Source organism: Chanodichthys erythropterus, chromosome 9 (genome assembly GCF_024489055.1).
Source record: "Chanodichthys erythropterus isolate Z2021 chromosome 9, ASM2448905v1, whole genome shotgun sequence".
NCBI classification, from domain to species: Eukaryota; Metazoa; Chordata; class Actinopteri; order Cypriniformes; family Xenocyprididae; genus Chanodichthys; species Chanodichthys erythropterus.
In genome coordinates this window covers 37450130-37522218 of record NC_090229.1, presented here as the reverse complement: position 1 = coordinate 37522218, position 72089 = coordinate 37450130, and the positions used below count along the sequence as shown (strand labels likewise).

General features: G+C 36.9%; 2 protein-coding genes across 7 annotated transcripts; one reads left to right on the top strand and one right to left on the bottom strand.

Annotated features, from left to right (window-relative positions):
• Nucleotides 1-14178: 14178 nt before the first annotated feature.
• adgrd2 (adhesion G protein-coupled receptor D2) lies at nt 14179-43653 on the top strand. Its single transcript, XM_067393851.1, has 25 exons — nt 14179-14194; nt 14611-14660; nt 14777-14837; nt 16146-16385; nt 17356-18009; nt 19290-19418; nt 19502-19587; nt 19775-20053; nt 22281-22392; nt 22488-22613; nt 22752-22860; nt 25338-25443; nt 29502-29554; nt 29648-29771; nt 31070-31173; nt 31298-31400; nt 32513-32666; nt 32757-32890; nt 34792-34907; nt 35342-35462; nt 40313-40354; nt 40471-40524; nt 40601-40751; nt 40896-40954; nt 43472-43653. The coding sequence occupies exons 1-25, from the start codon at nt 14179-14181 to the stop codon at nt 43523-43525; spliced, it is 3237 nt and encodes a 1078-aa protein (XP_067249952.1). The 3' UTR covers nt 43526-43653.
• A 1876-nt stretch (nt 43654-45529) lies between these two features.
• Nucleotides 45530-70264, bottom strand: nr5a1a (nuclear receptor subfamily 5, group A, member 1a). Of its 6 annotated transcripts, none has more exons than XM_067395516.1 (8): nt 70062-70264; nt 68668-68811; nt 67613-67754; nt 63150-63634; nt 57386-57544; nt 52981-53100; nt 52535-52679; nt 45530-48547 (listed from the first exon to the last, which is right to left on the bottom strand). In XM_067395516.1, the coding sequence occupies exons 2-8, from the start codon at nt 68779-68781 to the stop codon at nt 48291-48293; spliced, it is 1422 nt and encodes a 473-aa protein (XP_067251617.1). In that variant the 5' UTR covers nt 68782-68811; nt 70062-70264; the 3' UTR covers nt 45530-48290. The 6 variants fall into 6 exon arrangements, with proteins under 6 accessions (XP_067251617.1, XP_067251620.1, XP_067251618.1 ...); XM_067395519.1 differs by having other exon boundaries at nt 68673-68811; XM_067395517.1 differs by lacking the exon at nt 70062-70264 and adding an exon at nt 69001-69133.
• Between the last annotated feature and the right edge of the window lie 1825 nt (nt 70265-72089).

Genomic DNA, 72089 nt, shown 5'->3' with positions numbered 1-72089 from the left:
GTTTTAGATGTGCTAATTTGTGTTGTTATCATGATGGACAAAACATGTAAGTATCATAAACTTTTGTCGGTCGCAGAGCTTATTTTCTGCAATAATCCTAAAGCCAATGGGAAAACCTTACTGGGCTTTTACTGAGGGAACCAGAGTGATGCATTACAGGTAGTTACCGGTTAATTACAGGTTGGACTACAAACATACATCATCACTGCAGCGCTCTATAATGCAGTGCTTTAGACCTCTAATGGCAGTATTGATAATGCCATTAATATCAAACTATGTTTTAGAGTTATAGAGCTATATTATTCATTTGTGGTTGTAAATAACACAGAGGTCACAATGAAGTTTTTGTTTCTGACTCATGTCAACCAAGCAAGTGCAACATATCAATGGTAAAGAGAGTAGTTGTTCAGCAATGACCTCTTGTGGACAGACTATGCATTGCAGCCTGAACGATTATGAAAACTGGTTCATGTTGAGTGACAGAGCTCAAACACAAATTCAAGCACAATATAATATAATATAATATAATATAATATAATATAATATAATATAATATAATATAATATAATATAATATAATATAATATAATATAATATAATATAATATAATAACAAAAACTAACCCTGAGATTTGGCCTTAGGAAAACAGTGAGCAGTGGGTGATATTCATTTCAGCTGATAAATAGAGGAGGAATATGGCAAAGTCATTTCAAAGTGCCACACTTCCTGCTTCCAACAGGTGGTGCTTTGACTGTAACTGAATATTGCCATATAGATGTGTTCAGGCCTAGACTGGGTAAACCCAAGGTGTGTCTCAATCAGTTCCCTAGCTCCCGAGCTCGTGAATCAGTATATGGTGTACACAAATTCGGGAACTGGTAAGGACAGTAAAAGATGCTGGTTCACTACACATTGGGACACTTATGACTCTATTTCCGGCGACGTGACAACGTCCTCATTGTACAACATCACTACTGGTAGCTATTTATGAACAACAACAGAGCTGATATTTTCTGACATTACTTGTAATGGTATTTAAAGTACATTATGATTAATTATTTGCTTGTTACATGTACGTGCAACATTTCAGCCGTGAATAAATTATAAATGTTAGCTAGATTATGTTCATTACCTGTCTAGCGATGTATGTTTATGCTGAAATATAATAAAATAACGGTTTGTATTTTTAAAAACATCTATCGCGTATTGTTATGTAGTGAGTTGGCTCACGTGATTCAAGTTTCGCGCTTCAGAACTTCCGTTAAGGGAGTGAGCAATGCTCCCGGTTTTCACGGTGCATTATGGGACTTTTCAGGAAGCGAACGTTTCAGTGCCCTGGAAGGATTCTGCGATTGAGACAGCCCTTAAAATGGCCGACTCGCTGGTTAGTGCCCTGACTACTGAACTAGGGAGCTGATTGAGACACAGGGCCAGCCTGATCTGCTGGCGATTTGATTTCGCCCGGCAACTCAGTCTGGAAACCCGTACATTTATTTCTACTGCTTCTGTTACACTTTTTCGGGAACCAATCACAGACTGGCTTATCCACCTTGCTCGCTATTGGCAGGTATAAAATTATGACGTCTACTAGTCTCTCGCACATCAATCCAATTCATTTTAACCTCTGAAACTGTGGACGCGGCCAAATGTACTAAGCTGAGTATCCTAACTTTTTCTGGACGGCACAGGCGCAAGAAAAAACAAACAAACGAATGCGTGATCGGGTTTTTAACGCTCATTTGCACTCAAAAGTATACGAGAAGAAGGGATGAGGTGACGTCTGTATAGGGACAGCGGGACAAGTTCTAAATCAACACTAAGGTAAGGTAAGGCAAAAGGTCTAAGCCACCGGAGGCAGATTTAAGTAACGTAAATAAATAAAAAGGAAGAGGGGAAATATGCAAACATGCAAACAAGATAAAGGCATGTATGCAGCTTACTCATATCGTAATAATAGTAGGCAAATAATAAAATATGGCCTATCACTTATGTTATTGCTTGCTATGCTATTACACATTGGCCAACAATATTAATTTCTGATTTATTCTGTCCAATAAGCTTACATAACCAGACAGTAAAATATGATTTTTTTACATTTTACTGTAAAGTTGTTCAATTTTGTAGGATGTATGGTATTTTGTGTTATTTATTTGCCTCAATTTGTAATAATTTAAGTATATACATTTATATAAAATAGCAAAATTTTATGTTAAATCCACTTTAATAAAGATCTACATTTCATTCATAGTCATAGACATGAAAATTGTGCCTGGGATTAGTGGACGATTACTGCCATCTACTGGAAAGCAAACACTTCATTAAATTAAAATTAAAATAACATGAATTTTTAACTACAGCCACTAGATGGCTAGAGCATTAATCAATGGTTCACATTTTAAAATCATTATTATAACTATAAAATAACTCTATATCAAATTTTAGCATTTTTTTTGTACTATCATTTGTACTATCATGGGTATTTGAAGATATTTTTGAAAAATACAATTAATTACAAGGCTGTAGAGAACAGTGTACTATTGCAGACTTATATACTGAGGTTTTAATTTCATTATTTTAATATTGCCAGTCGTGAATTCAAGTGGGCATGAAACTCCAGGGCTGAAAATGAGTCCCAATCCGGCCCTGGTTGTGTGTAATTTGGAAATAGGGAGAGCCTATACAACAGTAAAATTGCAGACTCCCTGAATTTTTAAAAAATATTTACAAATTTTTGGGAGCTTAAGAGCATCTGCGATTTCCACATAATTTCTCCCAATGGAAAACAAAAAGCACCTACGACAGGGGCGTGGAGGAATTGCAGCATGTACATCCAAAATTAGACTATTAATTAATAGCTGTTAGTCTGTTGTTGAATTGTGAAATCCAGCCCTGTGGATTACCTGTCTCTCTTGAGCTTTTTGGTGTGTGGGTCCAAGAAGGCTGCTTTATTGGCTGGATACTGCTAGACAAATCTTTTGACCATGTCCTCACATCTAGGACAACAGAATGGTCAGGCAGCTCTGAAACATACAACCCAATGAAATCAATTTAAATCTATTTAGTCTAACCTAAGTGTCTGAGGACATGCTGCTTCTCCTGGAACATGGTCTTCATGATGAATTTTCTCTTGATCCTGGATCCGTCCACTTGGAGATGGTTTGGATGATATTGTGTCTACAGGTTAAGGAATCAACGTTACATACATATAGATGCACCATTCGCTTATATCTATATTTCGGTAGTTCAGAAACCAATTTAATACCGGTTCTAGAGATGATACCCATCCCTACTTATAATCATCACTGTCTTGTTGCTGTAAAGGCTGTCTCTCATGCAGCTGAAAATGAAAGGCGTGTTAGATTCACAGCAATGAATAACACATATGAACCAGTAGATGGCGACAAATGAGCATATTTTCATTTTGTTATAAGCAACTCATTGCCTAAACTGATTCATTCATTGGAGGATATGACATAAAGAAACAAACCACCACCTCACACAGAACATGATTTTGGTGGCCCTTATTTTATATATATTTGGTTTTCAATATGGCTTACATGAGCATCATGGGTCTAAAATGAACACTCTACAACAGTTGACATTTAAAGAATATATGTGATTATTCTATAATTTATTGTGTTTAACAGTTAAGTAACTTAAAATAACTAAAAGGAAAATATAAAATTGTGTCTCAGATTTGACCTCAGAATGCCTCATGGGACACTTCGCTCGTGCACAAATTAACCAAACGGAATTTATGAAATTAATTTAGAAAACATCACAAAAACACAAAACACCTCTCGTCTCTAGTGACATTTAACATTACGTGAGCAAAAACAATGAATAAAAAGCAGATTCATAATGCTTACCTTTTACTAGTCTGTGTCCGTCTGCTGGAAGTTGACCGTTAAAAAAGTGGTGCATGTGCAGTACTCCGAAATACTCTCATTAGTCCCTTTGTGTGTGTATATACCCTGTGTCTTCCTCCATTCTTGGTCCGTTCTCGTTTATGTAAGATGTGTATCCTGTGTTTCTGTAATTAAATCTCTACTCCTTACCCCGTCATTGTGCCTTTGATCTACACACAATGTAACAGAGTTGTACACAGTCCGCCATTACTGCACTGATGAGAACGTCTCCCAAGAGTTTTAGGTGTTCTGTAGCTGGATGGATTAATCCACAGAGCTCTCTCCATTTACTCCATAAATCTGAGCTGCTGAAGACGAGGTGGATTCATTTTGTTTTTGAAGAAAATGCTCCCTCAACTCTACCGAAATTAGTTTATGTCAGTGCGAATCCAGACTGCTTTGTGAACGAATGTCAATACAAAGAGACAATACAAAACAAAGTTGTTACTCAAGGATAGATCAGTAACTGTTCGTGATCCAGCTTACAGTCTCCAGAGTGATACTGGATACGGCAGTAATGAAGGTGAGAGCACTTTATTACAGTTCATCGGAGTTGATTTACGGATATAAAGTTTACCAGTTTATTAAGCACCACCCGAAAAGGCATAAGGTCTGTATATATTTGTTTACTGTTAGTTGTAACGAGTGTTTCTGTGTAATTCGCTGTGTATGTGTTGTTAGTTTGTGTTAAATAAGAGGCGATCTGGCGCTGGGATGTGTTGTTTTTGGAAATCATGTTGAGTGCTCATTGCCGCTGTTATCATTGGCGCAACAGTTTTCTCTTTGTATTCGTGCACAGTGACAGTGTTCACACGGACGCTTCAACCATCACTGTCGCGGCTGCAGACTCTATTCGTTCTGGTGAAATCACAAATAAAATGCACATAAATGTGTCCCTTCTCTTGATATACAATTACAGATGAACATCTTTGGTAATAATAAAATAAATTAAATTAAATTTAAATAAATAAATAAATTTAGAACCCAGAACCTATGGCACGCTGAACAGAAATTCTACCACTAGTCCATCTGGACATCTGACTAATGTAAATACTCTTGAGACTAATAATATAAGGTAGATGTAAGGACGAAACTATCATATTAAACATGAGGTCTATGTCAATAAATTTTGTGCATTTATTATTGTAATGATACAATTACAATACCCCCCCCCCAACACACACACACACACACACACACACACACACAACACACATTCCTGTCCCACTTTTTATGCCACTGTTGTTGGCAATATGACTACATATATAACATTGATATAAGTGATCACCCGGATTTAGACATATTGTATTTATAAAGCGTTCACAGGCTTTTCACAATTTGCTTTAAATGTAGGCTATTCCCCTGGCGTCAAAATCAGGCACATATAAATGTCAGGAAACACAATTCCTGGCTGCATGTCACCATTCATGGATCACTGGATCTTTGGTAAGTTCTAAGGAACACTATATTGAGTCCAACATTTAGTTTAAACTGATAATCGTTTGATTTACTAGTTTTTACTAGCTTCCCCTAGTAAATCCAGTCATGCAGCAGGCTCTTTTGCCACTCAGTCTAGCTGAGGGGGCATGTTCTGGCGGGAAAGTGACGTCAATGCACCCTCTGCAAAAATCACCTCTCTACAGTCTCCCCCTACTGGACGCACAAGGAACAACAGATGCGTAAAACTGCCTGCATGGGCAGTATATCTGCCTGCTTCAGGTCTGCAGCCACCCCCTTCTAGATATAAACTGTTATATTGCACCGAATGCCCACAAGGTGTCAGTATATGTCAGAAGGACAGTTAACACCTTGGACAGCCTGTTATGCATGCTGTGCTAACCATATATTTTGAGAAACTTGTTTTTATTTTAATAGATTACATTAAGTTTAAGCTTCTATTGTGTTGTTTAACATATTATTTTTATTGTCTTCATATTAGGACACACAGAAGATGCGCACAAACTAAAAAAAATGACAAAATGAGAGCTGAAACCACTCCCACTGGCTCATTATGATGGTCTGAATTCTGGGGTCAGTTAGGACAAATTGGTCATGTGACCATCCAAACCCTGCACACACCTAACACCGACTGCATCCCCTGATTGGTCCAGATTTTTTTCTCTCACACCTCTTTGTTTCACCACTGACACCCTCAGCTTTTATGGCAGACCTTAAAGAGCATCTCTATGGTGATTTGTTGGCCGTCAGAGGACCATACTGATGGTGGAGAGGGAGAACGGTCATAAAGCATGTCTGCTGTGGTCAGATAGGGTTTGACAAACATGCTGCGAACAAAGTGTCTGATAGGAATGTTTGTACACGAGAGAACATTCCATTATTTTACCATTCAAAAAATGTACACATATCAACGCAAATGGATTTCATCGAATCAATATAATACAGTGCTGTTTTTGGTCATAGTTTGTATAAAAGTGAGGATATTTTTTTGTGTCGGAGGAGGAGTCTGGGGCGTTCTAAGACACCAAAGGCTTTTTGCTCTGAATGATGGTTTTAATTGCTTCTCACTGTAAAATTACACTCCCTAGTAGTTCTGTCATCATCTACACATAGGACTATGGGTTTTACTTGTCCAATGAAACTACAGCTAACATGGCTAAGTATATTTCATGATCTGATATCAACTGAAATTAATTTTTTTGTTTTTTTCATATGTAGTATTAATAATAAATAAATGCCCTTAATTAAATGATTAAATGAAATAATAATAATTTATTCATTTAATAATTATTCTTTAATGCAATAATTTAATAATATTAAATTGTTTTATTTATAGAAAAAAGTGCTGCTTGAAATCTTGAAATCAGAATCTGTGAAAATGTGAATAATTCTAACAAAATAAGAGGGATCGCACAATATGCATGTATGCTTGTTATTTTTTATAACATGGGGGGTGGTGAAACTTTTGAACAGGATAAAGATGTCCAAATTTTTCTTATTTTGTTTAAAGATATATATATATTTCATTTGGTACTGCCCTTTGGAAGAAACAGAAGACACTTAAATGTTTGCCAGAAGACAAATTAAAAACAATTTACCCTGATCTTCAAATTCAGAAGTTTTCACCCCCCCATCTCTTAATGCATCGTGTTTCCTTCTGGAGCATCAGTGAGTGTTTGAACCTTTTTTAATAGTTGAGTTTGAGTCCCTCAGTTGTCCTCAGTGTGAAAAGATGGATCTCAAAATCATACAGTCACTGCTGGAAAGGGTTAAAATATGCAGAAGATGCTGGAAAACTGAAGAATCTGCAGGAGCTGGAGGATTTTTCTGAAGAACAGAGCTCAGTTTAACTGCTCAGGACAAACAAGAGACTCATGAACAACATCACAAAACACACAAACAGTCGTGGATCATCAGGGAACCACACACAGTATTGAGAATCAATGCTTCACATACTTTTGAATGGGGTTATTTTAATAAATTCAGCTATTTTTTTGTCTTGTGGACTATATGTTAACATCTTTTATGTAAAATATCTTTTTCAGAACAGTACTAAACAAAAATGATGTGCATTTATTTAATGCATACTATTCATTTAAATATTTCAAAATGTATTTAATGATTTTAGATAAATAAATGCATAGATAGGTAGGTAGATAGATAGATGGATAATTTAGAAGTTGCACACACTGTAACACACTATGGAGGGCCAAATTACTTAAAATTAAATAAATAATATTGAAACATTTCAATAATTATTAAATACATTATTAAATTGTTAATAAAACACAAAAATGTGCTTATGTTTTAGCATTGTTGGATTGCGTTTTCATTTAATCACGAGCTTGTCATTTCATAAATCAGACTGAATAATTATTAGTTCCATGTTGCTCCATCGGTGCACCTGGACAAGTCCCACCCCTGACATAAAACGTTTTTTAGAAACTTTGTGTGCATCTCACAGGCAGCTGTATATGATGGACCCTATCTAATTACATGGTCATGTGACCCAAATAATGCACAGTTTGCTAGATGATGATACTGTTTACCCACTGGCACATCTTACCCCACAAACCCTAAGGTTGACTCCCCCTGACCGTCACCCCTTCCTCTTTGATAAAAATGAATGAATGTTTCTTAAAAGGTTGCAGTAATCATATCTAAAGTCAAACTAAATGGTTTAAGAATGCATTAAACAATTAGAGGGATAAAGGAAATGTTTTCAAAAGCTTCTAATTAGATCAGGTGACCTCTCATGTCACATCTTTCTCTCCATGATGTTAAAACACTGTTTCATTTATCACAGATCACATGGCAGATACTAAACACTGCCATGAAGCTGTATGCATCTGGTGGAGTATAGTGGGAAGATCTCCTTCCTGTCTCCACATGTGCATTTTTGTCTCTCCTGTTCTAGGCCAGGATACTATTTGACGTTGCCATGCCATTCATAGAAAGCTAATGTTGCCATGGAAATATGCAACAAGCAATGGTGGTGGTGGGCTACAGTGGATGGGAAGGAGGGAAGGGGAAGAGAAAAGGGCTTGTCAGTGAACTAAAGTGTAATGTTGAGGGAAGGAAGATAAATGCCTGTATGCTTTTGTTCGCTCTGGATGCATGATGGGTCAAGGCTGAGTAAAAGGAGCAGCTGGCTGCATTCGGCATGTGGATGAATCCAAAAAGAAAAAGGGGGAGAGACTTACTGGAAGATGAGATGTGATTTGTTGTTTTAGGTCCCACTCAATCATCTTAATGTTTAACATGTACAGCATATGAAATATCAAGAGTTTGTCTGCTTAAGGCTGTAAATGTTAATGAAAATATAAAACACTCTCATTAAAAGTGAATTCATTTTTTAAAACATTACTCAGTGCTGTTTGTAGACGTTTTTTTGAGATATGTTGCTATGTTTTGTTACTAAGTTAATAAATCTGTTATTTTACATTTTTTTAAATTAAACTGTTTCCCTCAGTATCCCCAAAATATGTTCTAGGAACGTTGTACTAAAGTTTTACCTTGCTAATGTTAACATAAACCATGTTCCTGTTCTTCATCTCAGAGTCAGACAGCTGCCTTCTGAAGCTCAAATGTGATGCGTAACACGAGAATGAACCTCATTGGTTCTTGCTGAAGCTCAAACGTGATGCGTAACACGAGAATGAACCTCATTGGTTCTTGCACATCAAGCGAACATGCTTGAGTTTCCTTTTGCCATACTTAATGTGTGCGTTGAAGAATGTTTATATGTGAAAAAAAGCCTAAACCTGTTCAATCGAGTCTCTTCAGAAAAGTTTGTACTAAACCACTCAATCCATATGGATTAGTTTTATTATGTTTCTTTATGAACTTTCTGAAGTGTCAAAGTGGTAGTTGTGTAGCTGTCAACGGAGGGACAGAAATCTCTCAGATTTCATTAAAATATCTTAATTTGTGTTTCGAAGATTAACAAAAGTCTTACGGGTTTGGAATGACACGAGGGGGAGTAATTAATGACAGAATTTTCATTTTTGGATGAACTAACCCTTTAATGTTACTGAAAGAATGTTTGTTCTGAACTTTGAGAGAACATTGCCAGAACGTTCTGAGAACATTCCCTGTTAACTGGGATTCCCAATCATTCATTTGAAACCCTTTAGCTTGCAAGGATTTGGTCTAAGTCATTTTAGAATAGCACTAATCAGCTGTTTAGTGAGTGATTGAGCATCTGCCATGACTAAGCAAGTGATTAAAAGGTACTTCTCAGTTTTATTCACACTGCGGTTGTCTGTTGCTCTGGGTTCTCTTTGGAAAATGCCTGAACTTCTCCACCTTCCTCTAAGGCAGTAATACTCATTTAAGACCAAAGCAGTACTGCATTTTATGAGCCAGGATTCATTGCTGTGACTTAAGTTACTCTATCCAGTATGGCTGCCAGCTGTTACAACTTTGAACCAAGTTTCTTCATAAAGGTCAAGCGAACAGTGGAACTAAACAAGCCCTTAATTACCTCCAGTGATATTTATATTATTCTAAATGTTCTTGACTGCAGTAGTAACTAGTTCTTTTTTTTTTTTTTGTTATTTGTTTTTTCAGCTTGGCACATAACTCTCAATCTGCTGTGTGGATGGCTGTGGCACCGAGCCGGCATTCAGGGGCCGAGTGTGTGGTCACTGCGGTCTGAGAGCTTTTGTTGAGGCCCAGGGGAGTCATACATCATGTGCAAAGGGGAATTCTGCTAGGGTTCCTGAATGCCTAAGTAGTTTTGAGGGAAACAACTTAAAATAAAAAAATAAAATTACATTTAAACTTAATTACTATTGAGTGTGGGGGATCAAAATAAAACAACAACAACAACAAAACTTTCTTATTATCATAGTTCATAGATATCATGTTATTTCAGTATATATTTACAATATTTTTTCCAATATTTCATTTTCACATTTAGGGAGGCATTTTTTTTTTTTTTTCTAATTATATACAAATATACTAATTTTTTAATCAGTGCTTTTATTGCCTTTTATGGTTCCTTGGAGAATTTCACAAAAGGTTCTTCAGATTATTCAATGTTCTTCACATTGTTCTTTTTTATGGCATTGTTGTGAAAATGGCCTTTTGGAACTATTTGATGTTAGGCTGCTTTCCAGTTCATTTTTTATGCCTCATTTTTTTTTTTCCTTATGAAATAGTTTAATGCAGCATTCTATAAATATATAGGTATGTTTGGGTTGTTTTAAATATAAAATATATATATATGCATCAATGCATCCATTGCCACAGTTAATGTGTCTCCGTCAGGGAGACAGATCGATAGAGGATTATGTCGAGGACTTTATTGGACTGCGACATTTAACATGTTTTGATGACGGATGTCTCATGATATTCTTTCGAGGGGGGCTTTCTGATCTGCTCAGTTCCATCATGACATTGCATGATCCTAATTGGACCTTAGAACAATATATAGATTTGGCATTGCTTCTGAGCGGCTCCGTTTTTACTGTGGGTGTCACATAGGAATGCGACACCTCGTCTATTCCGTGTCTCATTCCTGTGCCAAGTCAAGTCACAGTTGATCTTCCTGAATCAAGTCAAGTCACAGTTGATCTTCCTGAATCAAGTCAAGTCACAGTTGATCTCCTAGAGCCTCACCACGTCTCAGCAGACCTCCCAGAGACACGCCATGTCTCCGCTGATCGCCCAGAGTCACATCACGTCTCTGGACCCGTCCGAGAGTGGAGAGGATTGTTGTCCAGTGTGGATGATCCACCGCTGAACTGGTGATCCACCCGAACTGCCATGGCTGTCCGACGCTCCTGACCCGCCTTGGCGTCCCAAGGCTCCCGAACTGCCATGGCTGTCCGACGCTCCTGACCCGCCTTGGCGTCCCAAGGCTCCCGAACTGCCATGGCTGCCCGACGCTCCTGACCCGCCTTGGCGTCCCAAGGCTCCGGAACTGGCCTACGCTCCTGACCCGCCTTGGCGTCCCAAGGCTCCCGAACTGCCATGGCTGCCCGACGCTCCTGACCCGCCTTGGCGTCCCAAGGCTCCGGAACTGGCCTACGTTCCTGACCCGCCTTGGCGTCCCAAGGCTCCCGAACTGCCATGGCTGCCTGACGCTCCTGACCCGCCTTGGCATCCCAAGGACCCGCCTTGGCATCCCAAGGCTCCCGAACTGCCATGGCTGCCTGACACTCCTGACCCGCCTTGGCATTCCAAGGCTCCCGAACTGCCATGGCTGCCCGACACTCCTGACCCGCCTTGGCGTCCCAAGGCTCCCGAACTGCCAGGGCTGCCTGACGCTCCTGACCAGCCTTGGCGTCCCAAGGCTCCCGAACTGCCATGGCTGCCCGACGCTCCTGACCCGCCTTGGCGTCCCAAGGCTCCCGAACTGCCAGGGCTGCCTGACGCTCCTGACCAGCCTTGGCGTCCCAAGGCTCCCGAACTGCCAGGGCTGCCCGACGCTCCTGACCCGCCTTGGCGTCCCAAGGCTCCCGAACTGCCATGGCTGTCCGACACTCCTGACCCGCCTTGGCGTCCCAAGGCTCCGGAACTGCCATGGCTGCCCGACGCTCCTGACCCGCCTTGGCGTCCCAAGGCTCCCGAACTGGCCTACGCTCCTGATCTGCCTTGGCATCCCAAGGCTCCCGAACTGCCATGGCTGCCCGACGCTCCTGACCCGCCTTGGCGTCCCAAGGCTCCCGAACTGCCATGGCTGCCTGACGCTCCTGACCCGCCTTGGCATCCCAAGGACCCGCCTTGGCATCCCAAGGCTCCCGAACTGCCATGGCTGCCTGATGCTCCTGACCCGCCTTGGCATCCCAAGGCTCCCGAACTGCCATGGCTGCCTGACGCTCCTGACCCGCCTTGGCATCCCAAGGACCCGCCTTGGCATCCCAAGGCTCCCGAACTGCCATGGCTGCCTGACACTCCTGACCCGCCTTGGCGTCCCAAGGCTCCCGAACTGCCAGGGCTGCCTGAAGCTTCTGACCCGCCGTGGCACCTAGAGTCCCTGGACCTGCCCTGGAGATCTCCTTATCTGTCTGTACATCCACCCTCACCTGCCAGTAGGTCTCCAGGGCCTTTTATGGCATCATTGTGAAAATGCTCTGTTGGAACCTTAATTTTCATGAAGGGTACAAAAGTCTGATGCTAGTAGTGAAAAGCTTCTATTTTGCATTCTTTTTTATAGTAACAATGTTTTTTGTTTTTTTTTTCATTACAAATATCTAGTTCAATCATGAAACTCTAGAACAGGCTTATCGGTCCTTTACATGCATTCCTCAAACAATCGCATCATTACCACATGGCACAACCTGATTGGCCTCTGCTGATTCTGCAGCCAGTGAGATTGCTTGCTCAACATTTAAATAGTCTGGTTCATTGTCATCTGTAAACTATTCCAGTTCATCTGAACCCCACCACCTCCCCCAGCTCCACCCAGATCTGCTACAGGATTATGTCTGTCTATTTATGCAATAGCAATAATCAGAGTTGTCATGATTGTCAAAATCTGCATTTTGACAAAGATTTTATTTTATTTTGTTAGTATTATTACTATTAATATTGATACTTTTTTTTCATGCATGAATATGTAACCTTCAGTCTGGAATACTCTAAGAAAAGTGCCAAATGTAAAAAGTAAAACGTGTAAAACATTTCACCTAGTTTTTGAATTCTAAAGGGTTTGGTTCTTTTTGACATGCACTACATACCATTATGAAATATTTAGTAAAGTTTTAGATTTACAAACGATTTGTTCACTGGTGATCTCAGAACTCCTTGCTGGTGTTGAGGCTGCACTCTATAGCCTACAGTGCATACTAATAGCAGGCTTTCTTTGGCACACTGGTGTACACTGTGCATTAGTGATGTCACTGCTTTTGTTGTGTTCTCTGATGCCATCCTGCAGCACACTAAAGCTTAGCCTACAGAAAACAAACCAGCTTTATTGAGCAGATTTCAAAGCGACAAACAAAAAAAGGTTGAACTAACTTCATGGTGGAAATTAATTTCATTAGTGCCAGTTTACACATGCTTGAAAAATGTTCCTTTTTGTTGAATCTGAGCTCACAGCATGTGAACATTTTACCATTTGAACAAGTGTAATAATTTACAATGTGTTTGTTTGTGTGTCTGTGTGTGTCTATGTGTGCATGCGTATGTGGTCCTGGTAAACCCCACATTGTGAGGACCAAATGTCACCACAAGGACAGTAATATCAGAAATGTTTGACCTTGTGGGGACATTTTTTGGTCCCTATGAGGAAAACAGCTTATCAAATGATTTTTTTTTTTTTTTTTTTAAATGTAAAAATGCAGAAAATTTGGGGGTAGGGCTAGGTTTAGGGGTAGAGGCAAGAAAATGTAATTAGCTCATTATAAAAACCATTACACCAATGGAATGTCCTCATAATTATAGAAATACCTTTGTGTGTGTGTGTGTGTGTGTGTGTGTGTGTTGGGCATAAATAAGTGGCATTCTGCAGTGGTAAGAGTCCCGCTGTGCTTGATGAACTCTGTGTGCCAACATTCACACTGCTTGCGCAAGAAGTCTGCTTTAATAAATGACATCCATTAGCATTACAAAGCATAGTGCTAAAACGACGGCTGAGTTGGTGGGCTGGACATCTACGAGGGGGTCTGCGGTAAGATCCAGAGACACACACACCGGGATAAAGGAGGAGGACAGTCTGGACTCAGAGTTTGGATATAACACTTGCAAACTGAAGGATGAAGACAGTGTAAATGGATAATAGATAATATGAGACAGATGCAATTACACAGCACACTCCAAACAAATGTATGGATGCTAGGAGTCAAACCACTGAAGATCATCACATGGCAGGCAGTACCTGTAAGTCAAATCTCTTAATATTCAGATCATCAGGGTCAGAAAAGTCTGCTGTTATCTGCAATTTGTGAGGAAAATATACATTTTATTTAAAGGTAACAAATCCAAACTTTGTTTAGATTATTTCCAGTTTTACATTTTAAAAAAATCATGATTTTCATTCTTTTGAACACTACTGAACTTCTTTATTGAACTTATTTATTATTTTGTGACAGGGCTGTTTTTTCATGCTTTAATAATTACAGTACTTTTATTTTTACAAAAGAATAAGTTACATTTGAGGAACACAAGCAACAGTGACTGATCAACAGTCTGCTTTCCTGTAAAAGTAGGAACTGCAATGCGATCACCTGATTGTTCTCCTTCTGTTTGCATTGGTAATGTCATTATTTAAAGCAACTCTTTCCTGCTTTGTCCAGATGTGAAGATGTCTTCATTGCTTTTTGGAGTGATTTTGGCTAATGCAGTGGTAATGTTGGATTCCCATCTTTCTCTATATCTAATTTTTGAAATTCGTCAAGAATGTCCATTTTAAATACCCACATTCTCTGCTTTTTTTTCTTCTTCTAATGTTTTACAATGCAGATTATGGGTATGTGTGAACCAACTCAATCATGGTCAGACAGGGCAGAAAGAGGACCGTTGGGTAAGTAAATGTTGTGTTTTCCCTTCACAGACAATAATTAATCCTATAAAGCCTACCGTATCATATTCAACAGGATCAAAACTTTGCTGGAAAACCTGTTGCACAGAATCTATTACATGTCTTCTGTCGTCTGGTTGATAGTTTAGGGGGTTTTTTTAGCAAGTAAAAGTCCTTTTAGTATAATTGTACAAAATGTCCACCTTCAGTTTGTGGTTCGTGTGTATTTTTTCTGTGAAATCTTTACTAAAATCTTTAGTAATTTCACTTACTGGACTGAAGCAACTTTGGTTTACTTGATTATCCATACATCATTTTTTAGAAAAATCATGAGTCTCAAATATGATCATCGGGCTTTTGCGGAAGGTTTCATCTCTCAATCATCATTGTATTGCATTGCATGGCATTAAAACTACAGAGCTTTGCTCATAAAACTAAGCATTTAAATATCATCTTACTAAGACATTTTATTGGCAGTTATAGTGACGACTAATTTATTTATAGTTTATGCAAGTATCTGCAATACGGTTATAAAGATCTCAGTGATTTACATTAGCATTAGAATTCCATCTCACATCTTTGGATATATAAATATCAGCATCTGCACCAAATTATTTTTGCTCAGTTTGTGTCTCTGAATTAAAGTTTACGGCATTTCACTGTAAATTATAGGATGATTTGTTCTTTTTTACATCCAAAACTTAACACTATTAATTACAAATTTTAACATTATTTTACTGTAAAATTATATGAAAAATAGGTAAGATCTATTACAGTTTTTTTTTCCATTACATAGTACGGAACGTATACTGTTAACCATTTAACAGGTTTGTACTGTAGCAGTTTTTACAGTCTTTTACAGTTAAAATTACAATTTGTATAAATCTACCATGCAATTTTGACATAACCTATCAGGTGCTTGCAAAAGAGCTCCGCGGGGCCTTGGGTCAAATGCCACCAAAATTAATAAAAATGCTTCCAAAAACCAAGAAAAGCAAAAAAAGTTCTTGTTTTTAATATTTATAAGCAAATCACACAAGTGCTGTTTTCCTGAATATCAGCACGTTTGCAAATATGATATAAATTGTATACAAAACACAATAAACAATAAGTTAATAGGCGATTAGGTGACTTACATTTTAGACACAATATTGTCTGTTTTTCCTCTATTTTGCCAGTGAAAATAGCTCCAATCAGTAGAGCCATTCTGCGTCTTCTTTAAAACACACTTTCGAATTGCAAAGGGCGCCTCTTGTTATCAATAAGAATTAAACAGCTGACTATCCTTCACACCATCTCAACCTGTTGCAGATGTGCCGGACTCTAACAGTCTGCTCCAGAACGATGCCGTGTACCAGCTAGTGAACACATCGTTCAGTTTCGAACAAGCTATGCACTACTGCCGTGGTCAGTCGAGTGGCCTCACAACTTCAGGGGTCAAAGAGGACGAGGAGGGAGCACAGAAGTTACTCTTGAAATCCAACCTCAAGAGCCCCATTTGGTTTAGAACCAACAAAAGTCCGAACCCGACAACCCATCTTCCTGAACAAAGTAAGTTTGGTTTTCTAAGACCAGCTTTCCAGCTAAAAGGGAATGTTGTCAGAACAGGTTCTCTCAAAGTTTTGAGCAAACGCTCTACCAAGAACGAGAACTTTAAAGAAATAATGGTTCAAAATATAAATATAAAAGAATAGCACTGTCCACACCTCAGCTATAATGATAACGATATAGAGAAATGATATTGGGATTGCTTTCAGAACAATTTTTTTCCAGCCTTTGAACGATAAAACACTGACAGCCAATCAGAATCCATTCTAATTTAAAGGCTCACGCATTTAAAATGGCAGACGACACTGTGGAGAAGTTAATCACCAAGGTCCAGAAAAAGCCATCACTTTCTGACAAGTCAAACCCCCTTTTCAAGGATACTTTAAAGAAAATGGATATATGGAAAACAATCGGTCATACCCTCAGAATAAATTGTGAGCAGTATTAACGATGAGATCATTATGACAGGCTAGCAAACTGTGTAGCATAAAATTAGCCTACCTCAGGTATCCAGCGGTAGTTTCGACAAAATTGTCTTGATTCCTTTGAAGTTGCAGTGAAAAGACTAGGCGTTGTTTTTATTCCACTTTGTTAGTTAAATTCACTTTTAGATTAGATCGATTACACTAGCTAATCACTCGAAACATAGCATGCTGAGGACATGTTGTACACACTTTGAAACCGCAGAATAAACAGAGCGTTATCGTTCGTCGATTTGGACGCAAATATAGCCTACTTATCGTTATAGTTATCTTTATAGTTATCCACCCCAAAAAACTTTTTTACATTAGCAGACTGTTCTTAGAATATTGATGATACAGTACTTTTTAGCTGGGTTATATGCTTCTTTGTGGTGTGTTTGTCCTTCAGCAGGGAAAGAAAGGACAGATCAGCCATTTTTTCTAGGCCTTTTACCATTGAAAAAAAAAAAAAGTCTTAACCAGTGTCTGATGAAATCAATGAATCTTCACAGAAACGGAATTCCCAGGTTTATCTTTCAAGTCTAAGGACGGCTATGCCCGTGTGAACGCGACTTTCCCGTCACTGTCTGCTGTGAGCGTTTGCGTGCGCGTGCAGTGGGACCCGCGGCACGAGAACGTGTCCACGGTGTTCTCGTACGCAGCGACCGTTTTCATCAACGAGTTCCAGCTGCGCGGAAAGATAGAGGAGTCCAAGCAAAATCAGACCGACAGGAAAGTCCGTCTAGCGCTTCTCATTCAAGGACAACATCATGCTTACAAAGCCGAGCTACCCATTGATAAAGACTGGCACCATGTTTGTGTCACGTGGCACTCAAGGAATAGATTTTGGGCAATTTATGTGGACGGAAATGAGGGAGATTCTGGGCATGGGCAAGCTCGGGAAAAGGCAAATGATTTATACGGAGGCGGGATATTTATATTGGGGCAAGACCAGGATACCTTTGGTGGGACTTTCACCGAGCCGTTTGTTGGAAACTTGACCGACCTGAACATTTGGGATGGAGCTCTGGGGTTGAAACAGGTGCAGGCACTGAACACGTGCTCCCAGCTAGTCACCAATCACAAAGTCATATTCAGATGGCAGGCCCGGAGCCTCACTGTCCATCACTCTGTCCAGAATGTGTCTGCAACTATCAACTGTCCAGGTCAGCTACATACTTTAACATAACACTATTATTATATTTAAAAATAAATATATTGTTTTCAATAGATTAATATTAAAAACATCTATTTTTGTTAAATATTTTGCATATTTTTTTTTTGTAACTATCATATTTTGTTAATAAGTGTCTATTGGAGCATTGTCTAGTTTGAATTGTAGCCTATTGTGTATTTTGAATTATTATAATTTTTTGTTAAATATTAGAAGATCCATCTGTAAACAAATAGGCCTATTATTATTAACACTTATCATCATTATTATTAGTAGTAGTTTTAATGAAACATATACTTTGATTATTTAAATATTCAACAAAATAGAAGAATATTATGTTGTAAATATCAAAGTTTCTGTATATATATATATTATATATATATATATATATATATATATATATATATATATATATATATATATTATTTACAACATAATATTCTTATTTTTTGCTAAATATTTTGCCTACAAATGAATGTTACCCTATGCATTTAAATACATTTCTAAGTGTTCTTAAATGTCATCGTAGCTTTAAATGTCTACTTTGTATTATATTTATCAGTATTATTACAGTTTTTTGTTAAATATGTTTGGTTTAAAATAAAGACCACGATTCTGAATAGACAATTGACATGTAAGTTAATATTTAAAAAAATACTTTTGTAAAAAAAAGAATGTAATTACTATCATATTTGCTATGTAATACATTTCTAAGCGTTAGTTGATAGCCGATTATTCAGAGTGATATCTGCCGATAGCATAGTTTGGGGGTTCTGCTTTTTATACCTTTTTTAAAATTAATGATCATTTCATTATAATTGAATAATTATTCATTATATTTTTAAATGATTATATTTTGAAAGAAATGCAAAAAAACTTAATTCTCTTTATTACATCAACTTGTTTCAGAGTAACTAACTGGTATCAGTTATAAACAAACACATTACTCAAATGAATATTAACACACATTAACTAAATTCTGAAGATGAAATTAATAATTTATTTAGCCTACTTTCTGTTATTAATTCATATAATTACTATTAATATTGAACATCAAACTGGTTTCTTAGCATTTTCTTTAAACAAAGCCCAAATTCAGTGCATTTTTAAACTGTTGTCCAATAGTGTGTCTGGTAAATCGGTTATCGTGATTTATGTTTGTTATATATTTAGAATTATTATACTTTTTTTGTTATTGTTTCAGCTAATGAGTTCATTGAAATGTGTAAGTTTTGTGTTTATTTGTGGTGAACGTATTGCTTATTTTCACAGGGTCCCTGAAGACGGCGCAGAGACAGGAGGAGGAATGTGAGGTTTTCGATGGCTGGTCTGCCGGTCAGCCTCAGTACAGCACCTCTGACTGCACACACACTTTCCCTTTCATCTGCAGAAGCAGCAAAGGTGTGTGTGAGAGTTACTGTAGCTGATTGAAGTTTGAATGAAGTGTTGTGCACGGCCTGACAGTGCAGCTCTCTGGTCCACAGAACACTATCTGAAGATGAAGGAGCTGAGAGAATCTCTAAGGTCCAGCCCAAGCCCCTTCATGCAGCGTCTCATGCAGTACGGCATGGTACAGAGTCGATTTTTAAATAAAACGAATATTTTACATGCAGTGACTGTCATTACAAATAACCAAAAAACAGTTACAGCAACGAGTTTCAGTAATAAAAGTAAAATAAGTAATAGTAATGAAAAAAAAAATGGATAAAAGGAAATATAAAGCCCCTCTAACTTGTGTTTTGTCCCGGTTTTCTCAGACTGCAGATGAAGTGTTCTCTGATACTGTAGATGGGCAGAGCTGGACCTCGCTGTCCCATCTGTTGAACGTGTCTGAGCAGGTTGTTCTGAAGGAGCAGAAGCAGCTGGAGGACAGAGACATGGCCTCTCTGATGCATGTTCTCTCTCGGGCCGCTGACCTGCCCAGCACGGCCAATCAGAGCCAGCGTGATGCGGAGAGGCTCGGCCAGAGCTTCGTCACCATTGCAGATTCACTCATCAGCCAAGATGACAGCAGTAAATGGCACAGCATCAAAGAGGTGACCTGTTTACTAACTGCTTTGTGTTGGTTGATTAATTAATGATTGTTAGGAGGGATTTTGATGAGATCTTCTTTAAGCAAGTGACAAAATTCTTGCTAATGTCTTGTGTGAATTATTATTAATTTTTATTTATGTTGCACATCTTGCACGTCATGTTATCAGGATTTCTAAACATTAACTTGGAATTGCTTGTTAGTTTTTGCCAAATTCCACTGATTTTTGTTTCTTATAATTCAGTAATGTCTTTTATAAACTGAAAATTTGAGGTCAGTATTTTTTGAAAGAAATTATAGCAAGAATATATTAAATTGATAAAAAGTGACAGTAAATACATTTATCATGTTTACAAAGGTTTCTACAAAAATATGAAGCAGCACAACTGTTTTCAACATTGATAATAATCATAAATGTTTCTTGAGCAGCAGATCAGCATATTAGAATGATTTCTGAAGGATCATGAGACACTGAAGACTGGAGAAATGATGCTGAAAATACAGCTTTGATCACAGAAATAAATTACATTTTACTATATATTCACATAGAAAATAGCTATTTTAAATGGTAAAAATATTTCACAATATTATTAAAAAATGTTACTGACCCCAAACGTTTGAACAGTAGTCTGAGTCATTTTATGATACTTAATGATTCAGTAATTAATGAACATTAAAATATAAAACATTAAAAAAAATTGATTAACCCCTTAAAGGTGCAATATGTAAGAATTTTGCAGTAAAATAGCCAAAATCCACTAGGCCAGTGTTATATATTTTGCTCACTTGAGTACTTACAATATCCCAAATGTTTGCAACTATTTGTAAATCATGAGAAAATTGCAATTTTAACCAAGGCTCCGGGACGTCGCCTGTCCATTGCGTCATACCCGCGTTACCCTCGGTTTCCGGTTTATTTTGTAGAAACCATGGAAACACCAAAGACGCTTTAATATTTACATGTTTTAATAGACAAGAGAACAACTGTTTTCATATATTTATAGACAGAAAACTAATTATTGTTATATAGCTCAACACATTTAGTCTTATTGTTTAAATCTAATTTTCTTTGTTTTTTTTGCGAGTATCATGCTTTACCATGCCTCAGAAAAACACTATTGTGTGAAGTAGCTAACATAGCATAATCAGATGCAGCTTTATTTTTAGTAACAGTAATACAGCATTTTCTCCATCATACAATACGTTTTAAAATTAATTGCATGCTTTAGTATTGCTTGAATACTTCTAATACAGACAGTCTTTTTTTAAAGGAGACACTTGGCAGATTATTGTAGAAGTGAAAAAAAATGTATGAAACTGAAATTAAAAGAAAGTTATAGAAGATTAAGTATGAAAATGTAAAAATACAATTCTTTTTATTTTATATAAAAATGTGTTTTACTCAAAGCCATAAATCTGAAAAAGTGGTTTTCCAAATTTGAGGTTGATATCTCAAAAAATGAGCTTTCAGTGAAGTTTTTGTTTGGGCGCAGTACCAAATGCTTCCACTAGATGAGAACCAGGCTCCACTGGTGACCATATAAGGACTCTTCCATTTCCATGTATGGTTTGAGTGATCTGAACCATATATATCCATAATTTTCATACTTATGAAGTAGACATCCTATTCAGAAGTAATATAGGTGGTTTGACAGTATTTGATTTGAATTCAGCCTCTAACAAACACATAAAAGACATGCGGAAAGAACACAGATATGTTGCCATAGCTCACCGCCACATCACACATGGAGAATCTATCATTTTTTCTTTTTTATTTACATTTTCAGACCTTTTTTTTCTGAAAAAAGTAGAATGAATGTAATCTTTTGAACTAAGTGAGGTTTTTACCAATATTTCATGATCATTGCTATTTCAAAATAAAGGTCTAAACATGCCTTATGAGTCTGAAAAATATACTTGTTGCAAATTAGTAAATGACTGTTCCTGTGTCATTTGTATTGAATTCAGAGATTGTAAGCTTTCAAGTGATATAGTTTGTCAATATTATTATAGTTTTAGACTAAGATATTATTGTTTTAAATGGTGGGACGGTGACTGCTAAGGGGTTAAGCAATATCACAAGAGGCCCTTCCACTGATATCATCACTACAGTGCAATCGCACATATGATATTGTGTTTAATAAGTTCAGTCAAAAAGTTAACTCTGGTTGGTTATTTCAAATCAAAAAGAGTTTTAAAGGAAACCTTGAGAAACCTGTGCTTTGATGCAGGTAGTGAAGGGGCCGATGGCTGTCATACAGGCTGTTGACCGAATGCTGATCAACCTGAACCCTCTACTGACGGACGACACAGACAGTGTGCAGATACACAGCCACAATATCAGTGAGTTACACAGACACACAGGGGAAACGAGAGCGATTGACACACAGAGAAATTTCAACCAAAGTTAAGCCAGAAACTGTGCTCCTGTGTTCCAGAGCTGCAGGTCCAACAGAAGCTTCTGTCTGAAAGATCTCACATTTCTGCGTTTTGTGGGTTGGATGTGGGAAATCGTGACTGCATCTCTGTCCAAGCTGAAAACATGAAGGAACTACATAACAATGGTGGGAATTATTAAAACCATGTTTACGTAGAAGGGTCCTGTATAATATTTCATTTGGCACTGCGAAACAAGGATGTTCATTTACAAAAAACCTTTCACAATGTTCTTCCCTTGATTTATGTTTGTTGTGATTGTTTAGACTTCAGAAAGGTGACTGTACTGAACACATGGTACAGCTCTGTGAACTGTCTCTCAGAGAGAGAGGAAAACATTACTCTTTCTCCCATAGTCAGTGATGGATCGCAGAGGTAAGCCATGCTCAATGTAATCTGTAATTAGGGCTGTCAAACTACTAAATATTTTATATTTTTTACAAATTAATTATACAGCATGCTCTGCATGATTGTAACGGTTCCGTTTCCCAGATTGTGGTGATGCATTTCACAGTTATTAACATTGCAAATCGTAGATGATAGTTTACTATATATATATATATATATACACTGATCAGGCTTAACATTATGATCACCTTCCTTATATTGTGTTGGTCCCCCTTTTACTGCCAAAACCGCCCTGACCCGTCAAGGCATGGACTCCTCTAGACCCCTGAAGGATGTTAGATATTAGCAGCAGATCCTTTTAAGTCCTGTAAGTTGTGAGGTGGAGCCTCCATGGATCGGACATGTTCAGCACATCCCACAGATGCTCGATTGGATTGAAATCTGGGGAATTTGGAGGCCAAGTCAACACCTCAAACTCATCGTTGTGCTCCTCAAACCATTCCTGAACCATGTTAGCTTTGTGGCAGGAGCATTATCCTGCTGAAAGAGCCACAGCCACCAGGGTCTGCAGTGCTTAGGTAGGTGGTACGTGTCAAAGTAACATCCACATGGATGGCAGGACCCAAGGTTTCCCAGCAGAACATTGCCCAAAGCATCACACTGCCTCCGCCGGCTTGCCTTCTTCCCATAGTGCAGGGATGGACAACTTCGGTCCTGGAGGGCCAGTATCCAGCAGAGTTTAGCTCCAACCCTAATCAAACACACCTGAACCAGCTAATCAAGGTCTTTAGGATTAGTAGAAAGTTATAGGCAAGTGAGTTTTTATCAGGGATGGAGATAAACTTTGCAGGACACTGGCCCTCCAGGACCGGAGTTGTCCATCCCTGCCATAGTGCATCCTGGTGCCATGCGTTCCCCAGGTAAGAGACGCACACGCACCCGGCCATCCATGTGATGTAAAAGAAAACGTGATTCATCAGATCAGAACACCTTCTTCCATTGCTCCGTGGTCCAGTTCTGATGCTCACGTGTCACTGTTGGCTCTTTCGGCGGTGGACAGGGGTCAGCATGGGCACCCTGACTGGTCTGCAGCTATGCAGCTCCATACACAACAAACTGATGCATTCTGTATTCTGACACCTTTCTATCAGAACCAGCACTAACTTCTTGAGCAATTTGAGCTACAGTAGCTCGTCTGTTGGATCGGACCACACGGGCCAGCCTTCGCTCCCCAAATGCATCAGTGTGCCTTGGCCGTCCATGACCCTGTCTCCAGTTCACCACTGTTCCTTCCTTGGAGCACTTTTGATAGATACTGACCACTGCAGACCGGGAACACCCCACAAGAGCTGCAGAGCTGGAGATGATCTGACCCAGTCGTCTAGCCATCACAATTTGGTCCTTGTCAAACTCGCTCAAATCCTTACGCTTGCCCATTTTTCCTGCTTCTAACACATCAACTTTGAGGACAAAATGTTCATTGTTGTCTAATATATCCACCCACTAACATGAAGAGATAATCAGTATTATTCACTTCACCTGCCAGTGGTCATAATGTTATCTGTGTTCAGTGTATATATTCATATTGATAGCAATATTTGTCTCCCAACCTTGGAGGACCTACACAGTTCTCACTGTCTCAAGAGAGCTTACAGCATCATAAAGGACACATCTCATCCAGGTCACTCTCTTTTCAATCTGCTTCCATCAGGCAGACGGTACAGATCCATTAGAACAAGGATGAACCGACTCAAAAACAGTTTCTATCCAATAGCTGTACAAGCTCTAAATGCCACCTAACATAATGTTACATTACATATGCAAGAAAGCTTATTGCAAACAAATGTTCTAGTTTTTCATGGTGCCATAAGGTTCTCTTCCACCTTGCAATAAGGGCTTTGTGCAATTTCTGATGTGCAATATACTCTTTATTCAATATAAAGAATACATATTATTTTCATTATTTACTATATATTTCTTTCTTGCGTGTATTATTTGTATGATACTTGAATGAGACTAAATTTCATTGTACAGCTGTACAGTGACAATAAAAGTTTTCTATTCTATTGTAATATACTTAGTGTTTTATTACCTTGCCATTAAATTACAGAAAAGTTAATGCTGCTGCACTCTTTAATGCAGCGGCTGAGGGAGTGATGGCCAATTCTCACTGACATCTTTCTCTCTTCTGACCAACGTAATCAATCTCTCAGTATTTTTATTTATTTATTTATTTATTTTTGGTTACACTTTTTTTCGATGGTCCACTTTACATATTATCCTAACTGTAAGTATTATTAGACTGTATTAGTAGACTGTCTGCTTAATATCTGCTAACACTTTATTTTGATGCTCCCAACAGACATTGCTTCAATTGTAGAAAAAAAAATAGCTTATTACAAGAATTACATATGGGTCAGGCAATTGCTCGTTATTTTCTCTTTCAGTGTAATTACATTAATTTTGTCATATGGCTGATGTTGGTGTGTGATTATATATCTCAGGTATTTGGGAACCGTCTTGGGCTCATCTGTCATTTCCAGTACAGTGCTGGCAGATGGACGGCCGATCAGCATGGCCATACACTTCACACTCCAGCACAGGATTCAGGTATAGGAAATAACATCTGTCCCTTTTAGTTTGTTAGCATATTTTCAGAAACTAAAGACTTATTTCTGAGACTGTTATAATGGGTCCTAAATGTTTGGAACTGCATTAAAAATTGTTATCATAGACCCTTCAGGATTATATGAATTTAATGCTTTTGGAACAGGAGATTTTGCTGAATGCTAAAGCAGCTCTTTTGCATACAATATAATCACTATGGCTTTAAAGCAAAAGTACCTTAATAGCACTTAATATCACTTGATAGCTGAGATAGTCTTGTGTGACTGAAATGTACACTACTGTTCAAAACTTTGGCTTTGGTAAGATTTTTAGCTTGCACTTTATTTTTAGGTGTCCTTGTTACAGTCTAATTATGGATTTAAGTACTGAGTAATATTCATTAAGTACAAGTACTTACTATAGTGTTAGATTTAGTTTAGGTTTAGTTGCATGTAATTATGCACAATTTATAGTTATTACCTTAGTAAGTACATGTGACGTGTAACAGGGACACTGAAAGAATAAAGTGTTACCGATTTTAAAATGTTTTTGAACAGTCTGTATGATTGTGTCTGAAGCACGTGTGTCAAATGGTCCAATGGCGAGAGTGAACGTTACGGGTGGGTGACGTCACGACCAGGAAAACATAAAGGCACATCTGGAATAGCCGGCGTTAGCTTCAGTTAGCCGAAGCAAGTCGATCACAGGGACGAATGAAGTATGGCAAAGTGATGCAGCGTCTCATTCCCTTCTTAGGGAACTATGGTTACTGGTGTAACCTGAGAGGTTCTCTTTTGAGGGAACTTGCACTGCATCAATGATGCTTTAGGAATGATAATGCCCAAACGCCATGCTTACAAAGGCCTGTCTGTGGAATTCTGAGAGCAACACTAGGACATGAGCACCCGTGAACCTGGAGCGGAGTCCAGGTCTAATTCGTAAAATCTTACGAATGTAAGCAGTAGAGGACTAGCCCACCGCATTACAAACATCTTGAAGGGAGAGACCCGAAATCAAAGCTCTGACAGCCAAGGGTGACAGGATACCCCATTCTTAGGTGATCCAAAACAAACAAATAACTGATTGGTTTTCCTCCACAGTGCAGCTCTGTGGATGTAAGTATCTAGCACTCTCACTGGAAACAAAATATTTAGCTTTTCCTTGTCCTGATTTCCGAAAGAAGGAGGGCAGAAGGCATGCAAAACAATATGCCACAGTACATTGGTCACCACCGCCTTGATGCGAACTCAAGGCACATGGGGGATAACTACAAGCCCTGAAGATCTACTCTTTTTAGAGATGAAATAGCTAGAAGGAACAGTTTTTAAGGTCATAAACTTTTCTGGAACCGTTTCAAGGGGCTCAAAGGGAGCCACAGTTAGACCTTCTAGCACAATAGCGAGATCCCAAGCTGGAACACTGGATTGAACTGCAAGCATAAGCCTCAAAGTGCCCTGAAAGAAACGTGTTATTAATGGGTCCCTCCTCAAGGATACACCACCCAAAGGTATGTGGTAAGCCGTTATGGCAGCCACGTGCACTTTTAAAGTGGAAGGGAAAAGCCCTGCAGAAAAATGATCTTGAAGAAATTCTAGCACTGAGCCAACAGGATCCCACTGTTGCATTCTGCACCAAGAAGTGAAGACTCTCCACTTCAAGGCATAAAGTTTCCTTGTGGAGGGAGCTCTGGAGTGAAGTATGGTCTCAACAACCTCAGCTGAGAGACCTGAAGCTATGAGTTGGGCCCCCTTAGAGGCCAAACCCACAGGTTCCATATCTCCAGGTGGGGGTGAAGGACTTTGCCTCCTGCCTGAGACAGAATGTTCGTCTTGACCGGAATCTCCAGGGTAGAGCCATCGAGGAGGGACACTAGGTCCGAGAACCATATTCGGCTCGGCCAGTACAGCGCTACTAGGAGTAGACTTATTCCGTCCAGGTGGACCTTCGCCAGAACTCCTGGGAGCAGAGCAATTGGGGGAAATGCGTACAGACACAGTCTCGGCCATGTCATCATAGACCCCTATGGGGGGCTGGGTGTGTTAGGGAGAACCAAAGTGGACAGTGCATCATATCCTGAGACACAAACAGATCCACTTCCGCTTGGCCATAAACTTTCCATATATATGCTTCACCACCTCGGGGTGAAGTCTACATTCCCAAGGCCTTAGCCCCTGTCTCGACAGGATGTCTGCTCCTACATTCTGGTACCCTGGGATGTATACCGCTCTCAGAGAGAGTTTCCCTAGGGACCACAGGAGGATCTGCTGTGCCTGTTTGCACAGTGGATGGGAATGCAAACCCCCCTGGTGATTAATGTAAGAGACCACCAATGTGTTGTCTGTGCGATCAAGCACATGATGACCTCTTAGGGTTGGGAGGAAGTGCTTCAATATCAAAAAAGCAGCCATCATCTCCAAGCAATTTATGTGCTATGAAAAATGATGACGACTCCACAGATCCTGAGCTGAGCGGTCTGCCATTACCGCTCCCCAGCCCATGAGAGAAGCATCTGTCATGAACGTGAAGTGATGACAATGAGGTCCTAACACAGGACCCTGGGACAGGAACCAAGGTTTCCTTGCTTTCCTTCCAGGCAATAGGATGGCCTGCATCGTTAAAGAATCCCACACCACTCTATGAAAAGTGATCCTCTGAACTGGAGAAAGCAGGAGAAAGGAGAAAGGCTATGTCTTTTTCTGTGGCCACGAGGGCTGCCATAGACTACCCAATAGCTCTAACAGTCTCCTTGGTGGCCCTGAGAGACAAATATGTTGCCCGACACAACTCTTCAACCATGTCAGGCCCCATCCCCTCGCCATCATCCAAATCCATCAGCAGGTCGGCCTGGTATGACTGCAAAATAGACATTGTATGCAGACACAAACCAGCCTGATCTGCTGCTGTATGCACTTTACCCACTAGCGTTGATGTAGCCTTTAATGGCTTAGTGTGCAGTGTTGGGCCTTTAGGCACGATGCTGATCCAGGGGACCAATAGCTCGCGAGCATCTGTTCAACCCTAGGCATCGTCCCATAACCATACTCTTTCAACCCCCTTATATCAGAATAAACTTGCACTTTGGGGGCTGAAAAGATGGGATGAATATGGTTTATTCCATGATCTAGATAGCTCGTTATGTAAATCTAGGGAAAAGGGAAGGCCCCGTGGTGGAGGTGTAGTGCTTGATGACAAAAAGCGCTCTTCCAGTTTGCTTTTCAGACAAGCACCTTGTTTTTCGGCTGGACAATCAATATTCAACTTAGACACAGGGCGAGAAATAACCTCCACCAGCTCCTCAAACACTGGGGGAAGAGGGAGATGGTCCTCACTGCAGAACACAGGATCCAGGGGGTGATCCAACTCCTCCCACTTTACACATCCCTAAACCTACCCATCTCTGCCCCCTGGATCTAAACCTACCCATCTCCACCCCCTGGATCTGGATCCAACTTCTCCCACTTTACATATCCCTTACCCTACCCGACTACACCCCCTGGATCTGGATCCAACTTCTCCCACTTTACATATCCCTTACCCTACCCGACTCCACCCCCTGGATCTCGAGTGTTCTGCAGTGAGGGGCTACTGGGAAGCGGTGGTGATTCCTCCTCGGTGCTCAGCACATCTAACTCCTCAGAGCCAGATAACTGAAGCATCTGGCTCTCTCCCTGAGTGGAAGAAGCCACAGAGTGGGCTTCCGATCCCAGCGAGAGAGTGCTAGATCCCACAGGTAAAGGCATCCATTTCTAACCCCTCCGAGAGATCCATCTGCGAACCCTACAATCTCAGCTTCCGTGCTGCCGGAACCCTGAGGAACGCGAACCTGAACGCTCAGCCCCTTCGAAGGCTGACAGAGCATGATCTGCTCCCAAACACCTAACACACAGGTCCTGTGTATCCCCACCCGTAAGGAAACAAGGGACTGAGCCCAAACATTTTATTGGCAGTGATTTTGGGTGAGCTGTTTGAAACAAATCTCTCTTCAGCAGGACTGAATGAAGTGTGTTGAAGAACTGTAATGCCTGACTTCAGCTGCAATGCTTCTCTTTTTCACTCTTCAGAACAGTTCAATGAAATTGATCCCTGTCTGTGCATTTTGGGATTTCGACCTGATGTAAGCGATTTTCATTTACTTATATTTATTATATTATTTAATTCTTGTTTTGTATAACTGATGAAATCTTGTTCTTTTGTCTTGACACCTCAGGTTTGAGGGAGGAGGCTGGTCAACCAAGGGCTGCACCGTTATTTCCACCCAGAATAATTTAACTTCCTGTTACTGTAACCACACAACAAACTTTGCCTTGCTGTTACAGATCTATGAGGTTCAGGTAAAGAAGTTTCATCAGCAGTATCTGTGGTACTGGACTAGATATAGATTATTTCTAGCTCACTGGTTGCCCACTGAAGCTAAGCAGGGCTGAATCTGGTTAGTACCTGGATGCGAGACCTCCTGGGAAAACTAAGTTGCTGCTGGAAGAGGTGTTAGTGAGGCCAGCAGGGGGAGCTCACCCTGTAGTCTGTGTGAGTCCTAGCACCCCCGTATAGTGATGGGGACACTATGCTGTCAAAAAGCACCGTCCTTTGGATGAGACGTTAAACCAAGGTCCTGACTCTCTGTGGTCATTAAAAATCCAATGTCCTTCAAAAAGAGTAGGGGTTTAACCCTGGCATCCTGGCCATACTTCATTACTCTGTCTCCTTTCCATCATTAAGCTGGTGTTTGGTGGGCGTTCTGGCGCAGGAGGAGATTCCCCCTTCCATATGTAAAGTGTTTTGAGTATCCAGAAAAGCACTATATAAATGTAATGATTTATAATTATTCTGTCACGGAATAAAAAAGTAAAAAGGATAATTGAGATTTATCTTGCAAAATAAGACTTTTTTTCTAACAATTTCGAGTTCTTATCTCGCAGTTCTGAAAAAAAAGATCATAATATGCAAAAAATATTTTCAATTTTTTCGAAAAAAAAAGAAAAAGAATTGTGAGATAAAAAGTAGCAATTACCCTTTTATCTTTTATTCTGTGGTGGAAATAAGCTTCCATTGATACTGTACATGAATTTGACCAAGAATTAATTACTTTGCTTGTGAAAAAAAATTGGCTTATGTTGTTGCAGAGAAAAAGAAAGAGTTCAATTAAGCTCAGATTTTTGGAATTTTTAAAACTCAAATTAAGATGTATTTTATATGTATTTTATACTAGCACATGCTTGTTGATTTTTGTTTTTATTATTTTATTAATTATTATTTCACTAATTTTATTCATTTTATATTATATTGTTTATCTTGTGTACAGCACTTTGAGAAGTTGCTTTTAAAGGTGCTATATAAAATAAAGTTTATTATTATTATTATTATTATTGTTATTATTAAAAGAGCCAATACAATGAAAGTGAAATCATGTATAGTCAAATACTGTATATATAGTGAAACCAGTATACATTTAATTAAAAAATTCAGATTTTCACTAATTTCATAATAAATGTTAATACCTCATATGCACTGTGGTAATTTTAATGGGTAATTCATTTTTTTTAAAATGGTTACAGCACTTAAATTAATTCAGTTACTCCATTTTAATTTTCCTTTCTTAAATTGTGTGTGCATGTGTGTGTGTGTGTTGTAGAGAAGTTTTGAACACGAGACGGGTCTGCAGATCCTCAGTTTGATTGGCTCTGGTGTGTCTCTTTGTGGTCTCCTCTTCACACTGATTCTCTTTGTGGCTGTTGGGTGAGTTTTTATAAAAATAACCATACATAGTACAACCGTACAGTGCTGCTCTCACATGAAGCGTCTGACCTGTTAATGCAATACAGCGGGATTGTATTATTTGATACTCTCTGTCTCCCTCTAGCGTTCCAAAGTCAGATCGGATTACTGTTCACAAAAACCTGATCGTGGCGCTGACTGTAGCTCAGTTACTTCTGATTTTCAGCGACTGGGCTGTGGAAAACCAGGTCTGAATTCTATACACATTCATGTTTCTATCTCACCATGTGTCGCAATACTTAACACTTTATAGATAAAACAACACCATCAGATACAAAAATAATTTGTGTTTTTATGTCCAGTTTTTATTATAATAAATAACAAGGAATAAATTGAGACTACTGGATGGTTTTAAACTGATTCATACTGAATTGTAGCCACCGTCAGACAGAAAATAAGGTTGAGATTTTAAAGTGTTGAAAAATTAACCATATTTTGCACACGAAATATATTAAACGCAGCAGCCGATTTCAGTTATCACTTTGAAACTATATATTAAGAAAACCATAAACAATAAAAGTCATGCAAACTAACAGTTTGCTGAACTAACAGGAGGCAAAATATGGAAAAAGGACTTTGATATTGCCTGATTTTATACATGTTTTCATAAATATCTAAATTTGTTGATATAAAGTAGGGAAACAGGTGTGAAATGAAGACATAGCAGTGGTTTCTTTAGTGATAAATAACATATGCACTCCAAAGACTGGCATTAGTAAGATTTCATATTATTTCTTTAAAGAAATGAATACTTTTATTCAGCAAGAATGCTTTAAATTGGTCAAAAGTGATTGGATTGTGATTGTGTACTTATAAAAGTGTTGCAATAATTTCTATTTCAAATAAATGCTGTTCTTCTGAACTTTCTGTTGATCAAAAAATCCTGAAAAAAAAAATTTACAGTTTCCACAAAAATAATAACTGTTCTCAACATTGATAATAATCAGAAATGTTTCTTGAGCATCAAATCATCATATTAAAATGATTTCTGAAGGATCATGTGATACTGAAGACTGGAGTAATTATGCTGAAAATTCAGCTTTGATCACAGGAATAAATTACATTTTACTATATATTCACATAGAAAACACAGATTTTAAACTGTAATAAAAAGTCACAATTTTACTGTATTTTTGATCAAATAAAGCAGCCTTGGTGAGCAGAAGAGACTTCTTTTAAAAATCTTACCGACCCCAAACTTTTGCATGGTAGTGTGTCCATTTTTATTAATGATGTATTCAAACCTGGTAAGGACATGTGTGTTTTTTTTATTTTTTTTATGTATGTTGATGTGGAACAGGAAGCCTGTTGGTTGGTGACGGCCCTCCTCCATCTGTTCTTCCTCTCGTCGTTCTGCTGGATGCTGGTGGAGGGGCTGCTGCTCTGGAGTAAAGTGGTCTCGGTGAACATCAGCGAGGAGAGGAGAATGAAGCTGTACTACGTGCTGGGCTGGGGTGAGAACCGTTATTTTGATTCATGTAGCCCTGCTGTTTGAGTAACCTTCCTCTCATGCATTGTGTCTGTGTTTGCTTTGTCTTTCTTAGGGCTGCCGGTTGTTATAGTCACTGTAACCTTGGCGGCCACTTTGGACCAGTACAAAGCACAGCAGTACTGCTGGCTGAACCTTCAGTCCAATGTTATTTGGGCTTTCGCAGGGCCTGTGCTCTTTGTTTTGGCCGTAAGTATGTCACAAGTGTGCAGTTCCTTAGAGTGAGTTTGTGTCTCAGAATAAGTGTCCCAATGAAGCTCTTACCTGCTTTTGAGCACATGAGCACATGCAATGCAGTGCTGATAGTTGTAAAGTCAGCAAGAAATGAAAATTCACCATCTGTTTTTGAAATTCATGTTGTAGTTTTTATTGTGAACAACTCATCTGTGCAAGTTTCATTCTTTAAACGTTTTGACCTTTTTAATGAAGGTCATAACCAGGGTTGCCAGGTTCTTTCAACAAACCTGCCCAATTGCTACTCAAAACTAGCCCAGTCGCGTTTTGGAAGGTAAAATCTGCCAGTGAGGTTCCCCTGGCAAAATTCACATTCCAGGTGCTGAATTGCATGTTATTTGGGGTCGCTTCAACCCATGAAAAACAACCTGAGGGCAGCAGTGATAAAGCAGCCCAATTTCGTGGGAAAGCCGCTGACTTGGCAACACTGGTCATAACTAGGGGTGTGATGAGATCTTGCGATATTAAAACGTGATGATATTTCTCATCGAGGTGAAAAGCTGTCTCGTGATGTCAACATGATTGAGTTGAGATTGTGGCAAAACCCTTTACGGTGCTTGCATTATATTGTTCTGTCTTTTACTGCATACGATAATTCATTTTCAGAAAGTGTAACTGAAGTATCATTCATTACAAAATTATTCATGTAGGGCTGTCACAATTCCTCAATTTAATTTGAGTGATCGATTTGAAAAAATTCTCATCGCAGTTTAGTCAGAAGTGGCACAATTCACATACGAGAATCCAACCGAATTATTAGATTGTTTTAAGGCTGCACGATGTATTTAAAACAATTTAAAAATCATAATATAGCAGCATAATGCTATAATTTATAAACCTACACTAACACAGGAGAATTCATTAGTATGTTTCTAAATATACGAACCATTGTTCATCGCAATTTCAAAATAAAAGTTTAAACCCTCGCCCTGAATTTGCATGTTTTGATGTCCACATGTTCTTGTTCAAGAAATTACGGCAGCTGTAGCATTTCTATCATTCTATCATATTAAAGATTAAGAGAACATTTGAATTAAATGTTGTTTTTCCAATATTAAACAAGGATTTGATCTGCTGTAAAGTGTAACAACAACAATCACAGGCCGCTGGCGCCCTCTGCAGGCATTAGTTATACATAACGTACATAAGCTGATTTTTATAATATTATGTATATTACGTTTTGTATTATAACAGTGTTGTTCAATGAAACCATAACATTAGTTGCTTTTGATACTTTATTAAAGCCAATTATTATTGCTTCATTGTTATTAAATATGTATTTTGAGTCATTTTAAAGGCTATTCGTTTGGGTCTATTTTTATTACCACAAAAAATATCCGATTACTCAGTAAATTGTCAAAATAATTGACCAATAGTTAAATGATAAGTAAAATGCATCTGCATTGTTTTGCATTTTATGACTTTCGGTCGAATAAAAGACTAGATATATATTTTATGCTGCTTGAAATTGCAAATCGGCATTCATTGTCATATTATTTTAGTATTTTATCATCATAATCATAAATACGCTGCTTTGTAGAGCATATAGTTTTAACATTTGTTGCACTTAATTTACCTTCAATGAATCTGAAGTCTCATACAGTCAAAGGAAGTAGCTTTTCAAAATAAGGTGGATAGTGATTTGTGATACTGTCCCATGTAATGAATATGAAGGGGGCTTTTCTTAAAGGCACAGAAACAAAAAGAATATGACAACTTATAATATGACTGTTGTTGCCACGAATCTTCACTACTATTACAAGCTCACCTCAGTGACAAAAATAATAATACAATGTGTTATAATAAGAGCCCTTTAAAGTCTGTCTTCCTTGTACTAGTTGGTTCTCTGTTCTCAGGTCAACGCCGTGGTGCTTTTTCGGGTCGTTATGGTTACAGTGGCCAGTGCACGGCGCAGAGCCAAAATGCTGACGCCCAGTTCTGACTCGAAACTTCACACGCTGGATCTTACCTGGTGATTGCTTTTCACTTTGCAACTTCCTTTGAAACACAAGCGGAGTTCAGAGAGAGAGAGTGCAGTAAGGATCAGCCAGTCATTTGTATTTTTTCTCTTATCTTGTTGAGCACATAACAGAGGAAGCACCTGTCCACCAGTATCTCATTTGTTTCTATCAGCCACCTGGACTTGAAGAGATACCATGCCAATATCCACAGACACTTGTTTGTCCTTTTTTTTATATATATATATATATATATATATATATATATATATATATATATATATATATATATATATATATATAATAGCAGAAATGAATGAGAAGTGTCTGTATAACCAGCTAGTTAGGCAGAGAGCTGTAGGCATCATGGTTTCAGTCATACTCATGTAAAACTGAGCAGCCTATCCAGTGCATTCAGTAATATGTAATATTCTGTGTGAACATGCAGGGCAGCGACGCGGCCGGTGTTGATCTTGTTACCAGTTTTAGGCCTGACCTGGCTGTGTGGAGTATTGGTACACCTCTCTGATGTTGTGGCATATCTGTTCATCACACTCAATGCCTTTCAGGTAACACACAACACTCATGCTAGGGCTGAGCGACTAATCAGATTTTATTTTCAATTATGATTTTGGCTTCCAATGATAATGAAAACAAAATAATCAAGATAAAATTATTATTGTACCATATTTGGCCGAATGTCTTGTTTTATAAACAAGTGGTGTGCAAAAAGAAAAGCTTTGAATCCATGTTACAAAAAGTAGCTTTAGAAAGAAATATTTTGGTTCAACAGAATTTATTACACAAACTTTTAAGGCTACAATATGGCCATAACATTTTTTTTTTCAGAAGCTGCATCTGAAGTGGCATTTAGGTATATTTACACAGGTATATTTAATGTAGCTCAGAGGTGGCATGAAAATGAATGAAAAATGAAATTACAAATATATATTATAGCAGCAATTAAAAAAATACCTCATATGCGTAAAAAGGTATTATGTTTCATTTAGCAAGCCTGTAACCATCTCAATCTTAGATGGAAAAAAAACATTTACAGCCATTACAGGCAGTTTACCATAGGAAACGTGTTTTTTTAACGCTTTTTAACAGTTATAGCGCCACCTATGGTCCGATCTCCTTGAAAGTTTGCATGCTTCTTTAGAGTCATATGCTGCATGTGCTCACATATTTTCCTGAAGTTCTGAGTTTTTGTTTATAGGCATTTTAGTGTATTTTGCCACGCCTATTTTCTAAATAACCCTGTTATAGCAACCCAAAGGGTAAAGTTTGATGTTTTTTGATAATAATTGATCTAGAGAGTCCAGAGAATTGCACTGCCCTGGTTTGGTTCCAATCTGGTGAAAAACCTAGGACTAGGTTATTTTTACATAATCATGAATATTTAATGAACGATTTGATTGACAGCAGTAGTTCCTGAGGCAAAGTTGTTCAGAATGAGATCTATCAAATGATATGAATATTGTGTATGTGTGAAGCACCACGTGATTACAGAGCCGTAAACTCGTTAGCGCCACCTAGTGGCCGAGTCAAACATGCCCATCAAGTTTCGTTCCAATCGTCCTTCGTTAACCTTGTCTAATAGATGCTCAAAATTCATTGTTTTTTGAGATACGCCAATCAAAGTCCATTTAAGACAAGTCAATTCACTCAGCGGCCATCTTTGAAATGCCTCTTGAAATGGGCATTCAAGTGCATCAAATACTCCAAAGCTGTTTGCCAAGCTTCTGATTAAATTTCATATTTGAAATCACCAGTGAAATAAATTTGGTTTCTAAAGGCTCAAAATACCAGTATTTTTCAGGCTTGATCATGCTAATTCACATGCATCCTAAATGCGCGTCTCTTGTCTCATTTTGGAGACCAAAGATTGAGCTCATAAACAGGTGTACCAAGTTTGGTGAAAATATCTCATTCTGTTCAAGAGTTATAACCATTTTAGTAAAAGTGGCTCCGCCTACTTTGAACGTTTTGGCGGCCCTTAGCGACCGTAAATCGAAATTTTGATAACTTTGATAACAGGTTGTTCATCTTCAGCTTAAATCTATGACAAACGGTCTAGAAGTTATGAGCAGTTTCATGTTTTTGATTGCTGTAGCGCCACCTATTGGCCAATTGGGTTCATACCTTGTCAGTCTCGCCCTTAAAGTTTGGCCTGCATGATCAGTTTTACGGCAGAAGAAAAATAATAAAAATCGTTACAATTACAATTCAGTACTACTTGCTTGAACCCCTAATGAAACTAAACCAGTAGGTGGCGGCAAGTTGCTCATTGAATCATTCAACCGATTCATTCAAATGGCTGATTTGTTTGGGGCCAAAGTTTTATGAATGAGTCACTGATTTAATGACTCATTTGATTCATTAATAACCACAGATTCATTTAGCAATGAGTTCAGCCATGGCTTTGTGAAATTGAGCAAAAACAGACAATATTATCAACATTGTGTCTAAATGTAATATTAACTTCTTGCAGATAACTTGCAGATGTTTGGGAAAAAACAGCACTCTTGCTTGTCTTTGATATTGTTAAACTATATCACTTAAATTGTCGTAAAACCCCATACAGGTGTATTTTTTGCCCTCGTATCTTGGATTTTACTGGCATTTTAACTGCATACTAAAAGGCTTCATCATGCAATCAGTCATTTTTATTTGCATTTATTTTTCAGTTTTATATTTGTAATTATATTCGATAAGTTCAAGGAAATCTACTGTTAAAAATAAGTTTATATATAAAAGTTCTATAAATGCACAATGTTTCCAAAGTCTATGAGTAATCGTGATCTCAAAGTTGACCAAAATAATTAGGTAACACTTTACAATGTTACCTAATTAATGCTCAACTAATATTAACTAACAATGAGCAATACATTTGTTACAGTATTTATAAACCTTTGTTAATGTAGTTAATAAAAATTGCTCATTGTTAGTTTATGCTATTCATAATATTATCAGATACAACTTTTGATTTTAATAATGTATTAGTAAATGTTGAAATTAACAGATTAACAAATGCTTTTGAAGTTTTTGTACTAGTAGTTAACTAATATTAGCAAATGGGACTTTATTGTAAAGTGTTTTCAATAATTATATCACAGATTTTTGCCATAATCAAGCAGCTTAACTCATGCATGTTATTAAAGACACAGAGAGAGAGAGTTCAGCTGTATTTGTCTTCCTCTTAATCAGGCTCAAATCCGTCAACACATTTGAAACGAACTTCCTCTCTTTCAGCTTCACGCAGCTCTCTTGCACTCTCTGTCTCTTTCTTCCTCCCGTGTCTATAATGAATGAGAGCTGAATTCCCTCCCAGAGCTTGTTAATGTAGATTTACTGTGCACGTCTGGGAAAAAGATAAAAGAAGCAGAAGAGCGATAGAGAGAACGGGGGAGACACATGAGCAGGTCCATCGCTGGCAGGAAGCTCTTCTGATATAATTAGCCCGTGCACATCTATCATGAATGTTTTATGTAGCAGAGGTCTGTGAGAAGATGTAGGAAGTGCATGGAAAGCGTATGACCGATTCTATGCTAACAGCTACAAACAGAATCTTCTAAGATTAGAGGTAAACCTCCAAAAACAGAAAAATAGTTTATACTGGTTATAATTTTAAAACTGTTTATTACACTACAGACAATGAATCTTCAGACAGATTTGACAGCATATTGTATTTATAGAAAGATAATGAGTAAACAGTATTTTAATTAGGCTAATATAGTAAAATTATTATCTAAATTATTTCAAACTATTCGTTTTCTCTTTCTTAATCTTAAAGTAATTGACTAAATCTCACAAAACCTGTTATATTCATTCGTCATTATTCATCTCATTATACCCCAAAATCAAAAGGGAAACTAATTATTTTGCACTAACATTTTGCAGTATTACAGTATATGTTGCAGTAAGATTTTTTTGCATCATGACATTATTTTCATTATAGTTGAACACATTTCCACCTCCTCAAATTCTCTTTACTGTAATGCAAAAACATTTTATTCTGATTAAAGGGATAGTTCACCCAAAAATGAAAATGTGATGTTTATCAGCTTACCCCCAGTGCATCCAAGATGTAGGTGACATTTTTTCTTCAGTCGATCACAAATGATGATTTTTAACTGCAACCGCTGCCCTCTGTCATTCAAATCATTGCAGTAGATGGGAACTTTATCTATAAGAGTGAATAAACCTTGCTTAGACAAATCCAAATTAAACCCTGCGGCTCGTGACGACACATTAATGTCCTAAGACACGAAACGATCGGTTTGTGCGAGAAACCGAACAGTATTTATATCATTTTTTACCTCTAATACACCACTATGTCCAACTACGTTCAGCACTCGGTTAGTGAGGTCTGATCGCGCTCTGACAACGGAAGTGATGTCTCGCGCTCATTGAAGTATATGGGCGAGACATCACTTCCGTCACCACAACGCGTTTTTTGACCTCACTAACAGGAAGCTGAACGAAGTTGGACATAGTGGTGTATTAGAGGTAAAAAATTATATAAATACTGTTCGGTTTCTCACACAAACCGATCGTTTCGTGTCTTAGGACAGTAATGTGTCGTCACGAGCCGCAGGGTTTCATTTGGATTTGTCTAAGCAAGGTTTATTCACTCTTATAGATAAAGTTCCCATCTACTGCAATGATTTGAATGACAGAGGGCAGCGGTTGCAGTTAAAAATCATCATTTGTGATCGACTGAAGAAAAAATGTCACCTACATCTTGGATGCACTGGGGGTAAGCTGATAAACATCACATTTTCATTTTTGGGTGAACTATCCCTTTAATGCAATAAATCAATAATTGAAACATTTAAATATCCAAAAACCACTAAAAACAATACACTAGAGCAATGTTATATATTTTGTAGACTTGTGTAGGCCTACTTACATTATCTCAAATGTTTCCAACAATGTTTAAATCCAGAGAAATCAGCTATTTAAACCAGTGTAACAGTCCGTGACATGATATTCAGTTATCATTGATAATGATAACATAACTTTCAACACACTCAAATGTATTTTAAGTATGGTTGTTTTGACCAAGTAAAACAGCGCTGTGTTACCCATGATTTTAATTCATCAGATAAAGTGACCTGTAAGAGTATTTAGGTTTAGGGTTTTATTAGAATGAAATAAATGGAATAAATTAATGTAAATTTAAGTGATCAAACATAACTGTAATAAAGTTTGAGCTACGCCCTTGTTATTGTTTTGAAAAAGCGACATCTAGTGGCCAAACTTACATACTGTTTTTATTTAATAGTTCAATAAATGCATGATGTTTGTAAAGTCTATGAGCCTAACCGTGATCTCAATATTGACCGAAATAATTCTGTTTATGATTCAATCGAGCAGCCTTAACTCATTCATGTTGTTAATCTTCATATTCTAGGGCCTGTATATTTTTCTGGTGTATGCGGTTTACAACAGTGAGGTATGACTGTATTTACATCTCTCGTCTCATTTCTATCTCATCTTTCAGAAGTAGTTCAAGAAAGTTGTGTGATTGCAACATAATACTGTATATCTGGCTGTTTTATGATGACGCAGGTGCGGAACGCTATAAGAAGAATTCAGGACAAGCGGAAAGCTTTGTCGTTTACAGTAAGACCTTGTTTTTGCTGATTTACTTATGTTTCTCTGACATTGAACTCACTTTTGATGTCATTTCCTCTTGCAGAACTGCTCACAGCCTATCAGCTTCTTACCCTCCCAGAAATCCCCCAGTGCATCATGGGTGCACAGTCTGCCAACTCTTTCCAGCCCGGAGAGCAGCGAGAGCTCGACTCCCATGAGCGCTTCCACAGCCAACCCGCTCATCTTCAAGAACGGTGTGTGAAACTCACGTCCAAATTTCTGCGTTTTTACTGTCACTTTTATTCAAATTATTAATTTTTATTAAAAAAATAATTATTACAATTATTAATTTTTAAAAAGCCTGTTTACTTGCATGTAACATCTATCATTTCCTCTAGAACGTTTTAAAGAGGACAATATTGTGAGTTTCCCATTGAAACCAGCCAACAGAAGTCAGGTAAGCTGCAAAAACCACACATAATATTCAAGCAATAATGGCTTTATGATTTTCATTGATATTTTATATGCATCACTTTGCATCAACTGTGTCAGTTATATACGTCACCAAACAGTAATCTCTCTACACCAAATTGTTAAAAATTGAACATAAACTCAGAGATTTCAAAATTCTCAGTATTGCCACATAACAAATTAATAACTCAAATTAATTAACAAATTATTATATCAAACCTCACTTGTATACATACAGTACACACACTCTACAGTATATAGCCATTTTCAGTTTTTATTGTTGTCAAAAAATGTAACCTGTATTATCGCCCAGCCATATATTAAAAGTTGGATATATATTACATCCTACTTTACCTGCATACTGTACATACAGTACACTCACGTAAAGCAATACATGCGATATAGCAAATCTCAGCTGTGTGATTGTTTATATCGTCACAAAAATGTCAACTTACTGCACAGCTCTATATAAAATTGTATATATGAGCCATTCTACAAACTGCTGTCCCACAACCAGAAAATATATTTAAAAAAGCATTTAAGTATTCAAATTTGAGATGTTTACTAAGAACACCTAAATTTCAACTTGTGAAAATATTGAAATATTTTTTGCATTTTTTTTCTATTGTTGATTTTAAAAATATATTTTGATTTTTTTTTAATGATTTTATGATGATATAATGATAAATATTTAATATTTTATCTTTTAAATCATGAAACTTTATGTAAATCTCCCGCATTTTCATGTCACTACCGAAACTGTGTGTGCTTGAGTCATTGTCTGAGTCTGATTTTAACACACTTCTACATTTTTGATCCGGAAATATTCCTCTCACACCCTCTCTTTGAGTAGATTGATCATCATTAATCATCGAGTTAAATGTGTTCAAAAGTCTGAAAATCTGTGTGTAACTTTAAGGAACGTCACTACCAAACACCTTTTTCTGCAATTAAGCAAACGTTTTTGGGTGTTATTCCATAAAATTTAGGTTTTTTTTCTGTGTACAACTTTTCAGAACTATGTTAGCTGGTTCTGAACAGTTGTACACAGAAAAAAAACATGGTTATGTGCTGATTAGCATCTTTGATCTAGACTCAAAAGTATCTAAAATTGTCACTACCGGAACAGTCACAACCGAAACCTGTCATCATTTTGGTAGTGACAAAAGGGAAGACATTTATTTGGGGGAAACAAAAGTTTAGTACAGTTTGTTTTAGTATGTGAGTTAAAATCCTGTAATGTGATGTGGTCACTACCAACACATTACTGTCACTACTGAAAACGTGCAGTCACGACCGAAACATGGTGAAGTTTCGGTTGTGACATCATTGTTTTTTGAGAGTTATTCAAAAAATGTTTTTTGTGTGTGTAAAACTGTTCAGAATTGTGCTAGCTGACCATGTGCTGATTAGCATCTTTAAGCGGCTCAAAAGTATCAAAAATTGTCACTACTGAAACTTAAGTCATGGCTGTTTCGGTAGTGACGAAAGGGAACACATAATCGTTTATTTGGGGGAAATAACATCAATTTTAGTACAGTTATGGAAATCATTAGAATTTTAGTATGTTTTATTATGCAAATCATTGTTTTAATATGTTTTAGTAGTGTTTTAGTTTGTGAGTTAAAAATTCTATAAAGTGATGTGGTCACTACCAACACATTACTGTCACTACCGAAAATGTGCAGTCACGACCGAAACATGGGATGATTTGTGAAAAATGAAGTATATTGAATGATCAACTAAGATCAAAATACAACAAATCTCAGAAATTACATTTGAAATATTGGTAAAATTGTAATTTTTTTATTGATTTACCCTACAACTTTAAAAAAAAAAAAAAAAAAAAGCAAAATATATATTTTCAAGGTAGATGTAAACAAAATCTTAATAGGTCAATGTAACCCTTCTTATTAAATTATTTATTATTGTGTTTCAGTAGTGACACATTTTGGACGAGGAAAAATATTCCAAAAGTTTCTGAAAATACAACATGAGAATTAACTGCACAATTACTAGAAATGTATACCTTGGATATTATACAATCTGCATACATACAACATTTGTGGAAAAAGACATTTTTTTCCCCCCAAGACGTTTCAACTATGAATTTGAACCAATTTGTCCGCATACATACAGTATACTTGCGTAAAACAGTTTATACACTGGCGGTCAAAAGTTTGAAATAATTTATAATTTTTTGAAAGAAGGCCGATTGGTGAGCAGAAAAGTCTTCTTTCAGAAAAATCTTAATTATTCCAAACTTTTAACCACCAGTTCAACTCAATCTCAACTGCTTGATTGCTTGTATCATTGCAAAATGTACTAACTAATCATCATCATCCATCTCTAATCTGCTAAATGCAGCTATAAGGCATGATATTAAGATATTATAAACATGAACATTATGATTTTCTGTAAAGCTGCTTTGAAACATGTGTACAGTAAAACGCCTATAAACTGGACTTGACTTTATCCATTACAGCAGCCTGTTTTGTTTCAGGTGGTTCAGCTGACGGCCTTCAAGCCCTCAGGTAAAGATCTGCATCTCACATAAACCTGTCAAATGTCTATCCACACTGAAGCTGTAGGGGGCGCACTAGTTCTTCACTACATGTGTGATCAATAAAAAGAAGTTAATATCAGAATAGACTACATTTAATTGTTGAACCAGAGCTGATGGCAAAAACAAACCGAGCTTAAAATCTGGTGATATTTTTAAATGATGCCATCAAAATGCATGCTGATAATTCTCTTTTTGCTTTACTGGAACAGGCTGTTGAGGAGAAGACTACACAACTCGTGACTTATCCCGGGATGAAGACATAACTCATAATGTGGAGGAACACCTCCTCCGCAATCCTCCAGGCCGTCTCATCCCCAGGACTCGGTCTGTGTTGAGTGAGTAAACGCTCTTCCAGAAACATGAAACGACTCTTTCAGCACACAAACACTTCACAGCACTGTGTGTTTTTAATGTTACGTAGATGTTGTCGGTGCAGAGGCTCAGAGTACTAAAAGTGCACGGTATGAGCATCTTTAATCGAGACAGAATTGAGTTGTTAGTGTTTTTCGACTTTGGATGGGAGAGTTCGGCCCATCCGTGGAGATTTAGATTCAGTATTTTGCAGAAGACTGTGGACAATGAAACCTATCAGCTTTGATCTTTCTGAAGGGACTGTTCAAAGTTCAATAACACATTATTTCATCTCTTCTCTATGCTCAAATGGCATGCATGACGTGATATGTGAAGATTATCTTATTGAGGCAAATTTTTAAAAAGACATTCTGAAAATTAGCATTTTTTTTTTTTTACTTATTTTGTCGGTTTATTCATGTAATTCTACTACTCAATTGAAATGATGCAGAAATGTAAATAATTATTTTATTGTAATAGGCATTCCTTATTTTTATACAATGCATATTAAACTGCAGTATTACTTTTTTACTCAATATTAAAACTCTTTTTTTTTTTTTTTTGCTTTGATGTGGAAAGTGAGTATCGCTGTAGTCATTTATGAATATTGAATTTCATTTTTTTGTATGTTTTTAAAACGATACACAGAAGATTATATTGGATTAGAATAAAAAAGAGTGGGTTGAAATGGGTTTCAGAAGCACACTCTCTCTCTTCATGAGCTCACAAAGGTGGAAACATGTGTGAATGTTTTCTGACCTTCCCATAACCTCTTTTATTGGCACTGAAGAGACTCTCAGAGCGGAGCAGCTCTTCTGACAGAGACGCTCTTTACACACACATTCAGAGACGGACTGCTTTCAGACTGACACACACACACACACAAAGGCAAAAACACAGAGACACACACTCACAATATCACACAGATACACACACACTCTGACGCACATGCACACACACAGACAAAAACAGACACACAATCGCACACACGCAGATACACACAGTGACAAAAACACACAGACACACACTCTGACGCACATGCACACACACTCAGACTCACATACACACAGAGAGACAATAACACACACAGAGACACAATCGCACACGCAGATACACACAGACTCACATGCACACACACACAGAGACAAAAAATACAGACACACAATCGCACACAAACAGATACACACACAGACACGCACTCAGACAAAAACACACACAGACACATTCTGATGCACGCACACACAAACACACAAAATTGCAAACACACAAAGATACACACAATCGCACACACATACACACTCAGATGAACACACACAGAGACACAATCACACACGCAGATACACACTGACGCACACACACACAGACACACACAGACTCACATGCACACACACACACACAGAGACAAAAACATACAGACACACAATCGCACACGCAGATACACACTGACACACATGCACACACACACAGACAAAAATATACAGACAAACACACAGACACATTCTGATGAACGTGCACGCACACACACACACACACACAGAGACAAAAACGGACATGCACACACTCTGACGCACATGCACAGACACACAATTGCTCACACACACACACACACACACACACACAGCATGTTTTTATTTGATTTTATTGCGACCAAATTAAATGGAAAGACAAATAAATGTGTAATCTATGTAAAAATGTGCTTTAAATACATTCATTGATACTGTTAATTACATTATCTCAATAAATACCTTCTTTTGTTTAATTTGATTGTTGTTATCAGCCCCTTTTGGAATGTTTTTTAAAATAGCTACTGAATTGACAAGAAAAGTACAAAACTCATCCTCCATTTAAAAGCACAGGAGCAATAAGGTAAATAACATAAATACATAAATATCGCTCTTAGACTATAGAGAGCAACCGTCGGTTCCAGAAGTAAAACTACATCACCCATGATGCTGTACAGAAAATTCCACCAATCAGAGAGTCGAAACCAGCAGAACGCATCAAAAGAGATATTTAGCTCCGCCCACTCCCATGAAGCACTGCGAGTGATGTAATCGAGTCAGTCTTCCTACGCTCTACAAATACTTAAAAATTTGTATATATAGTGTGAATGCAGGTAAAGTGGGCCGTTTAAGTTTGATTATACTGTGCTCAATGGGTTTACACATTCAAAGCATAACAATGGTATTTAAAGGTGCAGTGTGTAATTTTAGCGGCATCTAGTGGTGCGGTTGCGAATTGCTCAGTCCGCTGCTCACCCCTCCCGGTGGCGGACGCAGAACGAATATGTCGTCTGAGACAGCAGAGAGTAGCCAGTCAAGCAATGAGGTTTCTTCTTACTTCTAACAAAGAACAGTCTCTGTTTCTAATAAACTAGACGACAACTACTACCACTACTTCTTCTTCGTGTGTATTCAGCATAGTGATGATGCAAGCTGCCTCTAAAAACACCAAAGAAGAACAACAGCAACAACATAGTGACGAAACGCGCTCTGTAGAGCAGTTTGTCCGTTTAGGGCTGCTGTAGAAACATGCCGGCGCATAATAGTGCCTTAACATGTAAGGAGACCCGCGAAGAAGAACAAGATAGAAACGGCTCATTCTAAGGTAATGGAAACATAACGCTTAATTATGTAAGGTCTTTATACTCCACTTAAAACATAGTTATGTATATTATATTGCATTTCTGTCAATAGATCCACCTAAAATGTACACACTGCACCTTTAATTGAAGAGACACTATTTCTTTAAATGATAAAATAGATTTGGCTGATGCAATATGATACTGGTGGGCGTGGCCTCACCTCAAAGGATCACTGTCTCATGCTGAAAGGCAAAAAACCCTTTGACATAAGATTTCATTTCTAACTTATAAGGTTGTTCACAAAGGAGCCATTCCCATGACACCATTTTCAACTAAAAACTGAAACCTTTTTATGTGTTTTGGCCGTTCATTTACATGACAATGGCATTTTGGGGGCCTGAAAATGCAAACTTTTGAAAATGGGTTTCAAAGTGTACGTATTTGAAAACAAGACCATTATCGTCTCCATGTAAACTACAAAAACACAAATTTATGAAACAGTGACATCATGCATATTATTTGTTCAGTCTATATATTTTTACAAAGTGACATCGCCATCTACTGGCTTGGCAGCAGAATACAGCAAATTTTCATGTGTGAACAAGAATCGCAACATTGTCGTCTATACACGAAAAATGCAAAAGAAAACCTTTTCAGTTTTTAGCATACCGTTTTCGTGTAAACATACCCTAAATGTAAACAAATATTATTGTGACAGTTCCTATTTTGTTACTACAGTTTACAGGGAATAAAATGCAAAGAATAACATTTTAAAAAATGTGTTTTTTACATATTAAATGTTCCTCTTATTAGCCGATTTGTTGTTGCATGTGTTTATAGTCACATTTGAATATGTTGTAGAGTAATTTTCATCCATATTTTGACATTCAAATTTAATATCAACACAACATTTTCTATCAGTTGTTTTGAATTTTACATGTGAATTAAGTGAACTTTTATGAATTTGATGAAAATATGTTCTTTTTTGGTGGGGGGGGGGGGGTTAACTGTAGAACTGTTGAATATAATTGAAATGTTTTTTTTTTTTTTAAATAAATGTATATGTTAATAAAAAAATTTAAAATTTCTATAATGCAGTATTATTTTCTGATAAATCAGGGATGGCCCACTTTACCTGAAAAGAAACTTGTCTGGAGTGCATATATACCTATAAGGTATATACCTTGCGGATAACACATTATGTACTGTATTCAAATGGAAATATTATAGCTGGACCTTAAAAGTATTAAAGAAAAGAAAAGAACACAAGGTACATTTAACAAAATGCTGATGCATATTTTGTAATAAACTTAAAATATATTGTTTTATTTATATAATTAACATTTTCAAATAAGTTCTATATTTCTCCATCATTTTTAATTCGATTATAGTGTTCGCAGTGCTTCATGGGATTGTAGTTTTTCCCTCACTAAAGCTGTTAAGTACTTTTTGTCCGATTTTCAAATACTTTTTGGCTTCACATCAATGTTTGTAATGTTATGAATCACCTTGTGGCTTATTATGCTTAAACGAATCTGTATGGCAAAAAATAAATGGAAAAAATACTTCCGAAACCAGCTGTTGCACTCTATAGAGATTATACTCTGCAGTTATTACCTTTATAGCCGAGACGCTAAGAGCACTAAGAAGGAAACACTATGCAAATATAAAAACACCTCCGTGTCCATCAGTGATTGTCATGCTTAAAAAGGAATACAGATTCTGTACATTCATCACGTAAAGTATGAAATAATTGCCTTTGGAAAACTGTTCACCATCCATCTTGCACATATGGCTTAAACTCTTGTTCGAATGTCAGGTTCACACCGCGGTCGACCTCTTGGCGTGAAGCATTTCTATGAGCAGGTTGTTGCACGGCACCTCTCCGCACAGGTGCTTGTAGCACAGATAGTCCTCGGCTTGCGCGCTGAGCGAACGCACCTCAGGCAGCCGCAGTATGAGCTGACCGAAGCGGTCCAGACACTGAGGGTACGAGTAGAGCGTGTACTCCAGCAGAGCGCCGTTCACCTGCTCCTGGACGCTCTCCACAAACTGCTGGTTCTCCAGGAGCTTCACATCTGAGGACCAGACAAATCATTATAGCATGTGCATGTGTGTGTGTGTGTGTGTGTGTGTGTGTGTAGAGCAGATTCTAGCCATTCTGATACATAATTAATTTGATTAAGTTTTGCATTTGGATACATATTTAGATATTACCAATGACTATTTTTTTTTTTTTTGTCAACATTTAGATGTTTTTTTGTTTGAAATGATTTTAAGTGTCAGTTTTTGCATTATTATAAGCATCAAACCTATAAAGCTTTAGTTACCCCAAACTACATATAAAAGCTTGATCAGTCAAATGAAAGTAATCATGATAAATACTGATTCAGTGCGGTCGGGGATGAGGAAGAATCCAGCTACGTCTTCCTTGGCTACTTATTAGCCTCATCTGGGGCTTCCTTGTGGCCAATGGCTAGGGTTTTCTGGCCCACCGAATACCTTGGTCCAAAGTGGGCCAGCTCAGGCTTGGTTACGAACAAAGGCGGAGCGCTGCGGATGATTTCATATACCAGCTAACAAAAGCATTAAAAACTTTGGTAGCACTTTATTTTACAGTCCTGTTGCCCATGTACATAGTATGTACTTATTATAGTAATTGCAATAACTGGGTAATAACAAGGTACTAACCCTGAACCTACCCCCAAACCTAACCTTAACCAATGTTTCTTAGGTAAGTACACTGTAAGTACATATATGTGCACGTACTGTAACATAAAGTGCAACCAAAACATTTTAGCATACTTTCAGACAGCAGCAAGGGTTTGAAATAACTTCTGATGTGGATTCTGATCACCGTATAAGGCAGAAATATTTATATGCCATGTAAAAGACTATGCATGCTAACCATTACCATAGTAAACATGGTAAATGCTTGAAGAAATTCAATTTATTTTATCTTTCCGTCTCGTCTCTTACCAGACTGTCTGATATCTGTATTTATCTCCGCATATCTCATAAAATAAAGTAACTTTTTTTTTTTTTTTTGAGAGCTTCCCCTGTTACAGGCCCGAGGCTATTGGCCCAGCCCGGCCCGTTGAAAGCCCTGGCTCACACTGGCCCGACAATGGAAAAGTTGCTATTGGCACATGAACCTCCCCTATAAACAACGCGACGTTATGCCCTCTTATGGTGCTGCTCGCATTAAGTGCTGATAGAATTGAATGAATCTATTCAGCATCTCAACGCCATCTGTAAAGATGTGTTCATTTTGACAAAACTGTTTAATAAAGGATGTATTGATCTTGTGAATTAGCACATTTAACTATACTAATATGTTTTAATTGGCCATTAAAGCTTTATATGGGACAAAACACACTGATCCTTCAACAATGCAATGGAGCAAACATGTTTTTGGATGTACAAGTTAGAGAAGAGAGCTGTATAGAGGTAAAATATAACTGCGCACTCACTTCAGCATTTTATAAAAACATAATAAACCTGATAGATAATGCGGACAATACCAGAGATCTTTGACCTTGTGGGAACATTTTTGGTCCCCATGAGGAAAACAGCTTATAAATCATACTAAGTGATGTTTTTCAGAAAATAAAAAAAATGCAGAAAGTTTTCTATGATGGGTAGGTTTAGGGTTAGGGGATAGAATATACAGTTAATAAAAATCATTATGTCTATGGAAAGAGCCCATAAAACATGAAAACCCAACGTGTGTGTGTGTGTGTGTGTGTGTGTGTGTGTTAGGGTGACAATAGTCTGACCCATTAATGGAGCACTTTAAAGCATTAGCAGAGCTCATCAGAAGAGCCATTCACACAGTAATTAAAATGTTGAATAATCTTTTCAGTACATTTGAAGGACACAAATTACTCAATAAAGCTGCTTTCATTTGGGCAAAGAATGAAAAAAAATCAATGTGACGGAGTGAGAGGAGATGACACATTCTTTCTCTTTCAAATGCAGTTTTCTCCTTTCAGATATGTTTGTTTATTGTGCCTAATGAAATTGTAATTGGACATTTCTAGGAAAGCGTTTGTTGCTGGGTACAAGAGATGGTGTTGTATTTATTCATTTATTAAGTGCTTGCAATATTTATTGAACTGTGCTGAGTTTAGGATATGCAGTAAGTACTGCAATTAGTGCCTCCCAAAATCAAAGTATGTTGCTGTAAAATGTGCTCAAATGATAAAGGGGAGACCAGGTCAGATTAAGCAAATGTCTGGTTCAGAGCAGTTTGTCACATATTGCAATTTTATACAATTGATTTACATTTTTGCTGTTTCATGAATTTTTGTTTTGTAATTGTCCGACTGTTCACATTTTGTCTAAACTCTACTCGACTGTTTAATGACAGGCTCAATGTGACAACTTACCCCATCTAGCCTGCGTACTGGGGCATGTTGTCACAAACTTTGTATGTTTAATGTTTTTAAGAATCACTAAAATGTGCAATAGCTTATTTGTATTGTTTTCATTACAATTTAAGGCAGGCTCTCATCCTTTTTTTGTCTACAATGCTCCCGATTGTCCACAAAGTCAATAACTTCCAATAGTTTATGATTTACTGGATATGGATCAAGAATAAGCATTCTTCAAAATATTTTATCGGGTAGAAATTACAGGTAAAAATATTTTTGAGCTTGCCATAACTACATAAAAAGAGTGTATTTATAAAATGTATAAAAATGCCCATTAAAATTCATTAAAAAAATCTTTATTTTTAGTCTGTTTATTTTAATGCTTGTTATATAATATAATATAATATAATATAATATAATATAATATAATATAATATAATATAATATAATATAATATAATATAATATAATATAATATAATATAATATAATATTAATTTGCTTGTTTTTTTATTTTTCTGAGCAAAAAATTTAATATCATACATTTTTACCATGATTTACAGAATCAGGGATTTTTGTCAGGGATATTTCCAACAAATATCTATTTATGCCATATTAAAGAATAATTAATTGTAATTTTACATTTTAAACGTTGTCACTCTCCTAGGTTTTGCGCATTTGTCAGCAAGAATTTTTTACTCATTTAAAATGCAATAAAATTTTGTATGCTCTCTTATTTTACAGGTATATATTTTAATACATACAGGTCAGAATAATTATGTTGTTTCAATTTTACATAAATATAAGTGTTACACTGAATGATAAAGGAACATTATTTCACCCACATTTTGACATTTTATTCTCCCAAAACTATTTGAAACATTAAAAGTAGACATTTTAGTTGCATTTAATGCACTTTTATATGTATACAAAATCAGTTTTGTAAATTTCTATTGATGCGGACATCTAAATGTCTTTGACCCATAAGCATTAAAATAAACTGATTAATATATTATACCATATATATATATATATTGTTATGAACCCCTGGTTGAGAACCTCTGCTTTAAAGTCTATAAACCATATAAAAATGATCATGAAAAAATAAACCTACTTTATATTCAGTGGAGTAAAACATGCCTAAAAATTCTTAAAATGTGCAACCATAGCAGCTTATGGCTTTATATTACCACAACTCTTTGTATTATGGATTCATTTTCACTGGATGCTAAATTGAGGCAGATCATTTTTTTAATCCAGAGCGTAAACTATGATGGAAATACGTTTACTAAATAAATCCCTCCATGCACAAAAATAACTCAGGATGTGATTGGATAACGGGACTAACCAGCGGACCAATCGCATTGCAGCATCTCAAATGTTGGTTTGGTGGATCTGAAACGCCAAAGTCTGTATAGCATTTCGTCTGCGCGCTCTGAGACGAAAGTCATTTATGATGTATGAAAAATCTTTGCAGATTGCACCAACTTCCATTTTTATTATATTTTGCACCAATTTCCCAGGAAGTGATGATGGTTCTCTTGAATTTATCTTGCGTATTCACAAATGTTTTGTGTGATATTCAAATTGGGAACTTTGGATAGAAACATAGCTACTGTGTCTCACTATGTACTAAAAAGTATGTAGTTAGCAGCTGAGTGGCGTGTGAACTGGGTCAGAGTCAGACTCACTGGGGTTGAAGAGGATGAGGAACTTCAGACAGGCCATCTCTCTTCTGTCCACCTGCAGCAGCTGCAGTCTCCTGGCCAGCTCCTGTCCTCTCTGCACCATACTGGACAGAGGCGGCCCCGCGTCAGACACCGCGGACAGATCCACCTACAGCACAACACCTTCATTACTCTGCAGATCTTCCACAAAGGGCAGTGAGGCGTTTCCAGACAACATCACTCATGCTTCAATAAAGTTTGGAGCATTAAACGGCCAAATAACAACATGCGAAGCCTGAAATAATATGCACACAGAGTCATCCTCCCTCCTTTTCCTTACGATTATATTAGTCAAAAGCATATGCATTTACTGTTTGAGATGTGTAACATAGATGTCCCATACTGAAATGTTCTGCTTTTCCATAATGATATGAAATTGTTATTATTAATGATCGCTTGGAAAAACTCACCTCCTGTCCTGTAATGAGTAGCAGACTGCTGTCTCTCCCATGATGCACCTGTCTGCAGATATGATCGAGAAGCAGCAGCTCGCTCCAGCAGTTATGCAGCAGTCGCATCTGATCTCCTACCTAAATCATGGGAAATGAAGAGTTGTTATGTACTCACAGTATTGGACCTCGATGATACCGATGATTTAAAGCATAATATTGTAACTGAAGTGGGTCATTGTGAGGACTTTTTAAGAGAAGAATAAACAGAACACAGCTTAGTCCTCCCTAATGCGGGAAAAGCACGGTTCAGTTAGTGCTGGGTGATTTCGAAACACTGCTTTACGAATCTTTAGTTTTGAATCGGGTTAGGAGCACGCATCAAACCGCCAAAGTCACATGATTTCAGTAAACAAGGCTATGTAACGACATAACAGTTTTAAAAATAATGCACAATAATGCAAAATACACATGGCAGTATTCATTTAGTCATTTTTGACTCTCAAAGTGACGGTAGCTATTGATTTGCATTATATGAGTCACCAAGCAGCACAGTTTCAGCTAAAATTCTTATTAATTTCTACTGAAGAAAAAAAGTCAGCTACATCTTGGATGGCCTGAGGGTGAGTAAATGAACAGCACATTTTAAATTTTGGGTGAACTATCCCTTTAAAGGATTAGTTGACTTCAGAATTCAAATTTCCTGATAATTTACTCACCCCCATGTCATCCAAGATGTTCATGTCTTATTTCTTCAGTCAAAAAGAAATGAAGGTTTTTGAGGAAAACATTCCAGGATTTTTCTCCATATAGTGGACTTCACTGGGGTTCAACAGTGAAAATGAACAATTGTTTCTCTAGATTAGACTCTTATTCCTCGTCTGGGATCATGTAGAGCTCTTTGAAGCTGCACTCAAACTGACATTTGGACCTTCAACCTTTTGGTGCCCATTGAAGTCCACTATATGGAGAATAATCCTGGAATGTTTTCATCAAAAACCTTAAAGGGTTAGTTCACCCAAAAATGAAAGTTCTGTCATTAATTACTCACCCTCATGTCATTCCCCTAAGACCTTCTTTCCTCTTCAGAACACAAATTAAGATATTTTTGATGAAATCTGAGAGGTATATGGCTCGTCCATAGACAGCAATTTAATCAACACTTTAAAGGTCTAGAAAGGAACATGTGACTGCAGTGGTTCAACCTTAATGTTATGAAGAGACAAGAATACTTTTTGCACAAAAACAAAATAATTTTTTTCAACAATCTCTTCGGTGTCATTCTCATACGTTGTTTATGTCCAGCGCTTCCAGGTTCATCGTCAGAAGGAGTCATTGGCTGGCTCCTGTGTCAGCATCACACGCATGTGTTGTGCTGATCACATGATCAGCTTTGGCCAATACTGAGCCGGCATTTGGACGTGAACACGGAAGCCTTCACTGTGCTAACTGTCATCTGCGTAAGGATAATGACAGTGAAGAGAAGAAATTGTTGAACAAAATTGTTATTTTTGTTTTGTTTTTGCGCACAATATTCTCATCGCTTCATAACATTAAGGTTGAACCACTGCAGTCACATGACTGTTTTAACGATGTCTTTAGTACCTTTCTGGACCTTGAAACACGATGCATTAAGAGCTGGGGGGTGAAAACTTTTGAATTCAAATATCAAGGTAAATTGTACTTAATTTTTATGCCAGGAAACATGCAAGTATCTTCTGTTGTTTCTGAAGGGCAGTACTAAATGAAAAACAATGATATTTAAACAAAATAAGAAACATTTGGACATCTTCATCCTGTTCAAAAGTTTTCACCCCCGGCTCTTAATGCGTCGTGTTTCCTTCTGGAGCATCAGTGAATGTTTGAACCTTTTTTAATAGTTGTGTTTGAGTCCCTCAGTTGTCCTCAGTGTGAAAAGATGGATCTCAAAATCATTCAGTCACTGCTGGAAAGGGTTCAAATATGCAAAAATGCTTGAAAACTGAAGAATCTGCAGAACAGAGCTCAGTTTAACTGCTCAGGACAAACAAGAGACTCATGAACAACCATCACAAAACACAAAACAGTCGTGGATCATCAGGGAACCACACACAGTATTGAGAATCAATGCTTCACATACTTATGAATGGGGTTATTTTAATAAATTCAGCTATTGTTTTGTCTTGTGAACTAAATGCAAACATCTTTTATATAAAATATCTTACTCAGGACAGCACTAAACAAAAAATAACATGCATTTTTTATTATCCCTCTTATTTTATTAAAATAACTGATTCTGCAAGGGGTTCACATACTTGTTCATGCCACTGTACCTCTCAGATTTCATCAAAAATATCTTAATTTGTGTTCAGAAGAAAGAAAGACATGAATATTTTGGATGATATGGTGGTGAGTAAATTATCAGGAAATTCTGAACTTATCCTTTAAATAGCCTGTGTGTAGCACTACATCTTTTTATAACATGAGATTTTGGGCAAATGACAGTAAAAACTGAGAGTCCGCATAACTACAGTAAACTTTACAACCTGTAAGTTGATTAAAGCGTAATGTGTAGCGTTTACTGCCTCAGATGCGGCCGTTCTAATGATGGACAAAACATGTCCGACATTCACTGGTCTAAAGCCTTCATTTGAGCTTGATTTTGGTAGAAGACGACACATGCAAGTGTCTGAACATATGTAAAGCCACAATATCAACTTTGACAACAGTGTTTATTTTAGAAATACAGTGGTTTTTTTTTTTTTTTTTACTTTTGGACCTGAGGTTTCCACCCAACAGTGACAAGATATAGTTTAACACGTATCTAAGCTACCGGGGTCAGGGTGGTTATTTGAGGGCCACAAAAATGTATTTTCCCTACATTGCAATATGAGGTAAATCCGGCCCTGACTGGACCCAGTGTTGTTATGGACCACATTGACTTTAATTTTATGGACAAAAACAGTTGAAAATAAAAGAAGATATTTTTCATTAACTCATTTCACTTTCCTTGTATATGCAGAAAAAAAAAAGCATTTTTCAAAATATATTTCTTTGCATTCCACAGTAGAAAGAAAGTCATACAGGTTTGGAATGACATGAGAGCTCATAAACAGAGACGAGTGATTGGTTTTCGGTCAAATAAATGTGAGATCTCAAAGCTTGCCTTTTGTGTAAATGAGTATATGTGGGAAAAGCCTGGGTCCATACAAGCTGCTCTTACATCCAAAGCAATACAACAACTGCATACGGATGAGTGGCTAAGCGGACAGTGATCATAAAACGAGGGAACGAGAGTCCTTGTGGGTTGTATTTACGAGTGGCAGACGATGACCTCTCGCACCTCCTCACCTCTCGTCCTTCATCGGTCTCTCCATCTCCGTGTCCACGTCTTCCTCCCCCATATACCCTGTGCTCATATACAGCACTCCGGTTTTGAAGGCCACGTCGTGTCAGTGTTCTGACACGCAGTGGGCGGCAGTAAAGAAGCGTAGCGCCACATATATCAACCTCAGCACAGACACAATTACTCAAACCATATATCCACATCTAATCCACAGCCTGGAGCCCTGCCGACTTGACCTCACTCATGTTTGTGTCACACTTTAGACTGCCATGCACAAACCTAATAGCATGTACACAACAAACATGCGCTAAGTAGAGTTTAATAAAACCCCTTTTCAATCCGAATGCACATTTTTCCACATGGCACGATACCTTTCAGAGGTCGGGAACAATGCGGCGGAGAGGGAGCGCTAGGATTCCTGAGTTATCTGCTGCGCGGAATGTAATTAAGCGCTTCTGAAAGCATTTTCAAACGGACACATTTCACGCTTGCAATCCTGACGCTGGTTGCCATGACCACAGAATGGAATGCACAGTGCGAAAAATATGCAACGGTTATGCAGGTGTGACAAAGTTTGAAATTCTACAAGATTTGCTTGAATTCATTCTTATCGACCGAATATTCGCTCTGATATCTGTCGGGGCTGACGATAAAGGCATTTATAACAGGTCAGAGCTCTTTGGGAATGAAGTTTGAGAGGGCAGTGTCAACACTGTATCTGTTTCTGAATCACAGCAGCAACAAATCTTCTGTGATTTGCAACACTCCCTGATGCGAATAGCAACTGAGTGTCCAGATCTGATATATTTAGTTAAAATTCAAAAGTCAAAACCTCTGGAGACCGAGCAAGAATTCCAACTTTGACGCTTCTACACAGATATCAGCGAAACTACCACTAAAATCCAAACATTCAAATGTAATCTTCGTTTTAAAGCTGCTTGAGAACAATATCTGAATGCCTCGGCGTCCCTAAATGTTATCTTTCACTAAGATACATGATTTGGCGACAAAATAGCAGACTTTCTCCAAAATAGTTTGGCTTTTATTAGACAAAACACGTATTTGGATGATCAGAGATCACGTCTTATCTCAGAGCTGTACCTTTAGTTCCTTGAAGAAGACACAGCTTCTTGCCCACTCCACAATTGAGAACAATGTCTGATCCGCCATGACACACAGCAGGCTGAAGGGCCGCGGTTTATCCAGTTTACCCCTGCCGCTCTGCTCCTGGTGAAGGTACGCACAGATCTTCCCTCTCACCTGCACACATGGAGCCAAACACAGAGCAACAAGTGCATGCATAAGAATGCTGGAATATTAAATACATTTGCTCTGTTCTTACTGCATTCATTGAAAAATAGTGTTTTAGTAAAAAATTGTTTGTTTGTTTTTTCTAAAATGTTTTAATAAAATATATTATTTTATATGGAAATAAATGGTCTTTAATTTAGAGGTGAATATTACCATGCAATAAATGCAAAATATTAAAGAAAAAATAGTAATACTTTATAATATGGTCCTATTAGTTAACATCAGATAATGCATTAAAGGGTTAGTTCACCCAAAAATGAAATTTCTGTCATTAATTACTCTCCCTCATGTCGTTCCACACCCGTAAGACCTTCGTTCATCTTCAGAACACAAATTAAGATATTTTTGATCAAATCCGATGGCTCAGTGAGGCCTGCATAGCCAGCAATGCTACTTCCTCTCTTAAGATCCATAAAGGTATTAAAAACATATTTAAATCAGTTCATGTGAGTACAGTGGTTCAATATTAATATTATAAAGAAATGAGAATACTTTTTGTGCGCCAAAAACCCCCCAAAAAGACAATATCTCTTGAAGGCCGATTTCAAAACACTGCTTCAGAGCGTTACGAATCTTTTGTGTCGAATCAGTGATTCCGATCGCGTATCAAACTGCTGAAATCACGTGACTTTGGCACTTCGAACCACTGATTCGATTAGTAAAGATCCGAAGCTTCATGAAGCAGTGTTTTGAAATCGGCCATCACTAGATTTTTGTTAGTTATTTTGTTTTTTGGCGCACAAAAATATTCTCATTTATAATATTAAGGTAGAACCACTGACCTCAGATGAACTGATTTAAATATGTTTTTAGTACATTAATGGATCTTGAGAGAGGAAATGTCATTGCTGGCATCGGATTTCATCAAAAATAACTTAATTTGTGTTCAGAAGATGAATGAAGGTCTTAAGGATGTGGAACGGCATGAGGGTGAGTAATAAATGACATTATTTTCACTTTTAGGTCAACTAACCCTTTAACTAACAATGATCAATATATTTGTTACAGTATTTATTAGAGATGCGCTGATATATCGGCCAATAATCGGTATCGGCTGATAAAAGCAATTATTTTCATTATTATTTAAAAATAGCTGATAATCGGTGCTGATTATATCCTGACAATAAAAAGGAGGCATAAAAACAGTGAATTTAACCCTTATGCACTGTTCGTTTGGAGTGGACATGACCACAGGCAACAAAATGTAATTTTGTAACAATATATATATATACATCCTTTAAACTAATGTAATTTTACTTAGTTTATTAAAAAAATTTTCTCCACATTTGTGCAGGTTTTGGAGGATTTATGATATTTTTTAAATTGATATAAATAAATGTAAAGATATTTTTTAAAATAGGTTTTTATACAGAAACAAGTTTTTTTTTTTTTTTTTAATGTGAAATTCACTTTATAAAAGACCCACATTTCTAACATTAATAATTTGATGGTTCCGTGTAAGATTTTTGCCCATCTTTTGGAAAATGCAATTTTAAAAGTAACCAGTTTACCAGTAGATGGCTGCAGAGATCCACTATTTGCTATTTGACTAACTGAAAGAGATCTTTTCACAAGTTTTTCCAGTTGGATTCATATCTACATATTATGAAATCACAATTATAACAATAAAAATTACTTTTTGTCAAAGTTTAGAATTTTTTGTGTTTTTCAATAATGTTACACTATGATTAGAATCAAACCTGAACAAGATGTTACAAAGAGAAAAGTTTTTAGTCATTTATTTCAGACATCTGTTTTTCATATAATTCTACAAATTTAATCTACAATTCAGTTACTAAATAAACAGAACAAAAGTTAACAGTTATATTACATATTGAGTACAAATACACAACACGAACATCAAAATGCAATGAACTGAATAACAAATGAGAACAAATTGCATTGTGGACATTTTAAAGTGTGCCACTTCATTTGTGTCTATGTGTGTTATGCGTTGTTTCTGATTTTGAGGATGAATTTCCTAAGCGGGGTCTCTGAGTGTGCCTTTTTTTTTTTTTTTCACACGAACATAAAATCATTCCAATTTAATTTTTGTTTTTTTAGATCTAGAAAGTGTTGACAACTGTAAAAAGTCATTTGAACTTGTTTTTTATTTCAGGAAACATAATTTGAGGTCAAAAAGACCCCAAACAACACCAAAGGGTAAAGGCTGTCGAAGTTAATGCGACAATATTGCATTTAAGTCCCCCTGAAATTTAATTTTTGTTTGTTTTTTTAGCTTTTAGTATGAATATGTTAGCCTTAAGGTTATGAATAAGCTGGTGTGTTCCAAAACAATGACAAAATTCACATTTAGGAGATATAAGCATTCAAAACTTACAGTCTCACTTCCGCTAAAATGGATCACGGATTTTCATGACAACACCGCAGACTTCAGTTTCTCATCAAATCTTCTGTCCAATCAAATGCTCTCTAGAATCTAAAGTCCCGCCCCTCCTACACTATAAACAGACGCTGAAGCTGCGGCTGGAATCGGCCATTTGTTCACACATTTACTAGTATCTATATGGTATATAGTGAGCACAGTCTGCTCCGGTTCAGAGACACGAGAGCACAGAGCGGATCATACGCGTGAGTCGGCTCAGACCACGAGACGTTCAGACACATTTGAATTCTAAATGATGATATACTTTAAAGCAATATGGAGCAGAAACGGTTAGAGTTAGAGGAAAATTGGGTTTTATGAGCTCAACGGCTCTGGCCGAGCTGTGATCTAGGGGAAACGCTATTGGCTATTTTGAAAAAGGGGAGGAGCTTCACTCTCTGTCTACCTGTTTCATTGGAAATTACATCAACACAGTGAATAAAGCTGTGCGTTCCAAGGCACTTCAGTGGGCCTTTAACATTAAAAAAATATAGCTACATTAATGCAGGCTCCAATTGACCCTATGATCCACCCATAGTTCAAGCCAGGGTTGCCAGGTCTGCAGGTTTTCCTACACCAAACGTGCCTCTCAACGAATAATCACAAAGAGCTTTGTGCTTTGTTACTTCTGATATGAAAAAATGTCTCAGCTTTCAAATTCTGTCCATTTTATCAGGAAATTCTAACAATAAATGTCGTTTTCACGCTCTTAAATGTGACGTGACAGATCGCTGTAGCTCCTCAAGCGGCAGTGACGAGTCTTTTCCTCCACTTGAATACAAGTTATATGAAGGAATGAACATGAATGAACATCAAAAGATACGTTGAAAAATACAGACAACTTATCAAAATGAATAATGTTTCATGTAATCGCTCAATCAATGTTTCAACCACCAGAAAGACATCAAATGTGTCACTTAACATTGCATTTACCTCAAAGTTCACAGTAAGCTATAAAAACACTAGAGAGGAGCTTATTAACTGTTAATTATATAAGACAAGTGTTTATTATTTACAAACATTTCAGATTTTATTTGAGTGTAATTATTATATCTGAAAATAAATAGTTTGGGTTAATATTTTAGCAATGTACCGAATGAGAGGGTTCTCTGTATAGTTTACAACATTAGTTGGGAGAGATTTTCCTTAAGAAAATCAAAGCAGATATATTTCAGAATAATCGGCTGTGGTATCGACAGAGAAATTTAATATCGGTGCATCACTTTATTAATCTTTATGAATGTTAGTTAATAACAATAAAATTGTTCTTTGTTAATTCATATTAGCTCAGGTCCATTAAATAATATTAACAAATACAACTTTTGATTTTAATAGTGTATTAGTAAATATTGAAGATTAATAGGCTAAATGTTTTTTTTATTATTATTATTATTATAAGTTCATGTAACTAATATTAACAAATTGACCTTATTGTAAAGTGTTACTGAAAAATATATACATTATTGAACTAAAATATAGCACAATCATTCCATTTTAAAAAAAATGTTACATTTATGGTCTTTTTTTTGTGACCAGGTTTGAATTAGCAACAGCATAATTATGCATCTTGAAATCCCAGAATCCACCTCTCTTAAAGGCACAGTACACACAAAAATAAAAACTAGCATCATTCACTCAACCTCATGCTGTTTCAAACCTGTATGACCAATGTAAGTGTTTTTTTCCATACAATGAAAATCAATGGGGTCCAACAAAGTTTATGCTGACCGCATTGACTTTCACTGTATGGCTGAGGCATTCTTTAAAATATATTTTGCATTTCACTTAATAAAGAAAGTCATACAGGTTTGTAAAGATTTTATAAATACCACAGACAATGAGGGAAACATGTTCCCACACAATATTTGAATTATTGTTCAATCAATGCCAGAAATCTTTACATTGTAAAAAGTGATTTTCGTAGATAACCTTAAATTCTAAATTAACTGGTTTTGTTCAAGTCAAAAATGGCATTCAATCTGACTAAAACTGACAAAAGAAAAGAAAAAAAGTAACAAATGTCATTTTTATGGGTTAAATGGACCCGTATTATATTATAGATGTCTTTACAATGTACTAACATTTAAATTTATCAGTTGATACAAAGCACTTATTGTGTATTTACATGTTTACATTGTAATATTTAAAAAGGTTACACTTCATTGTAAGTATAAAATTAAGTTACTGAGTAATATTAATTAACAACATGTACTTACTATATCATTAGGTTTAGGGTTGTAACTGCATAATTTACTGTTATACTATAGTATAGTAAAAAGTGCTGGTTTAAAAACATCCCAACTTATGTTGAAAATGGACAAACCCAGTGATTGGGTTGTTCTGACCCAGCGGTTGGGTTAAATGTTTGACCCAACATGCTGGGCAGTTTTATTTAACTCAACTATTGTTTAAAAAGTACTGTATGTCTGGATTAAAATAACTGCAAAATATCTTGGAAATTAGAAATCAGACACATAATTACTAGAGGCAACAATAATAATCAAAAGTAAGAAATTTAATAAATGTTTATTGTTTAATTATTATTCATTAAACTTATCAATAAATGTTCATTTATTAAACATATTAATACATGTTAATTTCCATCATATTCTGGGTTCATTTTTAAACAACAGTTGTGTTAAATAAAACTACCCAGTAAGTTGAGCAAACATTTAACCCAACCACTGGGTTTGTCCATTTTCAACCCAACTTGGGTTGTTTTTAACCCAGCATTTTTTAGAGTGCATGTTTGGCACAAACCCAACTGTTGGTTTAATTTTTTTAATTACATTTTTAAACCCAATGGTTAGGTTTCTCCATATTTGACCCAAACATGGGTCAACCCAACATTTTTTAGAGTACATGTAAAATATTTAACAGGAACACTGCAGAATAAAGAGTTACCCCTTAAAAAACACCCGCCTGTAATTACATCTGTAATCTATAATTACACTGTTAACCCGCCCTTCAATCTACCAAACCACCAAACCTGTCCTAACCTTCCCCGTATCCACCTCAATAGTGTTAGCAACACAACATCAACACAATAAGCACACTGAACCTAATAATTAGTTTTTGTTGATGTAAGTACTGATAGTTAAAGTCTCCTCCTAAATAAAGTAGATTTTACCCACTTTTTTAGTGTGCATTGATTGATTTGATCCTTACCTGCTCCTCATCCGGATCACAGATGACCAGCTCCAGCACCAGTGGAGGCATCCCGGGGTTCATGGGGCTGGAGTGTGGGGACGCGGGCATGCAGCCGTCAGGGTACGGGTACCCGAGAGAGGAGTCTGGTGAACTGGAGTACACATCTGGGTATTCTGCCTTGATGGATCTGCTCGGTAAAGAGGGAGCGGTGTACTGGTACTGCGCCGGGAAGGAGCCGTAGCTCTGCAGCGCTACACCCAGCGCCGGAGGGCAGAGCGGAGGGCAGTCGTACTCGGGAGAGGAGAGAGAAGGGGGGTGGAGGCCCGACAGAGATCCGGGAAGAGGGTACTCCGTCTGGCTGGTGGACAGGAGGGTCGGGTTGGACTCTATCTTAAAGCCGCTGGCTCTGATTAAAGCTCTCTTCTGCTGTTTCAGGGCACGGTCACGCTTGTACATGGGGCCGAACTTGTTCCTTCCTCCTCTCATTCGATCTGCACGGACCGCTGGGGAAAGAGAGAGCGGCAGGATGCATTCAGAAGTCACGCTTTACATTAGCTGTCTTCAACCACTATGTACTCATTTCAAAATAATAATTGTTAGATACAGTGTGCTTGATGTGTTGATGTTGTACTGTAAAACACTTGTGTTGCTGTAGAGGTGGATACACACTCTAAAAAAAAGCTGGGTTAAAAACAACCCAAGTTGGGTTGAAAATGAACAAACCCAGCGATTGGGTTGTTTTGACCCAGTGGTTGGGTTAAATGTTTGGCGAACCTGCTCGGCAGTTTTATTTAACCCAACTATTGTTAAACATGGCTTTATGTCTGGCTTAAAATGAACCCAAAATATGTTGGAAATTAAAAATCAGACACATAATTACTCCAGGAAACAATAATAATCAAAAGGTGAACATTTATTAATAAGAAATTTAATAAATGTTTATTATTTAATTATTATGCATTCAACTTATCTTCATTTATTAAACATATAAATAAATGTTAATTTCCAACATACATTGGGTTCATTTTAAGCAAGCAGTACAGTAATTTTTAAACAACAATTAAGTTAAAACCCCAGCAGTTTGAGTAACCCACACTCTAAAAAATGCTGGGTTAAAAACAACCCAAGTTGGGTTGAAAATGGACTAACCCAGCGATTGGGTTGTTTTATCCCAGCGGTAGGGTAAAATGTTTGCCCAGCCTGCTGGGTAGTTTTATTTAACTCAACTATTGTTTAAAAATTACTGTATTGCTTAATTAAAATGAACCCAAAGTGGTTACACTTTATTTTACAGTGCCGTAATTACATTGTAAATACTCAAATAAGTACTGAGTACTATTAATTATCTACATGTACTTACTATAGAGTTACAGTTAGGGTTAGGGTTTGGTTTAGGGTTAGTTACTTGTAATTATGCATAATTTACTGTTATTACTATAGTAAGTACATGTAGTAACATGTAACTACGGCACTGTAAAATAAAGTGTTACCCCCAAAGTATGTTGGAAATGAACATTTATTAATGTTCAATGAATAATTATTAAACAATAAACATTTATTAAATTGCTTATTAATACATTTATATTAATAAACCATTAAACTATTGAATTTATATTAATAAAATACACATTCACCTTTTGTCTATTATTGTTGCCTCTAATTGAATCTGGTTTTTAATTTCCCAACTATTTTGGGTTCATTTTAAGCTAGCCATATAGCAATTTTTAAACAATAGTTGGTTTAAATAAAACTACCCAGCAGGTTGGGCAAACATTTAACCCAACCCAATTGCTGGGTTTGTACATTTTCAACCCAACTTGGGTTGTTTTAACCCAGCATTTGTTAGAGTGCAGCCGCTGGGTTTGTCTATATTTAACCCAGCTTGGGTTGTTTTTAACCCAGCATTTTTTTATAATGTATAAATTTTAAATATGAGTAGAGTGTAAAAACATGTACAGCAGTGACCAAAAGTGATGTCCGGAGGGATAAACCCAGAAACGGGGTTGTTTTAACCCAGCAATTGGTCAAATGTTTGCCCAACCTGCTGGGTAGTTTTATTTAACTCAACTATTGTTTAAAAATGACTGTATTGCTTGCTTAAAATGAACCCAAAATATATTGGAAATGAACATTTATTAATACACTCTAAACCCAAATAATTTTGAGAAAGAAATTGAGGCAATCGAAAATTTTAAGTTGAGAAATTCCAAGTTTAAGTAAGCAGAACTAGTAGATTTTTATTTTGTACTCATACATTTTAATAGTTCTAATATTTAAATATTTCAGTAAACTAATTCATACATTTAACTTAAAATTATCCTGCATGCTGGGAAATAGAAATCCTGCAGTTTCAGATAAACTTAAGTTTGTCTAAATTAAAAGAAATTAGTTCATAAAACTCAAAACAATGAAACAGTTCAGTTTACTTAAAATGTGTCAGATCTGTGAACTCGAAAGAAAAAGAAAGTGCTAAATACTCATACAAGTTCATTTGACTGAACTAATTAGTTGAATTTAAGTTTGTCCAACTCAAACCAATTAATTATTTTGAGCATTGGGGTTTACAGTGATAAGTTTAAAGAATAATAATTAAACAATAAACATTTATTAAATTGCTTATTAATAAATGATGCCCTTTTGATTTTGATTGTGATTATGTGTCTGATTTTTAATTTCCAACCTATTTTGGGTTCATTTGAAGCCAGACATATAGTCATTTTTAAACAATAGTTGAGTTAAATAAAACTGCCCAGCAGGTTGAGCAAACATTTAACCCAATCGCTGAGTTTGTCCATTTTCAACCCAACTTGGGTTGTTTTTAACCCAGCATTTTTTAGAGTGCACATTTTAAATATGAGTAGAGTGTAAAAACATGTACAGTAGTGGCAAAAGTGAGTCCGGAGGGGATATTTGTTGTTAATTACCTTAGTCATTAAAAGCTGCATTAAACCATTCAAAATATGAGGAAAGAACAAAACATTCAACTTGATTAAGGTTTTTATCAGACAAAATTATTTATCAAAAAAGACAAACTAGCTACAGGTTACATACTATACAAATAAAATGCATAGAAAAGCAAAAAGCTGACAGGAAAAGCCACAAAATAATCAGTTATTAATATTTCCTTGGTCCTCTCTTGTTTTGCATGTTCATAATTTCTTTGTATGACAGCCTGGCCAGAAATGATGTTGGCACAATTTGGCATGTTTTGGTAACGCGGCATGTTTTACAGTGTCCTTGTTACATGTACATTACAAGTAGTTACTGTAGTAATAACTATAAATGATGCATAATTACAAGCAACTAACTAAACCCTAGCCCTATAGTAAGTACATGTAGTTGATTATTATTACTCAGCACTTAAATATATAATTAGACTGTGACACGGACACCGTAAAATAAAGTGTAACCCAAATTTAGTAATATTTGAATAAAGGGTGAAGATGTCAGTTTTCAGCTTTGACCACTACTGTACATCACAATAATTGTACAATAAGTGCACATAGTGCTTAATATAAAGTGGGACCAAATATTATTTACATTTTGCAGATGTACTCTTCATCGGATACAATGTAAGAAGGATATTTTCGGAGAACCGTGATTAAAAAGCCAAATAAAGCAAGGAATGCTTGGCACGGTTTTGCTTAAGTAAGTCAGGGCGAAAGCAAGTGGATATTTCTCTTCATATGGACATTTTCCGCTCTGGTTTTTGTGAACTCTCCAACTGGAGTCTCCATGAATCCGCGAGTCTTATCAGCGCGTGAGGAATGTGTCACAGGCGCGCGCGGAAACAGGTGCTTCTCTGCACTCGGCCTGGGAATCGCGCGCACCACAGCAAAATAAGAGACGGCGAGGATATCTTCCACCAAATAAAACTTTCAAATAATGAATTTAAATGGATTTGGGAGAGAATACACTGTTAAAATGGTTTAACTTATCGCCTAACCTTGCTGAGTTCATTAAAACTAAAAACTTGAGTTGATACAAAGAAAGAGAGTAATTTATTCAACAGAAACTCTAAATATTAAGTTATTTGAACAACGTTTGTGAACGTAAGCTGATTTGATAAAAGTTTTTAAAAAAGTTGTGATAGCAAATCATGAAAAATATTTTTTTTTACAGTGTACAAACATTAAAACACATTTTAAAGTTTAACTAATATAGATGTACATGTTGCACATTATTGATTACATTTAAGTTTATTTAGATGTGTTATTAGAGTTTAAAACCCATAATAATGAATCATGAATTATTACATTAAATGGTTTCCTGATTTTTCCAGATATATTTTACAGATTTTTTATTTTTTTTTATGAGTGATATAATATCAAATAATAAGCATTATATTCAGCCATGTTCAAACACACAACCGTTCAAGACAGAATCAGGACATTCAGGGCGACTTCTTATAAATCTGACGAGGATCCTTTACAGCAAAAGCCAAATGTTTTTCAGTTTGTCTGATGAGAAGCTGTGCTTACCCTCGAGTCTCATGCCGACGCTGAGGCACTTCTGGAAGCGGCAGAAGGGACATCTCTTCCTCTGGGTTTTGTCGATGCCACAATCCTGGTTCTGTGTGCACGTGTATCTCTTGTTATTCTGAACCGTCCTCTTGAAAAACCCCTGTCATGATAATAAGAGTTACATTCCGTCAGGTTGTGTCAACTTTTAAAAAAACAGTTGCATGTAATCTTAACAGGCCATTTTAGAAATTAGTTTCAGCCTTCTTAGATGTGAATCTCTACACTCTTAAAATGGAACCTTTTCACTGCACTAAAGGATGTTTATAGTGTAAAAAGTTCTTTAGATTGTTACAATGTCACACAAAGAATAAAAAAGGTCATTTTAAGAACTTCACTGAAAGGTTCTTTGCGGAACTAAATGTGACATTTGGAACCTTTATTTTCAAGAGTGTAGCAGCCAGTGGGTTATTGAACAGTATGTATTTTCATGTCATACAACCAAAACATATTATTAGGTTACGTACAAATTACGAAATGGATTGCATTAATAAAATGAACAAAGGCTGCAATGCAGTAATACTTTTCATAACATACATTAAAATAATTAGCCTACACTCGGAAAAAAAACAACAACATGCTGGACAGTTTTATTTAACTCAACTATTGTTTAAAAATGACTATATGTGTGGATTTAAATGAACCCAAAATGGGTTGGAAATTAAAATCAGACACATAATTACTAGAGGCAACAATAATAATCAAAAGATGAACATTTATAATGTTTATTGTTTAATTATTGTTTCATTTATTAAACATTAATAACTGTTAATTTCCAATATACTTTGGATTCATTTTAAGCAAGAAATACAGTCATTTTTAAACAATAGTTGAGTTAAATAAATCTACACAGCAGGTTGAGCAACATTTAACCCATTTGCTGGGTTTGTCCATTTGTAACCCTAACTTGGGTTGTTTTTAACCCAGCATTTTTAGAGTACATACACACTCAATTGTATAGCCTAATTATAACCCGAAATATTTACGCATTCATAAAATGAGAACTATAATCGTACCTTACAACTTTCGCAGGTAAGAAGGCCGTAATGATATCCGGACACTTTATCCCCGCACACCGGACACAGTTCCTCCAGCTCTTCATCTGCCGTGAAGTCCATCCTCCTCTCCATCAACTCAATCACCTGATTCTGTTAGACACGCTGGGATTGTTCCAGAGGGGGCAAAAAAAAAAAAAAAAAAAAACGTGTTAACATTCTTCAAATTAGTATTGATAATGAATTCAGAAATAAAAAAAGACTGGTTACTTGTGCACGTGCGTTCTTTATCTAAACCACATCAATTCCACAAAACATCTTCATCGCGTAAAGCACATATGCGCTGTGAAATACCTTCGCGAATCCCCGAACAGTGATCAGAGAAAGCGACGCTCGACCGTGTGAAAGTGTCCAATCAAACGACGTTCATGGGAGAAAAATTATAATGCTGGATCCAGAGCTCCCAAAGCACCTCTTTTATTCTGTGCACGCAGAGGAAAGATGGATTTTTATCATATTGACTCTTGTCATGTCGCCTGACCACCCACACACCCACACACACACCTACTCCCACGCCCACCACACACACACACACACACACACACACCACGAGATGAACAAGACCAGTTCACTAATAGTTTGTACGAAAAAGGATTGATTAAAATAATAATTATTAATATTTGACTGTACTGCTGTTATTATTAAATATAATTTATTGATAAACAAACAAACTAAAAGTTACATTCTGATAATTTTATATGTAAATCTACACACTAGAAAGCCAAATTGTTATGAATTTCTACATATAGTGGAATTTGTCGCTATTTTTTGATTTTCTCTCTCTCCTTTAAAGACTTTTTTTTTAAAATCGAATTAGTTTTCTGAATGTTTTGTAAACTAATGATACAGAAAATGTCTTTGTTTTGCGTTAAATCAATGCAATATATTTAAATAAAGAAATATTAAAATGATGCAAAAAGCTAAGCTTTAAAAAAGAAAGACTTAATTTCTTATAAGAAATATTTCACATTTCCCTTTAATAACATTTTCAGCGAATTTATTTATCCACAATTGAACTATATCTGTGCATAAAAGAAACCGTTTCTAAGACACATTTGATATCCATGTTTAACTACATGAAAATGCATGAAACTCATGAATATCTGTGCACTGATTCAGCGGCAGAATAAGCTTTAATCAACGCATTTTAATGATGCAAGATCATACATGACTGCTGTTTAAAAACAACTGTATATTACAGACGAGACGCAGATGATCAGTAGGCTATTAATTCACCTGTATTCGATGTTTTTTGTGCGTCACAGCGTGAGAGCTGAAACTTAAATTGCGTGACGACGAGAAATGAGTCCGAATGAAGCGCATTTTCTTCAGAATGATTGTTTTTCAAAGCTTACCATGAACCTGCGCGAGCAGCATGCGCGAGCGGCTTCACACGAGTGTCGTTCCCGTTCGGCTCCAGTGATGTAACGCGGTCCGGTCAGTCCTTCAGAAACTTCAGGAGGAATCTAACAGGTCTCAGGTCTTCCTCGGAGTCTGAACGTCTTCCTCTGAGTGTTGGCGAGGTCTTCATTGGATAGCGCGCTCATGTGACAGCTCTCGTGAAGATGATGCGCGCCAGTCTTTACAGCCGCAGCATTTTATTATCAGTCCAGAGGGGGGGAAAAGTTTGGTCATTTACACCATTGATCATTGCTACATTAACAGATAATATAATGCAAGAACAAATTGTTGTTTAAATTTTGTTCTGCTGTAGCTGTTTTTGTTGCAGTATTCAATTGTTTTAAAATGATTGTAGCTTATTATTATCGAATTATATAGGCTAATTATTATCTGATATAATTATGTTTGGCCAAAACATTTCGTATGACATGACAGCCAAGGTTGACCTCTTTAAGAGACACCAAGACTTAAAACAAAGTTATCCTGCTCTCTCGGAAACACACAAAAACAAATAGTCAGAGTCTGGTTTTGATGAAGTTATGAAGAAAAATACATTTAAAAAAAAAAAAAGTAGGCTGTTTTTTTCAGTCCGGATATATTAACAAAAATACATTGACTATGATTCAGACAGGTTTGAAAAGGCTACATTTTTTATGATGAAGAAAAACAACCCAAGTTGGGTTGAAAATAGACGAACGCAGCGGTTGGGTTAAATGTTTGCTCAGCCTTCTGGGTAGGTTTATTTAACTCAACTGTTGTTTAAAAATTACTGTATTGCTTAAAATGAACCCAAAATATGTTGGGAATTAACATTTATTAATAGTTTTTTTAATAAATGAACATTTATTAATGTATAATGAACATTAATTAAACAATACACTTAATGCATATTAATAAATGTTCACCTTTTGATTATATTTGTTGCCTCTAGTAATTATGTGACTGATTTTTAATTTCCAACATATTTTGGGTTCATTTTAAGCCAGACATATAGACATTTTTAAACAATAGTTGCGTTAAATAAAACTACCCAGGTTCGGCAAATATTTAACCTAACTGCTGGGTTTGTCCATTTTCAACCCAACTTGGGTTGTTTTTAACCCAGCATTTTTTTTAGAGCACGTTTTGTTCAGGTGAAATTGATGAAACATTTAAAAAAAAACTTCATACGTCTTTGAAAATGATCATTGTATGAAAATGAAAGGAACATATTTTAGCACTTGTTGCTTAGTGGTTACACCATTTTATGTCTGCATAAATGTGTTTCAAAAATGCATGATGAACACAAATATGACATTTCTAGGAACGTCTCACGTGCATTTTAAATAAGGTTTGTAAAATATTTCTCCACATTCCGTTTTAGTGGAGAAAATGAATTGCTCTGAGTTGAATATGAGGATCATGGGGTGTTGGTGTATCGTAGTAGACATCGTAAACGTTTTTTTTTTTTTTTTTTTTTTCATTAGCTATAGAATGAAGTGCATTTGATTTGTTTAAAATCAAGGAACAGCTGAAGAAGTTTGATCTCAGAAGGCCCTCATTATGTTAGCTGTATAGTGAAGTGTTGGATTAAACGCGCTGTCTGTCGCAGTGAGAGCCGATAGTGTATCAGTCAGGCTGTCAAGGTTAGCGGTGTTATGCCGGCTGCTGTGGCTGCACTGCTCCGTCCCTGATATGAAGCGCACAGTAAAGACATCACCGCGATGCTTTGACTCCGGCGAGCCTATTTTTTGCTTGGTGAGCATTCCTCCGTCCTCTACTGAAACACCAGAGTCTGACAGTGAAAGAGTACGCTGAGGATGAGGAGACACATCTCGAGTTTTGCGCGGAAAGAAATGCTGATGTGGCGAGCAGTAGATCTGTTAAGAGAAGAAAGGAAGGCATGGATGCTATATCCTATAATACCTCCATCTTTAGAGCATAAAAACGGACAGGCTAGTTCTGGATGCTGGTTGGTCAATAGAAGTCCAGCAGGTTAAAAT

What these genes read in the sequence shown, in the direction of transcription:
- nr5a1a (XM_067395516.1), bottom strand. Translation starts at nt 68,781, where the DNA reads ATGGAGAGGAGGATGGACTTCACGGCAGATGAAGAGCTGGAGGAACTG. An exon ending in CGTCGGCATGAGACTCGAGG is followed by an intron (nt 63,635 to 67,612) that starts GTAAGCACAGCT and finishes CTCTTTCCCCAG; the next exon opens with CGGTCCGTGCAGATCGAATG. An exon ending in CCTCATCCTCTTCAACCCCA is followed by an intron (nt 48,548 to 52,534) that starts GTGAGTCTGACT and finishes TCTGGTCCTCAG; the next exon opens with ATGTGAAGCTCCTGGAGAAC.
- adgrd2 (XM_067393851.1), top strand. An exon ending in GTCAGTGATGGATCGCAGAG is followed by an intron (nt 22,861 to 25,337) that starts GTAAGCCATGCT and finishes TATATATCTCAG; the next exon opens with GTATTTGGGAACCGTCTTGG. An exon ending in CACTCCAGCACAGGATTCAG is followed by an intron (nt 25,444 to 29,501) that starts GTATAGGAAATA and finishes TTCACTCTTCAG; the next exon opens with AACAGTTCAATGAAATTGAT.